General features: G+C 35.1%; 4 protein-coding genes across 5 annotated transcripts; 2 read left to right on the top strand and 2 right to left on the bottom strand.

Moving 5' to 3' along the window:
• The first annotated feature begins 4,176 nt into the window (after positions 1 to 4,176).
• LOC21391066 (beta-galactosidase 8) lies at positions 4,177 to 10,213 on the top strand. The gene is made up of 19 exons (XM_024166803.1): positions 4,177 to 4,694; positions 4,774 to 4,869; positions 5,036 to 5,148; positions 5,257 to 5,323; positions 5,423 to 5,515; positions 5,654 to 5,797; positions 5,883 to 5,971; positions 6,113 to 6,218; positions 6,386 to 6,473; positions 6,718 to 6,836; positions 7,114 to 7,275; positions 7,370 to 7,572; positions 7,687 to 7,793; positions 7,942 to 8,051; positions 8,227 to 8,340; positions 8,544 to 8,645; positions 9,117 to 9,328; positions 9,414 to 9,750; positions 9,843 to 10,213. The coding sequence occupies exons 1-19, from the start codon at positions 4,527 to 4,529 to the stop codon at positions 9,948 to 9,950; spliced, it is 2,538 nt and encodes an 845-aa protein (XP_024022571.1). The 5' UTR covers positions 4,177 to 4,526; the 3' UTR covers positions 9,951 to 10,213.
• Positions 10,214 to 10,693: 480 nt separating this feature from the next.
• Positions 10,694 to 12,314, bottom strand: LOC21391065. Its single transcript, XM_010099907.2, has 2 exons — positions 11,585 to 12,314; positions 10,694 to 11,430 (listed from the first exon to the last, which is right to left on the bottom strand). Exons 1-2 carry the CDS (start codon positions 12,024 to 12,026, stop codon positions 10,694 to 10,696), a joined length of 1,179 nt encoding a protein of 392 aa, XP_010098209.1. The 5' UTR covers positions 12,027 to 12,314.
• A 2,460-nt stretch (positions 12,315 to 14,774) lies between these two features.
• LOC21391064 (probable pyridoxal 5'-phosphate synthase subunit PDX2) lies at positions 14,775 to 18,594 on the bottom strand. Of its 2 annotated transcripts, XM_024166804.1 has the most exons (8): positions 18,369 to 18,594; positions 18,102 to 18,229; positions 17,246 to 17,333; positions 17,014 to 17,087; positions 16,188 to 16,379; positions 15,582 to 15,679; positions 15,363 to 15,508; positions 14,775 to 14,942 (listed from the first exon to the last, which is right to left on the bottom strand). In XM_024166804.1, exons 1-7 carry the CDS (start codon positions 18,421 to 18,423, stop codon positions 15,388 to 15,390), a joined length of 756 nt encoding a protein of 251 aa, XP_024022572.1. In that variant the 5' UTR covers positions 18,424 to 18,594; the 3' UTR covers positions 14,775 to 14,942; positions 15,363 to 15,387. The 2 variants fall into 2 exon arrangements, with proteins under 2 accessions (XP_024022572.1, XP_010098208.1); XM_010099906.2 differs by lacking the exon at positions 14,775 to 14,942 and having other exon boundaries at positions 15,182 to 15,508.
• A 2,261-nt stretch (positions 18,595 to 20,855) lies between these two features.
• On the top strand, positions 20,856 to 29,288 carry LOC21391062 (B3 domain-containing transcription factor VRN1). Its single transcript, XM_024166791.1, has 7 exons — positions 20,856 to 20,927; positions 26,199 to 26,613; positions 26,760 to 26,959; positions 27,079 to 27,361; positions 27,464 to 27,723; positions 27,814 to 28,099; positions 29,215 to 29,288. Exons 1-7 carry the CDS (start codon positions 20,868 to 20,870, stop codon positions 29,286 to 29,288), a joined length of 1,578 nt encoding a protein of 525 aa, XP_024022559.1. The 5' UTR covers positions 20,856 to 20,867.
• Positions 29,289 to 54,916: the final 25,628 nt, after the last annotated feature.

Below are 54,916 nucleotides of genomic sequence, written 5' to 3'. Positions count from 1 at the left end.
AATACATGATTGGACATTTGGGCTTCAATTTAACGTAAGAACAACTTTCCATTGGCCACTTTTTGATTCGTCCTTAATCGAGTAGTCATTATTGTTGATTGCAGCTGGCTTTTGGCCCTCAAGAGTAGATCCTACAAACATGTGATGGACTAAAGGAAAAACGATAGATTAAATGGTAATTAATGCCTGATCAATGTATACAGGAAACATAGTTTAATAATTGATTAGTGAGAGACAAAAGGAAAATTTAAGGAACCAAATGGATTAAGGAAAAATGCTTTTGTGCCCGCATCAAATTAGTGCCTTCCAACTGAAACTATACTAAATTTGCGATTGGAGATGAACAACATTATCCATCGACTTTATATATATATGCTTGTGACAGATAACGTAATTTCAGACGAGTGCTACATCAAAACGAGTATGACTGTACGATAATGATTCTATTTTTGTTTTTTTTATTGAAATAATGATTCTATTTTATTTCATGCTTAAGAACAGCCCATAATACATTTAGGGACAACACATCATTTAGGTGACTAATCTACCTGTAGAAAATTCGCAAAAAAAAAGGTTGTTAGTAATTTTCTATCCTAGAATTTGAAGATATTGGCATTCTAATACGGTATATCTATTAAACAATGCACACTTATAAATGTTAGATCATTAACATCAAACGTGATAAGTTGTAAAGTTTTATTATTATGCCACGATTATTGTCTTACATGGAGACAGAATAGGAATCACCTTTGACAAAGTCACAGTGGACCCTTTCGAGGGATTTCACACTTCTACATTCAATTGTTCTAGTTTCTCTTAAATAAAGAGGTGTCAATTTTAAGAATAATTATAGAGGATAGAAAATGCGTAGAGAGGTAAGAGATGTGTGATTTTCTACTGTAAATTTTTATTTCATTGTAGTAAATTTCTATAGGATTTCAAAATGACAAAACACAATACGTTGAGAGTGAACCATTATAAATCTTGCGTATTCTTATTTGTTTGATTTTATTCAACATTTTTTATTGCTCTAAATAATTTATAATTAGAGCATTCTTAACAAAACCTTCTATAAAAATACAACAACACATCTCAAGATAGGGGTTTTTTTTTCTCTCTTTTTAACCCTAGATGCCAAATTTTTTATATTTACCATAACCTGTGCAATCTACTTCTCGAAAAATAATATTTTTAAAGATCAGTGAGAATCTAAACTCCTTTTTTTTTTTTTTTTTTTTTTGCCCAAGAGAAATAACCAAAAACTTAGTAATACTTTATTTTTACTGATCAACTATAGGTCTTGGACCTTTTTTTTTCACCGACACATGAAATTATCAATTATATTTTGTGGTTGCACACTATGCAGAAATCTATTGCCCTTCCATGAAGTGGGAAGCCACGCACATTCATATCAGGGCAAGATTATCGTGTACTAATAACAATCCATTTTTCCAAACCCCACTTGGACCCCAACAAGACAACACATGAAAGATAATAACAACAAAAATGAATATAATAGAAAAGTTGAAACCTAACTAGAAATTATGCGATGAATAATATACATATATATATATATATCAATTTTTCAAAGCTTCATTGTACACGACACTTATGACATTTGAGTGGAATTGATGACATTATAGTCTATACAATCCGATTCCAATATACTACTTTAATGGTCCCAAATTCCCTACGTACGTTGTCATTACTCATTAGTTTAAGGGAATACTATATATTATTATTGGTGTGAATGCGATTTCGCCGAAAAAGAAAAAACAAAATTTCCTATAAAAAAAAAGAAAAAGAAAAAACAAAATTTGCGCAAGGTGCGGTCGTGCATGCGGATATATATTAATGTTTGAACTGAAAAAGAAAAAAAAATCATTTATATATTAAGTCGTTAAATGGGAAATTAACATGTTATCTTTTGGATCATTATAGATGATAGGATTTTTAGATTGGATGCCTATGTATTTGGTGTTATCCAATCTTTGATCCTAATCTCCATGCATGCGTGTCTTTCAGAAGTTGGATCATGAAATATACAGCTCATATAATTCTCAAGACATTAATACAAATGGATATGTGAACAAAAATGAAATAAATAAATAAATAAATAAATATAACGGATATGAAACATATTAGGGAAGGAGTTATTGGTGGAATAGGTGACCTTAAAACAGGTTAATACAGGACTGGATCAGCAGATATTTGTTGGTTCACCTGCTTTTCCTCAACTCCTAATATTAACGAACATAATTAATTATTATAATATCATGTGACTAATTCCCTCGATAAACTGTTAATTATATTTTTTATTGTTAAGGAAATTAGGTTATGTAATTTTGTTAATACATTGGAGATAAGTTTTGTTTATTCAAAATTAGTTATTCGTTCCTCATTAAAAAAAAAAAAAAAAATTGTTGGTACACTTTGCAACAACGCCAGTGAGGGATTTACAAACAATTAGCACAATGACCTTTTTCTATTTGATGTTAGTAATGCACGGATGATCAATGGCTGAATCAGATTAAATTTTTGTAGCCTTGTGAAATCCAAAAGATAAAATTAAAAAACAAGGTAGTAACAAAAGTATCTATTTCACATTTTTTTAATCAAAGTTTTGCAATATATAAAACAATATAGAAGACAAGACCGTTTGGAGATGTTAAATGAAGGCAGGTAAGCAAATAGAAGACGTATACTTTGAGCAGTAGTGATATGTATAATTTGATGTTTTTTAGCGTAGTTTCAAACAAAATAAAGACACTTAAACAGTACTGATATGAATATGAAATACTAATAATCTATATTTATAATACTTGTATGTTACATCAAATTATTAGCCTTATACTTTGGCATCTTGTGTGTACATATATATATATATATTAATAAAACGTTATAACCATTTTGGCAATCAATAGACATTTCAACTCATAGTTCAACTGACCCTTACTAGCTAGATGAACATACATATTATTATATATACACACACACACATATATATATATATATATATATGTATGTATGTATATGTATTCCAGCGACTTTACGTTGAATCTTTTGAACCAATACGATACGGTCCTTAAATGACGATTATTTTCCAACTTTATCTGTTGGTCCAAAAGGAATATTCTTTTCCAACAACAAAAGTGAATAGATTATATGCCTACGCAAAAAGTCAAAAATCTTTCAACAAATTCAGGGATCGAGTAATTTTCACTAGAATCAGTCATCAGACGCCATAGCCGTAGGGGGAGAAAAAAAATATTCCGAGAGAGATTACAGCTTGATTGTTGCTAAGAATCTGGATACTTTCAGTCAAGTGGTTGGAGAAGAATTCGAAACTGTAGATTTCTTTGTTAAGGTTCTCAGAATTATTTTCTTTCGTTATCCATAACTAAAATACGCCCTGGCCTGATCCTCATCATTGAGTGACGAAACAGAAAATCCAAACATTTGCCAAAACTGTGACGATGCTTTTTCGCACTTTCTCTTTTAATCCCATCATTTTCTTTCGGAAAAAAAAATCTTTTTTTTTTTTTTTTGTCTCACAACGCATTTGGAATATTGTTTCCTCTAATCGAAAATCGGAAAAAATAAAAATAAAAAAATATAACAAACTGCAAATGACAGGGGTGAATCACGAGCTATTTTTGGTCTCTTTCCTTCTCGGGAATCCCTATAACTGAACGAATCCGATTAGCGCGTTCACCCACATGAAAGAATAGTGGAACGCACCTCTTCACAGCTTAGACTTCGACACGTCTAAATGAAGGACTACACCGTCATTTCAACAAGGGTAATTACGTCCAAACAATAGCCTCATGCTCTCATTCTACATGATTAAACTGCACCCTCCCACACACAACACATATATCGTGTCGGTTTTGGCGCGTAACTGGACTCACGCCGTTCTCAAAATGGGCCCCACAATCCTCAAAACAATTATTATCACGTGTCCGTACTCCAACGAGTCCTAACAGAAATCCTGACGTAGCACACACCCATTAGCTTATCTTTTCAATCCTCTTACGTGGCAAACATCTACGGCAGAGCCTACCGATATTAACGCTTTCCATCAGCACCTGAATATTGGCCTCCCCATCACTAATGACGACGCCTTTATAAGCAAATTAACATCATCCAAAAGTCCTTAGTGAGCTCAGAAGCAGAAGAAGAAGGAAGAAGACGACGACACGCAAAAGCAGAAGAAACAGAGTGAAGCAAAAGTAAAAAGTAGGAGGAATTAATGGCGTAACGTGGCGTGTCGTCCTCGGCGCACGATAGCTTAGCTCGCTGATTTTTCATTCTTTGGAAGATTTGTGTTCCGCTTTTCTCAACAAAACGGCCAAGCAACACTTTACTCTTGTCTTACCATTAATATACACACATTTAAACAAAGTATATCAGGGAAATACAGAATCGGATAAAGCAATGAACTTTGAACTTGAAATGTAATGTTGTAAATCAAAGTGTTAAGAAAGGACGAGTCTTTTGCTTTTCTGGTTGGTTTGGAGGAGGCAATGAGGACGACGGAGTTGGTGATAGTTGTGGTTGTGTTGGCGGTCGGAGTTCTGGCTTCGACGTCGTTTTCGGCGAATGTGACGTACGATCACAGGGCGCTGTTGATTGATGGAAAGCGCAGGGTCTTGGTTTCTGGCTCCATTCACTACCCTCGCAGCACTCCCGAGGTCTCTCTCTCTCTCTCTCTCTCTCTCTCTGTGTTTGAAGGATGTTAATGGAAGTGCGTTTGTTTTTCTTTGGTTGCAGATGTGGCCAGACCTCATTCAGAAGTCGAAGGATGGAGGTCTGGATGTGATTGAGACCTATGTTTTCTGGAATTTTCACGAACCTAGTCGAGGCCAGGTCACTTTCCTCATCTTGCTTCTCCTTTTCTAAGTATATATACGTACAAATACACATATACGTATATATAAGAACATATGTTGCAGAATGATTTTCCAGCAACAAAGCAGATGACAGCTTTGTTTTGACTGGTTTCCGTACTGATTCTGCTGAGAAATTTCTTCAGTATGATTTCGAGGGACGCAAAGATTTGGTTAGATTCGTGAAGGCCGTCGCTGAAGCAGGTCTATATGTGCATCTTCGCATTGGTCCTTACGTTTGCGCTGAGTGGAACTATGGGTAAATTTTCATTTTTTTTCTCCTGTTATATCTTCTTCTTCTGCTTCTTTCTCCTTTTGAGTAATAATAAGGGAATAAGTTATGTTTTTTTTTTTTTTTGAACGGCAGTGGGTTCCCTCTCTGGTTGCATTTCATACCCGGAATCCAATTTCGAACCGACAATGAGCCTTTCAAGGTTTATGAAAGCGATATTTGCTTGTATTACTTTATAGTTTCTCTTTTTTTGGGTGTTTCTTCTGCTTTAATCCATCATGCAAAAACCCATCTGTTTCAGGCAGAAATGAAGAGATTCACGGCTAAGATTGTTGATATGATGAAGCAAGAGAAACTTTATGCGTCTCAGGGTGGACCTATCATCTTATCTCAGGTTGACCCTTTTCTTCTTTTTCCCCCGTTTTCCCTCAAGTCTAGTGTACTTTGTTCTATTTTTGTGTAAGTAATGTTGTGGGGTTTTTAAGATATTACAATAATGAGTTTCTGGCTTAATTGTACTTCATTGTGATAGATCGAAAATGAGTATGGGAATGTTGCTGGACCATATGGGTCTCCTGGGAAATCCTATGTTAAATGGTCAGCAGGCATGGCTTTGTCTTTGGATACAGGGGTGCCCTGGGTCATGTGCCAGCAAGGGGATGCTCCTGATCCCATTGTGAGCTTTTTCTTTACTCACTCTATGTAGAACTCTCAGCATGCTTGCTTCAATCTTCTATCCTTTAACATGTAACTGCTTACAGATCAACACTTGCAATGGATTTTACTGTGATCAATTCACCCCGAATTCGAACAATAAACCGAAGATGTGGACTGAGAATTGGACTGGATGGTGAGGTTCCTAGTAAATTCTTTTAATTATTGGTTGATTGGATGAGATCTTGATAAATTGAACTGGTTGATTGTATTATGCTTCATATTTTTACCCGGGTGTTCTTTTGTCTGAAATTTCTGAATGTAAATGGAATGCCAGGTTTCTTTCTTTTGGTGGTTCTTTGCCTTACAGACCCCCAGAAGATGTGGCATTTGCCGTTGCACGCTTTTACCAACGAGGTGGAACTTTCCAAAACTACTACATGGTATGGCAATTGTCAGTAGAGTACATGAGATTTTTAAAGTCAAAGGGAGTTTTTTCTTGTTTGAAAAGAGAGAATATATCCTCGATGTGGTATAGCAACGGGGAAAAAAAGAAAAAAAGACTACGAGTCTGCTGATGCCTCTAATTTGTTTTGATTCTGATAAACAGTATCATGGTGGGACAAATTTTGGCCGTACTACTGGTGGACCTTTTATTGCGACGAGTTATGACTATGATGCTCCGATAGACGAGTATGGTATGTCCTCTAGTGTTGTAAGCCTTCTCGGTAATTCTAGTAGATACAAGTTACAAGTAAGGCTGCCATCATCATATGTGACCCGGGGATGGTGGTGGTTCATTGAAAGCACTTAGGTTAATATGCTACCTTTCTTTTTACAAGAAATGCATTTTTTTCCCTGTGGTTACGTTCATTTTTTAGAATGCACCAGCTGTGTCTTTTCATATGTGAATGAATTTAAAGTGTTTCATGAACATTGCAGGGCTTATAAGACAACCTAAGTGGGGACATCTAAAAGATCTGCATAAGGTCATAAAGCAAGCTGAAGAAGCATTGGGGGCCACTGATCCAACAATTACTTCTCTTGGTTCAAACTTGGAGGTATATCCTTTCTTGTCGTTTGTTCATATTAGACAACATCCATTCTCTCGACAAGTTTTAGATGGTTTTACAACTTCTAAGAGCTGCGAGATTCTTCGACATTGTTGAATTTTTTTGTGCAGCTGCAAAAATGAGCTGAACATTTTTGTCAGTGTAATTGTATAATATTCAAATTTAATTAAAGAGGTCTAATAGCTTCTAGCCTCTAGCTGTAGACTTTTAAGTTGTAAATAGCAGCTTTGCTCTTTTGACAATTTTTTTCCCTCCAAATTTTCAGGCAGCTGTTTATAAAACTGAAACAAGATGTGTTGCCTTTCTTGCTAATGTGGGAACCAAGTCTGATGCCACTGTGACTTTTAACGGCAATTCATACAACTTGCCAGCATGGTCTGTGAGCATCCTACCTGACTGCAAGAATGTAGTTTATAACACTGCAAAGGTTTGATGTCACTTCACGATGGTTTTCTATTGCCAAGAATATTGAAAGTTCTCTTGCAAACAATAGTACCAATATCATCCGTTGTTTCTGCCAGATTAATTCTGCAGCCATGATTCCGAGTTTCGTACGTCAATCTTTGATAGATGATGTTGATGCCTCCAAATCCTTGGGCTCAGTATGGAGCTGGATAAATGAACCAGTGGGTATCTCGAAGGATAATGCATTTACCAAACCCGGATTATTGGAGCAAATAAATACTACAGCTGATAAAAGTGACTATTTATGGTACTCTTTAAGGTATACAAGTTTATGCTTTCCACATCTTCTTCCTGAAGATATATTATTGCCCCTCCATTGAGTAAACTTGTATCCTACAAGGATTTATAGACCTCTGTTGGTTTAAATTTGCAGTATTGATGTCAAAGGTGATGAGCCATTTCTTGATGGATCTCAAACTGATCTCCATGTGGAATCTCTAGGCCATGGCCTTCATGCTTTTATCAATGGCAAACTTGCAGGTATGAGGAGGAAATAACTTTTGTTCTGGTGATTTGATTTTTTGAATTTTGGCAAATCAAGAATATCACAGAAAACTTCGTTGTTTAATTGTAAGGATTTTAACTGTTAAATTGATACCTTGCATCTATTTAAATGAAACCTTTCCAGGAAGTGGAAAAGGTAGGAATGGCAATTCCAAAGTTTCATTGGAGATCCCCGTCACTCTTGTCTCTGGGAAAAACACAATTGATCTTCTTAGTTTGACTGTTGGACTTCAGGTATTGCCTTCTTATAGTACTAAAGGAGGCAAATCATTCTTTATACCATATCCTAACATTGTTGTTTGCTTGAAAGACGCCATTTGTTGAATGAACAAGTTTCCTTATTTAAAGATTGTTATATTTTGTATGGATGTTCTAATACAACGTTCTATTTTGTATATATTAACATCAGAACTATGGATCTTTTTTCGACAAAGTGGGTGCGGGAATCACTGGTCCAGTGAAGCTAAAAAGTGCAAAGGGTGGTGCTACCCTTGATCTCTCGTCTCAACGGTGGACATATCAGGTAAGTCTTCTTTGTTTCTTTGCAATGTTCTACATGGTTTGTAGATAAGACAGAATGTGTAAATCAGTAATTGAAGTTATTTGAAAGGATTCCAAGGCATGTGAAATAGAGAAACAAAGTCTTGCACACCATTCTTATCAATATCCAGAGAATACCTTCAAAAAGACTCAGCAACTATATCATCTTTTGTCTTAATGATGCAGATTGGACTTAAAGGTGAAGAGTTAGATCTGCCTATTGGTGACTCTTCACAATGGAATTCACAGTCTACTTTGCCCAAAAACAAACCTTTAACATGGTACAAGGTAAACCCATTTGGCCATTTTAAGAATAACTTACTTAGATCTAACAGCTAAATCTTGTCCTTGAATGTAAGAGTTAGTTGCTGTCATATGTGATATAGTCATACTAATGTTAAACCCCTTTCATGGAAGTGGATTGTGATGGTTCTAGCAATAACAGCTATTTGATTATGCCTAAGACCTCTTGGTCTAGTGGCACTTGGGGGTTCGGTTGGGGAGGGATTTTGGGTGAGGTTGCGGGTTCAATCCTGTCTTTTGTGTGTGTGTGTGTGTGTGGGTTCTAGCATTAACAGCTATTGGATTATGCCTAAGACCTCTTGGTCTAGTGGCACTTGGGGGTTCGGTTGGGGAGGGATTTGGGGGGAGGTTGCGGGTTCAATCCCGTCTTGTGTGTGTGTGTGAAACACAGCTGTTGGATTATTACGTGTAGACCTTTTATAGGGACTGATGCAAAAGCAATTCTTGTTGCTTCAGACAAGCTTTGATGCCCCTGGTGGAAGTAGCCCCGTTGCACTAGACTTAACAGGAATGGGGAAGGGTGAGGCATGGGTGAATGGACAAAGCATTGGGCGTTATTGGCCAACATATATTGCTCCAAATAGTGGTTGCAATGATAATTGCAACTACAGAGGAGCTTTCGATGCAGACAAATGCCACAAAAATTGTGGGAAGCCGTCTCAGGAACTGTAAGTGCTGAAGAACCTACATATAAAGAAGTTACAAAAGTTTCTTCCTAAATTTTAGTTTCTGATATCCATGTGATTACCACAGGTACCATGTTCCCCGATCATGGTTGCGACCAAGTGGAAACACTCTTGTATTATTCGAGGAAATCGGGGGTGATCCAATGCAATTATCTTTTGCCACGAGAGAGATTGAGAGTTTGTGCTCACACATTTCGGAATCTCACCCACCACCTGTAGATATGTGGAGCTCAGAATCAAAATCAAGAAGGCAATTAACGCCTGTACTGTCACTCGAGTGCCCATCTCCTAATCAGGTCATTTCTTCAATCAAGTTTGCGAGTTTTGGAACACCACACGGGTCCTGTGGGAGCTTTAACCATGGCAAATGCAGCAGCGCTAGAGCTCTATCAGTTGTACAGAAGGTATGATGTGTACTATTCAGATAACAGTTTTCTTACCTCTTAATGTGCTATCCATGGAATTGCTTTATGCTAACAACTGTGACCTTGTGCAGACTTGCATTGGATCAAAAAGTTGTAACATTGGAGTTTCAATAAACACCTTTGGTGACCCGTGCAAAGGGGTAACGAAGAGTTTAGCAGTAGAAGCTTCCTGTACATGAGAAGTCGTTGCTCTATGGGGAATAATTGCTACTTAATTATTTGCACGATTGAATAAGTTCATTCTCATGTTGTCACAGTGGATGCTTACCTGAAAATGAAAGGTATCGAACCACTGTAATCTTGGCAAAAAAGAAATAATAGCTCTTCAATCAATTTACAACAATTATGTTGCGTCTTTTTCTTGAGGAGAAATGAAAGTTTTCCAGGTTTTTTTTTTAATATGTAGGTTTTCTTTATAATGTCATTTGATCTATTTTAAGTATATATGACCAATTAGAAAAAGGCTACTCATTTGTCACATCAATTGGCACGAAAAGTCAGTAAATTATGGGGGGAAGATAGCATCATTAAGCCATTAAGAAAATGATTCAGAAATGGTTATATTGTGTCATTATTTCAGCCTTTACAAGTTTTGATGAAGAGTGAAGAGATCATTAGGAATGTGGCAGGGGTACTCTCAGAGCAACCATCCCTGCTTCACTTTCTTGGCGCGTCCATCTCTATCATCAATTTGACAATGCGCAGCCAACGACTAAAGTGATTTAAAATAAGCAACTAATTCTCAGGAACACCATTTATTCAGTAGCAATAGAACCAATTATATAGGTTTATAAAAATAATGAATACATGGGCAATTTTATAGCCCTTTATTTTTGTGCTATGCAACTCTGAATACCAAATATCAGATTCTGATGGTTGAAAACAAAGAACAAAGTGTTTATTTGCTTTATGGTGTCCATCATCAGTATTGAGCAACTCCACCATTGGTAGCAGACCCAGATGGCCTTTGGAACCTGCAGGCATTGCAGATCGGAGAATAGAGAGATGGGGTTTGGTACTTGTCCTCCCCACCCATCATTGGCATGGGAACTCCAATCTTGACAGGGCTCACATACCCTGGCCTGTAAGTCTTTCCCAAAACTCCTTCAACAAGATCAGACAGATTGTTGAACCTGAACTGTGTCTCCAAATGAGCAAAAGTGTCATCAGATGGTATTTGGTAGTTGTGAACCCTGTTTTCCTGTTCCCCAATAGGCCTCACTTTTATGTCCATCTCCACTAGGCCACCCACTGTCACTCTAACGCAGTTGAAATCATCTGTTCTTTCCACCACCACTTGTCGCTCCTCGCAATAAGCCCTCCATTCAGCCTCTCCATCAGTAGGAACGTTCACTGATTCCCCATCCCACTTCACCATCAGAGCGTCGACACGGTCGTCCCAGCGTGAGACTCTCTTTGCGGAGATAACAAGAGTGTGTGTGTCGAACATGACAGAAAGCGCCTGAACCCATGTGAAGTCCCGGGTCCGTCCTTGTGGTCTTAAACCAATAAAGTGTGCATTTATTTGGAGGTTCTCATCTGAAACAATAGCGAAATCTCCTCCTTTAGCTCCATGGAAGTAGAACATCACACCGTCACCGCCAACAAAGCGTGGATCGTAGCAGAGAGAGCCATATCCATTGCAGTTTGGTTTTCTATCTGCCAAATAGAACAAACAAAAAGCTTAAAATGAGGACGCATATGATGTTACACTACTAACATTATTGAGCAAAATGCAATGTGAAACTAAGATTTCCCTTTGCAAAATATTTATTTAATTTAGAGATGAAAGGAAAGAAAAGGAGAGGCTTACACTTGCAAGTGACTTCACACTTGCTGTTACAGTCAACGTAACAACCTTTCTTCTTCTTGTTGTTCTTAGGCTTTCTATGAGGGCATTCTGCAGGGCATGTAAGTGTCTTGGACTTACATTTTCCGCTTTTCTTGCACTTCGCTCGTTCTTGTCCAGATGCCGAACTCTCCAACATCTTATAGTCGGTTGAAGCATCCTTATTCTTGTCCTTGCCCTTGCCCTTGTCCTTGCCCTTGTCCTTGCCCTTGTCCTTGTCCTTGCCCTTGTCTCCATCCTTGTTGCCTTTGTTATTCCCACCGTTACCTTTGTTGTTTCCATTGTCGTTTCCTTTCTTACCGCCATCGCCCTTTCCATTGTCGTCGGCTTGAACAAAGATAGCCATTTGCATGGCAAGCAACACAAAAAGGAAAGCCACTAAGACATAGGACTTTCTTCTAGCCATCTTTTTTGCTGTACGGCAATTTCCTCTTCTCCTTGTGTATGTATTCAATGCTTTCTAAGAATGATGGGATGGAAAATGCCGGAACAGAAGAAGCGTATATATATAATAAGGAAGCTTTAAGAGGGACGTTCTAGCTACTGGCCTACTAGGCCCTGGCGTTCGGCTCAAGTCTTGTGCATGAATGAATTGCTTCTTGTATACAAAAACAGCTTTGAAACAACTTTTCTGAGGGGCAAATGGTTTTGACCAAATCCTTATACTTGTATATATAATGACAGTTTCACACTGAAAAAGAAGAAAGGAAAAAAAAAAAAAAAAAAACTATATAGAAAAATATTTCTGCTTTTGGAAGGATCAAAGGCTTGTGGTAGCTTTGCCTTGCCGTGGATATAATTGTGATTTGTTAGCACAAGTTGTAGCATCTTTTACAATAATTTTGCGTATATCGTTGAATAAGCTTTCAAATTTATTGCTTCGGAATAAAAATTGATTTGTGATTTCAATATCACGTCAACAACTGCTTACAAATGCCTCAAAGGTCTTGCAGTCGGCAACTCTAACTAAAGGCTTTTGCATAATTAACCTCGAGCATATATTACCAAAAATGGATGACATTGCTAACATTTTAAGGACTCCAATACTTTAAAAATGACACCTTAATGTTTACAAATCAAATTATGCATGTTACTTACTAAACTTTTCTCCAACGAGTCATTAACTAAAAATACGTAAGTTTTACATAGGCCCAGTATTCAAAAATCTTTAAAAATGACACCTTAATGTTTACAAATCAAATTATGCATGTTACTTATTAAACTTTTCTCCGCTTATACGAGTCATTAACTAAAAATACGTAAGTTTTACATAGGCCCAGTATTCAAAAATGAAGACATTTGCTATTTGTAGAGATATAAGGAAGATTTTTATATTAGTTGAAGCCTTTTGCTAAATTTTCCAATGATTTTCAAGGCCTAATTTCCTTACACTGCCATATAGTCCAAGCGAAAATAAAACAAAAAATGAATTTAGCATTTATTTATTATGATATGAAGCAAAAGCTCACTTCAAAATATGGATCATGAAGGGCACGTGAAGAAGAAGGCCATGGTAGACACAAACCTTAGTAGCTAACCTACTCGCTTACGTTTAGATTACTCGAAGTTCATGTGAATCAAGACCCTTTATTTTCTGTTAAGGATTAAAATTACCTTATTATCATGCAAGATCTCGCTTCTAATTTCTAGGCTTGGCCTGCAATTAGTCAGCTCATTGCTTAGTTCCTAATCTTGAGGTTTTATATATTTAATAGTACACTCACACGCGCATATTTTATAATCCCTTAAATACTAAAGGCAAGTTTAACTCTCAAGTCTCTAGTAAATAATATGAAATGCTAATTATATAGTGACTAAATAATAATAAAGTCGCTATATAATTATAAAGTATTCATAAAAAAAAAAATAATAATAATAATAATAAAAGTCAACTACAGAATACGGACGCCCTTTGCAATTCGCAATATGGCATCCTCCTGAAACGTGGAAGTCGCAGGATCTCATTCTCCAATGAGAGTATGGCTTAATGTCACATGCCATTCTCCCCACACGGAATATATGATTTTCTGCTGCTAACAATCCCTGCATCACGATTGGTGTTCTAAGTAGTAAGATTAGTGACGAGCCAGTAACAAATTATCTTAGTTTGAACATATAAGAAAATATATTTATTTAGGGGTATATAATATTTTAGTGGAAGTTTAAATATAAAATTTTAAAATTTTTAAACGTAATATTTTTTTCAAATAAATTTGAGTGGGAACGGTAGCCCCCCACTGAATTGTACTTAAATTCGCCACTGAGTAGGACCACTAGATATGCCATGTTTAATACATATGAAGGGGAGGGATAATATTGTTGTTGATGCTCTATGATTACTTCTTTTCTTTTCTTCTGTTTTTTTTTTTTTTTTTTTCTAGACGAGAAAAATTATGATCATTAGTGGTAACTATCACTAACCAATTTCACGAATTCTCCCTAAAATTATGTCACAAAAATGTGAGTCTCATCGATCACACAAGCAAGCAACAAATCGAACTCCACACCAACAACACAGTTTTTCTTTTCCTGCCCTAATTCCATCTGTTTTGTTAGCGTTTAAAAGGATTTGACTATTTTGCCCTCATCATGTGCATATCACGTGCTCTTCCCTTAAAAAATAGACAAGAGTTTAACAGACGGGTGAAATTAAGGATGTTTCATAGATCAGGAGCACAACATATACATTTCAAAAATTATGCCAACACGTCCTTAATTTTTGAAATTTATCCTGACTAATAACAATACCGTAAGGTGAGAGAGAAGAATAAGTATGTACACAATTAGAGATGTTAAGGGCTCGAGACAAATAAATAAATAAAATAAAAACAAAAACAAAAACAAATTAGATTTATAAAATTTGTTACGTTGACCACATACGAATGAAGGTATTGGGCATCACCACAGCAAAAAACAAAGTATGAGCTTCAAAAGAGGAGATCCACAGACGAGCCTGCAGTTTTCTCTATGTTTTATGCCTAATAACATTTCTCATTTTGCGTCATCAACTTCAATGATGTTATATTCATAGTTTTCAGTCATCTTCAATGATTGTCATTTGGTCCTTTGATTTTTGTATAATGAGATTAATTTTAATAAGTTATAAATACCATACTTAAGGAAAATAACGTATTTTAATTATGTAAGCTCTGTTGAATAATATACGACTTGTCATATCATTAAAGATTAAAAGTCAATGTTAGCAATCCAGATGCTAAGTCCAAATATTATCATTTCTAAATCCGTATCTGGTGAACAACAAATTTATTAGTACGTCTTTTATCTTTGTTGGATCTTGATGTTCCTTCCTTGATGAAAGTACCTGCCATTAAGAAAGTCATTGAAGCTAGCCCTTTATCATCATTAAATATTTGTCAATGCACTAAATCTGTAACAAAAGAGAGAAAAAAAAAAAAAAAAAAAAAAAAAAAAAAAAAAAAAAAAAAAAAAAAAAAAAAAAAAGATAACCCTGAAAATCTGACTCATTTTCAGATTAGCCATTAGTGGAACAATGAACTCTTGCATTATATATACTTCGCTTAAACAGAGATTTCAAAGAACTAATAAAAAGAAGTAACATCCTTTAAACTATATATTAATTCACCATCCAAAATACAAAACCAATCATCATCCTTTCAACCGAACCAACGTACTTGAATTATTAGGACCTTAAACAATTATCATATGGGAGAGGCAAGGGGATAAAAAATACAAGAAAACAAATCTAACAAGGAAAAATTACTTTAATGCTTCAATGGTTACTGCCACTATTGAAATACAGGAAGGTCTATCCTCGGTTGGTTTAGATTTGAATCTGCTCCAACTGCAACCACACTACTCGAGGACCCTTCTCCGACCTCACCGATCATCTTCAAGAAGTAACTGTGCCTGCACAACAAATTGTTAGAACATTCATGTGAACTTGTGCGAATGCATAGTTAACAGAAAAAAGACACGGTACCATCGAGTATCTGCTGTTAGTTCCGGATGGAAAGCAGTCCCCAGCAAGTTCCCTTGTCTTACGGCTATAATCACTCTGTCTTCCGACCCGGTCTTCCCCTGATATCAGAAATTGTTGATGTAAACACCATGAGAAGAAGATAACTAATTGTAAATCTTTTACAATCAACACACCAGCATAATGTGTTTTGGTTACTGATTTCAGCTAATGAAATGCAAATTAGATACATTTTATTCTTTTTTTTTTATTTTTTCCTTCCTTCCCTCTAGATAGAGCAAACAAGTCTGTTAGTCATTCAAAGAACCCAAAGAAGCAATATATGTGCAAGAACTTGTTATGAAACAGCATACAGAATAATCTAAGAAAAATAACTGAGCCCGTAATTAGACTCTTAAGACATCTAAAATACTAGAGAACTAGAGATGAACTTGCCATTTCAAAACCGAGCACGTTCAATATGAGCAAAGCAATTTGACTCACATTACTGACAGCTTTGATGATTATTTAGCATTAGTTCCAGGACATTTTCTGGGATACCAGAGGCAAATCAAATTTGTGTTTTTGAATATAGTCAACTAAATGTAGTGATAAAAGCATGTGGTGTACCTCTTGGTCTTCAACTGCAGAATTTGCATCCAAATCCTTGTTAGAGCGAGCAGGATAGTCAGCCAGCACCTGAACTTCTGGCCCTACTTCAAGGATGGCGGGGGCACGGATGAAAACACCGCGAAATGTTTCAGGACCACCTACCTTAGAAGAAAGCTCCGGTGCCGGGATCTCAGCCTCAAAGCTCTGGATCTGAATTTTTGTATTGGTTAAAACGAATACAAGTGAGTACAACATATCAAGTGTGAATGTTAGCATAGAACAAACTCAATGTTACTAGAGTGGTTCACGAAACAAAACGGTTAGTAAACTTTTCCATTTTCTGATCTTTCACTAAAACCATAAAGATGTAAATCCCAAACTCTGTCTAATGAAGTACATGCATTTTCACATAATTTTTACATTTGTAAAGTTTCTATACAACTAAGTAACAAACTTAAGCTCGCTAAGTAAACGAGGAATAATCACTACATTTTCCGGAATCTATAGGACTCCAACAGATTTAAAAATAAATAAATAAATAAATCTCGTGTTTTTATGTTTGTACACAGAACTCAGAATATGACACAAATGTGACAAATTAAGACAATAGAAGCCATTGTTTAAAAGAAAAGGATTTAGGAAAATATTGACAGAAAAGAAATACCAGACCAATGAATAACATGATACGAGAGTTATATTTGGAACACTCCAAACATCCCCCATAAAACTATTCTAGCACCTTATTTGGTCTATATACTAGCACCTTACTCTGCCAACTAACATTTATAGTAATTGTATAGACACAGATTGGAAATCATGCAGTTCAGTTTGTTGTTAGTGTTACCTGACTGCCAAAGAAATTTCTGTGCACTGTGCAATCTAGGCCTCCAACCAGTTCCTGTCCTCCAGTTTTTTGCCCTGAAAATATACGCAGCTCGTTTCTGATTCAGAACAATCCCCAGATGCATATGTATTTACGCGACAAAGAAAGATCAACTACAGAGTGTGCGGGCCCTCGTGTGTAATTATACAGCGAGGATGGGTAATAGCTGATAGGAAACAAGTAAAAAGCCAACCTGTAGCATTATTGGCCAAGAAGATAAGCCCTGCACAAGTCCCCCAAACAGGTTTCCCCATTTTAACAAAGTCGCGCAAAGCGGGAAACTGTTCACAAATTGTAGTAAGAAAAGTATGAATTTGATTGCGAACATGATGTGGGAATTGAAAATGTGAACACAAATGACAAACTTCATTTGAAAGCGCCAAAACCATGAAAGCTATGTATTACAAAAACGTTGAATTTGGAAAATTGTGGCATACCTTTCCATTGATAATAATGAGCATATATACACAATACTGGATTTAGAAACTTGAGCAAATTTCCCAATCTTAATGAACCAAAGTTTAATTTAGTTCCCTAATCTCCTAAGCCATGAAATGAATCAAAATTCAAACTTTACAAAATAGATAATTACAAAACTAAACAAAAGAAAAGTGTTATATTTCCCTAAAATGTTTAGCCCTCAGTATTTCATTCATTGGGGAATCTTAGGCAACAATTCAACCTAGAAGCAAAAGATTTAGCAAAGTTATACATTCTAATCCACCAATTCTCAAACGAAACCAGCACCACTCACAGGATTGTCCCTATATAAACTGACTAAACGAAAAAAAAAAACATTTAATCAATTACATGATTAGCAAAAAGAAAATCTTTATTTCTTATAATCAGCATAAAATTGTCGCATTAAGAGCAGCTCCTTCCCACATAAAATATGCCAGACAAAATTGCGAAAAAAAAAGAAAAAAGACGAAAGACGAAAGAAGAAAGTTAAGGAATTTTTCATAAACAAGCTACTAAGTTCTAACCAATAGAGAAAAGAGATAAAAAAAAAGGAAGAAAAGCAAAAGAGGAGAGAGAGGAAAAGAGACCAGGTTGTGGTACTCAGCGAGCTTAGCCATGGTGGTGCTCTCTCCTCCAGGAATGATAAGCGAAGCCACGTTGTGAAGCTGCTCTGGCTTCCTTATCTCCACTCCCTTAACCCCTAGCCTCCTCAGCGCTGCCCAATAACACAAAACCCACATATTATAAATATATATATATATATGTGTGTGTGTGTGTGTGTATACATAATATATATATATATATACATATATATATATATGTTTGTACACGCAAAAAAAGAAGGACGAACTCACCGGCGATGTGTTCGTTGAAAGACCCCTGTAAAGCGAGAACGCCGACGAGGGCCATCTTCTTCTCTCCACAGACAGATACGAAGACGAAGAGAGGAAGAGTAAGGATTAAGGAAGATGATCGAAGGAGAGAGAGTAGTTAGTCGTAATATGACGGCCCACTCAGGCCTCTCGTTTTCCTATGGCGCTCAGTCCTGCCTCCTCTGCGCCAACTCTTAACCTATTACGATTCTTATGTACTCATATTGCATTTCTCTTTGTTTTCTTTTCTTTTTCTTTTTCTCTTTCTTTTTGGTACAATTTCTTTTTCCATTTTATATAATATGTATTTTTAAATTTATATTGTATAACAATTTTGATAAGTGCAAATTAATTTGATAGTAATTTTTTTAGATGATTTTAAATAATAAAATTGCCATAAACTTTCCGGTGGTTAAAAAAATTATATATGATTATTGGTTTTTTTTAAGGTCCAAAAGAAAAAGGCGTGCAAGGACTAACCGGTGGCGGCGGCCACACAATTACTTTATGAACGTGCAGCCTTTCGTCTTATTTAATAAGAAAGATCATAATAAAAAATAGAGTGTTTTTCTAATACTAAGTCTTATTGAGAGTTTTTATTTTTACTGTTAAATTTAATTTAAATTAAAATAAATTAAAAAAATATGTAAAATAAATAAATTTTAATATAAATTTAACGATTAAAAAATAAAAAATTATTTTTAAAATATTTTTATAGGGAATACTGTAGAAACACCTTAAAAATAAAAATAAAAACAAAGTGTCCTTTTTGGACACTTTTGATGTTTTTTTAGTCAGAAGACGACCTTTACCATTGGCTTTGTTAGTTTGTTTCATCACAAAACAATCTGTACGTGTACTTCCTTTACATTCTGTGCGTGTTCAACATTTTGGTACGGACGATTACAGAATACGTTCTCGTTCACTTTGTGGATTAGTTAGATGTGACATTTTCTGGTTTGAAGATCAACACTAATTGGTGGATTAGAATGTATAGCAAAGTTACCATTTTCTGGTTTTCTGAATCAGTAAAGTTTTCAATTCGAGTTAAAATGTGACATTTTCTGAGAGCTTTTCCCTGTAACAAAAAAAGTTAGATGTGACATTTTCTGAGAGTTTTTTACTATATAAAACTAAAACTGAAAACTCGAATTGATGAAATGAACGAGGCCTAATTGATGAAACTCACGAGGCAAAATCTAATACTGTTGATTATATGCAAACTGGCCTCGTTCATTTCACCGATTCGAGTTTTCAGTTTTAAGTTCCTACAGTAAAAATCTCTCAAAAAATGTCACATCTAACTTTTTCTACTATAGTAAAAAACTCTCATAAAATGTCACATCTCAACTCGAATTGAAAATTTGAATCACAAAGTGAACGAGACCTTAATTAATTGTGGTTCTCATTAAAATTGAGCAGAACCACTACTCGTGGTGTATATTGCCCTTGAATAGGACAAAGTACAACTTTGTTAATAACAGCAAAGTGCAGAGCTTTATTTCATTTTGATCTTTCTCTTTTTAATATTAAGCATTATGAAATCTAGCTTTCTTTAAAATAGAATTATTTGAACGTAATAAGATAGCCAAAAACTCCTAGATCAATAAGTCAGAGTTGGTCAGCTGGAAAATAAGAATGGAATGAATTGCAAAGAAATAAATTTATACACCAAAAATGGATTAAATCTTTAGCCAAAAAAAAAAAAAAAAAAAAGGAAAAGGATTAACTTGAATTTGAAAGCTTGCCATCAATGACTCAAACATTGCATAATAGCATTCCCTCCATAGCCTGAAGCTCAAGTCTTGACATTTAGCAAAAACAAAAATAAAAATAAAAAAGTTCATGGTTTGAAGATCAACATTAATCTTTCTTGTATTCTTTTTCCCTTTCGGAAGGACAGGGCATTCTGATCTCCCACTTCATCTGGTCTATTTCCATTACTAATATTGTCATAATAAGCAGAAGCCACATTGTTTCTTTTATGATACAGATAGATTGCAACATGTTCTTAAGCTTAGGGGACCACTATCTAGAGTAGTTGGTAATGATATAAATAAATCCTCAAAAAGATCAAAATGGTCAATTATAATGCGTTTCAAAATTGCATGATTTGGACAGTTTGAGATATCTTGGTGATCAACAATAATGTTTCATTGATTAGTTTGTTCTGTCAAACTTTAATAAGAGCAAGCGGTGTGTATAAACCAGCTATGAGTTTAACCATAAACGTTGTACTTCAATTTATGGTTGTTTCTAAGAAAGCTACTGATTTTCCATGAACGGTTGCGATCCTCATACAACTATTACTAATTTTGTTAAGTTAAACTGCTAAGAAATGGATCCAAAAAAAGAAAAACACCTAGAGAGAGAGAGAGAGAGAGAGAGAGAGAGAGAGAGAGAGAGAGAGAGAGACTTTGAGAGAAGAAAAGATTGAAGGAAAACATTAGAGGAAAGAAGAAAGAGCTTCTGAAGTTGAAAATGGCGTCTCCCCATTTCTTCAAGATTGTTCTCGAGGAAACTCTCAGAGGAAAAAAGCTTGTAAGTATTATAAACTCATCTTTGTATTTCTCTGTTGTATTTTGATTTGTTCCACCTCAGCTTGATCAAGTTATATTTTCCCCCTTTTTTTTTCTTCTTCTATCATTGTGGTCCATGAGTTTGGATCTTTTTAATGAAGACCACAGAATAATTAAGACGTGTATTTTAATTTTGTGTTGAAGGATTTTTGTATATGCACTGCAAACAACTAGTCATTTTACTGTTTTGTGGTTGAAATTTTTTTTTTTTTTTTAATACCTCCTCAAATAAGGCTCATATTATTAAAGAACAAAAAAGAGTAACAAAACTATAACCATCTCAAAATCAAGTAAATTTGTAACATGGTAAACCTATGTAATTTCTATACACATGAGAAAAATGAAAATCCATTCTCATGGATAAAGAAAGAGCAATGCTCTACTTATTACGCAACCTGCAAGAAACCTGGAAAGACTAAAATTAAAGGACTAAAATTTATTGACTAAGGCCTCGTTCATTTTACCGATTTGAGTTTTCAGTTTTAGGTTTCTACAGTAAAAAGTTCTCAGAAAATATCACATCTAACTTTTTCTGCTACAGTGAAAAGTTATAAAAAAATGTCACATCTGAACTCGAATTAAAAACTTGAATCCGCGAAGTGAACGATGTGTAAAGGACTAAAATTGACTCTTACCATTACAAGAGAACTTTACGGTGAAAGATCAACATAATCCAATTCCAAAGACAAAGCAAGTAAGGACATTCCAAGAAAAGATGAATAATAGATTCCTCAACCCTCCGACACAACTACAAGTTGAATACCAAAAGTCCTGAGACTAACATTCACGGGAAGTTTTTCATATAACAATTTTCAAACAAGAAAAGAGAAACGAGGAGGAATAAAAGGTGCCTAAATTTTGCAACTCCAACTAGTAGGAGTGCCTCTAGCACGAGAAACTTCATATATATTCTTAGCAGAACAACCCCGGACCTAGAAGGACTCCAAATCAGATTATCCTCTAAATCCAAGGGAATAACAACCTTATCAATCAAACTCTAAGCAACCTTAAAGAAATCTAGTATATTCCATTTACCATCCACTACAAAATCACTGACCAAAACCTTAAAAGAAGATTTGAGATGTTCAGGAATTCTAATAGCTTCAGCTAACACAACACCTCACCAATTATCAAACCAAAAAGAAAGCGTAGATCTGCTACCAATGAGCCACAGAGAATCAAGAATAAGAGAACCGACCAAACTCTTTAAACCTGGCCAAATGGAAGACATACAATAGGACAATTTTGGCTCCAATCGGTTCCGAAAATGTCTACTTCTGAAAAAAGCATAACCATCCCCATCTTCCTGAATCAAATTGCAAACAAGCTTTTTAAGAAGGGACAAATTATACATCCTCGAATTCCTAACCCCCAAACCACCCTCCTCATAAGGAAAACAAATATTTTTCCAAGCCACATAAACAAGTTTTCTTTTATCCACATCACCGATCCATATGAAATTCCTCATACTCCTTTTCAACATAGCTATAAAGAGAAGACGGCCATTTATAAATCGAAAAAGAATGAACAAGCATACTAGAAATTGAACTCCTCACAAGAAGCAAAAGAAAGAAGTTTTCCTTTCCAAGAAGAAAGCTTAGCTACCACCTTATCAACGATAGGTCTCAAATGAGAATTCCTTGGCATACCTCGAAAAATAGGCACTCCAAGATAGGAATCAGCTCGAGCCTCCAAATCTTTACCAAAAAAACAGCAAAGACTTGTCCTTGCTAATTAGTTGACCAGAAGCCACACCATACTCTTCAAAAAGATCCAAAATAGCCTTTTGAAGATCTTCTATTACCATTAGAAAAAAAATAAAAATGTCATCTGCATAAAAAAAATATGAGAAGGAGCAAAACCACTGCGAGGAGATGAAATTGGAGAAATAATGCCACTCTCTTGATTTTTTTCTCTTGATTTTCTTTATATCTGCGTTTTATCTTGTGGGATTTGGCTTCTGCGATGGAAGTTTTTTTATGCCAACATGGTGAAATCGGATTGGGGTTCTTCTCTGGTTAGTGATGTTATTCCGGTGGTGAAGGTGGATTTTGTTTCCGTCAAGGTGGAGAGGCCTTGGGATAAGATTGGTGATGATGGTTGGGAACCTGTAATTGGGAAAAAAAAAAAAAAAACTCTAAGAAAAGGGGTGGTTCCGTGGGTAAGAAAATGGAGGATGGCAAACCTTACCAAACTAGGGGTAAGGTGGTCAAAGTCTACAAATAAAGATGAATGTTCTTTATTGGATGGCAAACCCGACAATTGATTTGGAATTTTTGTGACAAAAATAGACCTCTGCCGCTTTGTATAAGTGAGCCTATGATTAAGATTTCAGAACATTTCTGATCGGTTTTGGGAGTCATGTGGTTTGTCTTTTGTGGCTGTGAATGATAGGGACCGTGCCATTCCTTCTATTTGGATTTTTAGGCGAATTGACAGTCCTATATGTTCTGTTGTTGTTTCAGTTCAGTAGAGTCGCTTGGTTGTCTTTGGACTTTTGTATATGCTTCTACCTCAGTTTCTTTGAGGAGATCTCTTTTGACTGAGCTTCGTGGGTTGGCTAACTCTTTTATTCGAAGTTAGGTGGTCCTCTCCCTAGGAAAGTTTCATGTGATGATTTTAAGCAGGTCTCAGATGATTGTGGGTTGATTCATTTACCTACTAATGGTGCTAAGTATACTTGTAGCAATGGTAGAGGTGTTAGGAAATATGTTGAGTTGAGATTGGATAGAGTTTTTTGTAATTCAAATTGGCTTGGTAAGTGGGCTGTTTCACAATGTTCTTGTATTCCTCGTTTTTTTTTTCTGACCATAATCCCCTCGTATTTGTGTTTGGGGATAATGCGGTTAGTGGTTCGAGGGCTTTTCGTTTTCGGCCTATGTGAACTTCTCATAAGGACTTTCGGGATTTGGTGATAAAAGTCTGGAATTCCAATGTTTTTTATGGCTGTTCTCAGTTCAATTTCTCTCAAAAGCTAAAGCTTTTAAAGGCCGAGCTTAAAAGGTGGAATAAAGAGACTTTTGGTGATGTTAGTAAAATGGCTGAGGCATCTAAGGAAAAGTTGGGGAAAATTCAAGAAAAAATATCTCTAGAAGGTTTTTCAGAGTTGCTCCATCAGGAAGAATTGTCCATTCAAGAGGAGTTGAATGTGGCTCTTAGTCTTGAGGAAAAGTTAGCAAAAGATGGGTCTCGTATTAAGTGGCTGCGAGAGGGAGACAGAAATACGAAGTTCCTTCATACGATGGCTAAAATAAAAGGGGTTAAAGCTTTTATTGCTCACGTGTTGATTGATGGCGAGGTAATTTTCGATTCAGAGAGTGTGAAAACTCAGGCCCCGTTCATTTTATCGTCTCGAGTTTAAAATTCAAGTTTTGTTACAGTAAAAAGCTCTCATAAATAATCACATCTAATTTTTTTGCTACAGTAAAAAGCTCTCACACAAAATCACATCTCAACTCGAATTACAAACTCGAAGCAACGAAGTGAACGGGCCTCACATTGTCGAATATTATAGACAACTTTTTTCAGATTCTAGTGATACAAGGAATCTAGATTTGGTTCAAAAGGTTATTCCGAGGCTGGTCACTACGGCGGATAATGAGATTCTTTGTAAGCTTTCAGATGTGGAGGAGATTAAGGGGATGTTTGGTACCTAGATTCGTTCTCTGATTCGAATCATGATTCGTGGTTCGCTACAGTATTTTCTCTCACAAAAAATACACGTAAATCGAAAATGATTCTAATCACATGGTTCTAATTCATGAACCAAACGTTTCCTAAATGTGCAGTTTTTGGTTTAGATGGTGCTAGCTCCCCTGGTCCTGATGGTTTTGCTGGCTCTTTTTATCATCACTGCTGGGATATTAGTAATGATGATTTGGTGGATGCTGTTCAACCATTTCTTTCTATGGGTTTTATCCTTTTCTAATCTCAACTCGGTTGTTTTTTTTGTTTTATTACCTAAATCGGCTTATGCTAATTCAGTCGATAAGTATAGACCTATTGCTCTCTCCAATTTCATTTTCAAGATTTTTACTAAGATCCTTGCAACAAGGCTTGGTCCTATTGCTCAGAATTATTTCTAAAAATCAATTTGCTTTTATTAAGGGGAGACAAATATCTCAAGCTATTATTTTTGTCTCGGGGAATTTTAATTGTATGGATAAAAAGGTTTTTTTTGTGGTAATGTTGCTCTTAAAGTTGATACTAAGAAGGCTTTTGACACTTTGAGATGGGATTTTCCTTTGGAGGTTCTGAAAGTTTTTGGGCTTTCTCTGGAGTTTGTTGGTTGGATTGAGAACACTTTGCACGCTTGTAGGATTTCTATTTTGTTTAATGGCAGTCCAGCTGGGTTTTTTTAGTTGTGGCCGTGGGGTGAGGCAGGGAGATCCTTTGTCTCCCCTTTTTTTTGCATCGCTGAAGAGGTTCTTTCTTGTGGTTTAAAACCAACCAGTCCAAAATTACTGGATCTGACAAGGACAAATTTGCTTTCATGTCGTTTTTTAATATAATCTGCCCTCCCAAAGATCTTGATGTGTAAAGCCTAAGTTAGACTAAAAGGGAGTCGTTAAAGATTCTTCTATTTCACCTAATATAAAATCTACTCCAAAGACCCTTGGAGAAAAAAGCAAAAAAAAAATTGTAATGCTCTGACTTTAGAACAATCAAGAGCTAAAAAGTTGAGAAACAAGTTGAAATAGTTGTTGAGAACATGAGTAGTAAGATGAAAAGTGAAGGTTTTGATGTTCAAGCTCCTAAGGGGGATGATGAAGCTCTGGATAAAGACATTGATGCGGATTGGAGACTTTCATTCTTGAATGCGACGTAAGTGTTGCTGGAGGAGTTCAGGTTAATAAGGTGTTAGTTTCTGAGATTACTGAAAGATGTGCAGCAAGAACTGAGCGTCACAGATTCTAAAACCTGTAGTTCAGCGTCCCTTTCGAGTTTCTTGTCCTTCACATTTGGTTCCTCTTTATTGGTTGATGTTGTTGGTTTGAAGCTAAAATATGCTCGGAACTTTACTTCTACAACTGGTAATTATAAATGATAATTTGGACGAAAGGCGGCCAAATTGTTACTCAATGCTTGTTGGACTCATTTCAAGCAAACTTGTCGTATCAAGTTATTTTTCGTGTCTATAAATTTTTTTTTCCATATTTTGAATTTGTCATGATGCTCACAGGTTAGACATAAGAATCTAACCACTTAAGACATTTTTCTCTTTGTTCTACAGCGGATTCCCGCGAAGTTCATGAAGAGATATGGGAAAACTCTATCCAAGGACGTATTACTGGAGCTTCCATGCAGTTCCACATGGAAACTGGGGTTGAAAAGCAGCGTTGGATGTTCCAACAGAGTTTGGCTGGTTGATGGTTGGCAAGAATTTGCCAACCAATATTCCTTAAAAATAGGACACGTGCTAGTGTTCAAATATAAGGGAAATTCTAAGTTTCGTGTTGTGATATGTGATTACTCAACATGTGAGATAGACTATCCCTCTAACCCTATCCAATGTGATGAACATGATCAGCTTAATAACACTGATGTGGAAAACCAACGTTCCAAGAGGAAAGAAGTCGAGGAAGGCGATTTTCAATCTCCATCACCGAGTTCAAGGCCTAACAAGAGGATGAGGACGAGTCCTAGTGGTACAACTCAAAGCAACTCGCCTTCTCCTGGACCTAAAGACAATTTTCACTTTTATTGCAAAGCTCTTTCCTTTTGAGCTTAAACAATATGGTTTTATTATTATATACCCTTTATTTTTACTCGAGTCTCTTAAATATTTTTGCAGGGCGGCATGGTGTTCCTGACAAAGGTGATGGAGAAAAATCTACCACTATGAGAAATAGCAAACTCGAGGTCCTTAGAGGGATGGAGAGATTGACCAAAAATGAAAAGTCGAAAGCTCTCAACATTGCTAGTGGTTTCAAATCAAAAAATTCATTTTTCAAGGTTGTCATGCAGCCATCCTACGTCCTAACTAATTGCTTGGTAAGCGAACAAAAATGCTTTTATGCGACAATGTCAGTAGAAACACAAACCATTTTCTGTTGTCACTTCGAAAATTATTCTCATAATAGTCTCCTTTTTTTCCCCTTGTGTATTTTCAGAAGGTTCCGACAAAATTTGCAAGGGAATATCTGAATGATAAAGCTTGCAAGGTGAAGCTGAAAGTTGGCGAGAACAATTGGGATGTAAACTACAGCTTTGGGGACTCTGCTAAAAGTTGGCCAACACCCAGATTCAACAATGGATGGAGGAAATTTTGTGAGGAAAACAATTTGGACATTGGTGACGTTTGTGTCTTTGTTATGGCTAAAGACAGCGCTGAAATCTCATTCAAAGTCGCCATCTTTCGTGCAAATGAGAATGCAAATCCCTCCTTGTCTCCAGGTGAATAAGACCTCAATTCAGTTTTAACTCTTTGAATGTTGCTCCATATTTATGCATGGCACAACATGTTTTCTCATGTTTCTTATGTTTTTCCTTGTCCAGCGCACGCGGATGGAAGAATTCAGAATAATGAAACTGATTCTGACTCTTCTGATATCGGTTGTCGTGATGGAACTTACATCCCTGGCACTTCTGATTCTCCGAGGGCCCGCCTAAAACCGGAAGGGACTCGAAAGCATCGACCACCATTAACTGCAGCTCAAAAAGCTGCACTTCTTGAACGATCCTGCAACTTCAAACCGAAACATCCTTTCTTCAAAGTAGTTATGCAGCCATCATATACTAACTCCAATTCATATTTGGTCAGTCTTTAGTAGAAAACATATACTACTTTTTGTTAAAGGAGCATAGAAAATACTACGTACTCATTCTGTTTTCTTTTTTCTTTGCAGCCTGTACCGTATGAATTTGCAAAGATACACATTAAGAAGAATCAAGTTCGTTTAGTTCCTCGCATACCAGACGGTAGAACATGGTTTACAGAGAACAAAATCAGGCAGCAAAAGAAAGGACAACCAAAAACAGCTGGCCTCTATGGTGGTTGGGCAGCATTTGCAGTGGACAACAATTTGGAAGTTGGAGATGTTTGCATCTTTGAGCTTGTTAAAGGAACCGAAATTTTGCTTCAAGTTTCCATTGTTCGACTTGATGATGATGCATACCGCAAATTGTGCCAAGGTTAGTGATGAATGTGATTTCTTATGCAAGAGCTCAGTTTTGTATGTTCTTCAATTTGCTTGGTTTGACATAAAGGCTCTTGTTAGGATTTTAGTTGGCAATTTTTTACTATGGTTTTTTAGAAAAATTCAAAAAACAGGTTTGAGAAGATGATGACGTGTTGAGCAATTTTATCTGATCAAAGCATTTGAATTTCAAGATGAAATGATGAGTTTCAGAGAAGATAAGTTGCTGAAAAGATAAAAATAAGGAGTCAAAGTTTTAAAGAAGATTTGATGAGATAATCATAGTTTAAATTGAATTAAATTAAAATTCAATTAAAAATAAGATTTGGTCTCAGCAAGATAAAAGTTTCAGGTTGTGCGTTTTTTATAAAAGATAATATGCAGAAGACGTGTGTGAAGACAGAGTATAGATCATCAGAGCAAAATTGGTGAGTTTGGATTTTAAATTGAAGATCAGATAGTGTTGCAACAAGTCGTCGAACAGATTGTGCGACAATTTAAATTTTGAGTGAGCGTGGAGATAATTATGAAGATAATTTAAATTTGACTTAGATTGTGCCAATGTGAAAATAAGGAATATAAATTTTATAAATAGAACTTAAGATCATTCATTCTGTGGGCTTCATGGGTTTTCATGCATAATATTTTGAGAAGTTCCCATTATCATTCTTCGGGAGAAGAAGTAGTAGTCTTCGGGAGATGACGTTTGTAGTGTTGAAGGGAGTTGAACCGTTTACCGTTATTCGGGAGAAGAATTTAAAGCTTTCAGGAGAGAGCGACCAGCTAGGCAAAAGGATTTTACAGTGCAGTTTTGAAGACGAATGGTGTTCGCTGAATCAGGCCATCTAGTTGATTCTATACGACGGCGGCGGTAAATTTTAAAGAGGGAGCCTTTATTTGTATAAGTCCGATTGGTGTTTGTAATAATTGAGAATTAATGGATGATTCAATGTCTGAGCGTGACCCCGTGGATGTAGGTGTTTACCGAACTGTGGTATCAATTCCCTATGCCTATTTATTTATAGCTTTCATAGTCTATTAATTTAGCTCGATAAAATAATTGTGAAAAACGGATCTAACAACTTTTTTTTTTCTTTTCTTTTCTTTTAGGGTCCGAAGCTGCAACTAGTTCAGCCAAGCTGAAGAAAAGTGTTAAGACTCAAAGGGGAAACAGATTGTTCTAGCGATGAATAGAGTAGCTTGTTTATAATGCTTAAACAAAGGAAGAATTTCAAATGCATGTCATTTGAAAGGCTGTCTTAATATAACTTACCATAATAATAGATGTATTAGAGTAGCTAACAAACGCATTTTAAAAAGTTTTAGTTCCTTAAAAGTTTTGTTGTGTCTATTTGTTCGTTTGGAAAACTCATTAATGGTTTGTGTTCTGGGGAGATTGTAAAAGTAATTATTCTGCATGAACTTGCTTAATATTATTGTCTTCGTGTTATTGTGGTTTGGTGAAAATGGTAGAATGTGTACAGGAGCCTGATTACTTGCCTCCAGCCGTGGACATTTCTAGCCCATTTCTAGGCCTAAATGGGCTGTATGGCCCAATTTTCTAAGAGGCTTTTGGAATGGATAACAAACAAAAACCAAACGAGAAAATAATGGTTTGGCATGGTTTTATGCTAACCTATTATTTATGTCACTCTGAATAAATGTTATTCTGACTTTTGTTTTCTTTTTTATTAATTGAATAGCAATGATTAATTTTTTTAATAATGACATAAATAATATTTTTTTATCCCATTGAGTGGTATTTCTAGTTTTTTTCCCGCAACAAACGCTAGTGACTAGAAGTGACAGAGAAGCACTGATTTTGGAAATACAATGATCATCAATTCGGCAAAAATTTATGACATCCATTGAGCGACAAAAAAATAATAATAAAAAGGACAATTTTTTAGACATGCATTTTCAACGCTGCTTTTTGGAGATGCATTTGATTGAACACCAATCTAATCAACGAGATGAAGGAAAAAAAATGAGGAATTGCAAGTTGGAAGTCAAGGTGTATTAGTCAAACTTTTTTGCTGGAATTGTATTAGTGACATTTTTTTTTCTTTTTTTAATCAATCAGTTATGAGAATTCATTAAAGAACCTCTAAAAAATTAAAATATAAGACAAATTTAAAACTATAAAAACGGGTATGACTAACACGACTATACGCTTTCAAGTAAAAATAAATAAATAAATAAAAGCCAACGTGTGTTATGATTGATTGAGTGCTTTCATTTTCCTACACACCGTGCAACCTTGACTTATGATTGGGCCGGAGAATCCAGCGGCAAGAAACAAATTAGTGGATACTGCTTAAAAAAATAATAAATAAATAAAATAAATAAGAAGTTGGTCACTACCCATTACCGCTTTGATCGAACTCGGGACGAATTGGAGGGCCAAAACGTAAAATTGGTGGTACGTGATCGCAGGCTGTCCCAGAAGAACCTGAATCTCACAATTTTGTCCCCTTCTTTTCCTTTTATGCCCCAGCAATAAATCCATTGCTCCTTAGAACTCTAACCTTCCCAAGTTTTATTATTGCACTTGTGTCTGCTCAAACTAGGAAACTATAATCATACGAAAAACAAAAAACTAAGCAAATATAATTAACATCTTGGCCGGCTATGGGCCCATGTACAATAATGAGATAAATGATTAATTTAGTAGTATTGTGGATTTTAAAAAAATTACTTTTAATTGTACTGAAAAAAAAATAGTTATTATAAAAAGTAGTTAGGTATTTAGCAAATTATAATTATATTAGTTGCGTTGATTCTAAAATCAGTATAATAACGTTTGGTAAATTATGAGGTTGAATTACCGTGGATAGTTAAAATGACTAAAATAGACATTATATAAAACTTAAATATATATAATTATTTTTTGTATTTAGAAATACTTATTTAACTTTTAAAAAAAAACATAATGCCATGATTCTGAGTTTTCTAACAATAAATTTATGATGATTAATTCTTTTTTTTTTCATTTTTTCATTCACAATATAGTTACAACAAAAATTAGTGAGTAATCAACATATACAATAAAAATGTACATTCCATGTTCAATCATCTAATGGTGTGGCTAAGTTCAATGTGTCATAGCAAAGTATGAAGGAAAAAAAAAAGTAAAAAAGAAGAGATGAGAGTTTTGGGTGGAGGGGAATAAAGCAAGATTATAGTCTGTGAGGGTAAATAAGGACACAGTTGGTCATTTTCTAAAGTTTTTAGGGGTATTTTTGGTATTATAAAATTATCATTAATGTTATCGTGATTGACCAGGAATCTAAAAGCAGAAGCATCAAAATTGCCGCTTCCGCTTCTAGCTGTTGATTTAGCTGAAATTTTCTTAGAATTGGTTTTTGCACTTTTTACCAAACGCTAAAAGTAGCTATGGATGGATGTGGAATCACTTTTGAGCTCTGAAAATCACTACCAAACTGAGCCAGAGTCGGTCTCGTTATAATGCAATACAATAGTTGATGTCTCCTTTCTCTTCAGTATGAACTCTAACACATTATGGTATACTACTACCATTATTAAGATGGGACTTTCTCTAATGTTTTTTCTTTTTTGAGAACATTGGTGTTTTTTATTTTTTGACCATTAGATCTGTATCAGAATTTATCTGTTCTGAATATTTTTTTTCAATTTGTTGTTATTTTGATCAGATTTAACTGGTGAAAAACAAGAAACACTAGTGTTTTTAAAATGGAGGAACACCGGAGAGATTCCCTATCAAGATATATATATATATATATATATATATATATAACGTTATTATTTTCCATTTAATGCCAACGGCCATGGTTCTAATGTGGACAATATGAGAGGACATCCTATAATGTTTTGAAAATCCACACCTATACAATATGGTGAGAGATCCGCTTGGAAGAATTAATATCGAATGTGACATATCAAAGCAAATAGCACATAGAAACCATATCTCAACATGTTAAAATGCCTAAAATTCACCATTATCGTATGCCAGTTAATAGCATTCTTTGCACCGCATTGTTACCAAGCACATTCATGATTATTATTTCTTTTTTTTTTTTTGTTCAAGAGCACATTGTTTTTATTTATTTATTTATTTACCTGTGAAGCTAATCATCTTTGGTGATATTCATATATATTTTTTTATAAATAATTAGATGAATATTGAAATTTTGAGACAAACGCCAAACAATAGTTCTAGAAAACTATTTTAATCTTCCTCGTTCACTTAGCGGATTCGAGTTCTCAATTTGAGTTGAGATGTGACATTTTTTGAGAGTTTTTCACTGTAGTAGAAAAAGTTATATGTGACATTTTCTGAGAGTTTTTTACTATATAAACCTAAAACTAAAAACTCGAATCGGTGTAATCTTTTATAATTAATTGATGTAATAATCTTTACAAATAAAAAAATGACAACTCAATTAAATAAAAAAAATTTACGATTAAAAGTCAAATGCTTCATTTCACCGATTTAAATTTAGAATTCGAGTTATGCTACAGTAAAAAGCTCTCATAAACAGTCACATTTATTTATTTATTTTTTAAAATTTTTTTTACAGTAAAAAATTCTTACATAAAATCACATCTTAATTCGAATTAAAAACTTGAATCAACGAACTAAACAACCCAAACTTATTTGAACGTTAAAATTTAAAACGTGTATACAGGGCATTTAAGTAAGTGCCTACAGTACCATTCTTTTTCTTTTCTCCCACTTGAAAGGGACATCTTCCCTCCTACAATTAGAAAATCGCAAATATAAGAATGCAATCTATTTGCTTCGTTCTCTCCTGTACATATGTCTACCTAATAATAATTATAAAAATAGTGATTCTATTCACACCCCTATTTTTTCTCTATATCCTCATTTTAATCAAAACTTTTTATTATAAAATACTCTTACATAAATTGACAAAAAAAAAAAACAATCATGATACACTTAATTACATAACTAAATTTTATAATAAAAATGAAATTAATAATTTTGTTTTCTCTCCACAATATATAAACTAGTGCTATTTTGCAATCTGTAACGAAACCAAATTTTTGAATCCTTTTCCAGCACAAAAAAAAAAAAAAAAAAAAAAAAAAAAAAAAAAACTCAATGAATATTCTAAAAAATTTCAAAGAAGTATACTATTTTTTTTTTCTATTTGTTCTACGACAATGGTTCATTTACCTTTTTTTTTTCATTTCGTGTTTTTTTTTCTTCCAATCATTTTATTTTCTTAAGACTGATCGTATTAATTTTTTTATTTTTTTATCAAGTTTTGTTGATTGCATATTTTTCATTTCATCCTTTTCTTTCCCTCGTGGTCATATGCTTTCTAACAAGTTTTGCTTTTTTTCGTCAATTTCTCTTTTCGGATCATATATGTTCATATGATATGATTATGTTGCTATTCTCTTAACTTTTTATTAAAATATTTTTGAGTTCTTTTGCTTTCATTATTTTAATTGTTTATTTTGCTTGTTTCTTTTATTTTATTTTTGATTATGCCATTTTTGTTTTTTAATAACAAATTAAAAATAAAATAGTGGGTGTAAAGAGAAAAATGAAGTGGTCCAAAAATTAATAACCTTATTAAAATAGTTTAAGGTCAATTATGGAATAATTGGTGTGTAAAAAGTAAATCTAATATTTAAAAATTATGTGAGATGTGTAATTAGAAAAGAGTGTAGAGAGTATCAAAATAGGTGTGAATAGAATCACCTTTGTATAAATCGAGGTTGGATATTGTCACGTCCTGGAGTAGGGGTCGGTGATGTGGAGCTCGATTAGGGGTTATGCGCATAATAATAAAGGAAATTCCTAATGAGCCCCACACTTAACTAAAATAAATCACAAAGGAGAGACTAAAACTCAAGCCTCTCACACTGTACTAAACACAGGATCTATCCACAGGATCTCATTACCGTACATACATGACATGTAAATAAAACATTACAGACATCATCCACAGTCTAGAAATTCAAATATCAGAGTTTACAGAATTTTACACTTCTTACATTTCTACACCAGGAGGATGAACACAATCCTCACTTGATCGAACGGTAGCAATTAATCCAGCAACTTCGTACCGCTCATAGAGTCGCTTGGGAGGGGTTTAATACATTTAAAACATAGAAAATGTGAGCGAAATGCCCAGTAGGATATAATTTATAAAACTAAATAAATGAATAAATAAATAAATGAATAAGTAAATATATTATGACATTCAGTCCCGACACAACAGTCAGAACCTCACATCATTTTTCTCAAAGGAAATATATATCTGAAAATATATCCGGATTACAGATATCAGCAAGTAATTTACTGTCACGTCCCCCAAACGGGGTGGGTGACGTGGAGCTCGATTAGGGATTAATAAAGCAGATTCCCAGACCGGGCCCCACACTTAACTGCATTAAAATATAAATAAACTACTACAGAATCTAGGAGTCTCTGACACACATGGCTCCACCCCACAGGACATACAGTATCGTACATACATTTTCATGTAAATAATCATTACAACAGACATCAACCACAGTCTAGTTAATCCAAATATTACGTAAGTTTACAGAATTTCTCAAATTCCTTACATTTGTATCAGAGGATGACCACAATCCTCACTTGATTCCAACAGTAGCACAACTCAGCTGCTCCGTAGCAATATCCAGCTACTGTGCACCGCTCCTAGAGTCTCCTGGGAGGGGTTTAATACATTTAAAACATAAAACGTGAGCGAAAGGCCCAGTAGGATATAATTTGAAATAAACGTTATAAATAAATGAATAATAAATGTGCGAGGGAAATATATAAATGAATAAGTAAATAAAATAAGACATTCAGTCCCGACGGAACAGCCAGAACCTCACATCCTTTTTCTCAAAGGAAATATAACTGTAAATAACCGTTTTACAGGCTTCAGTAAGTAATTAGTACAAATTACTTACCTAACCAAGTGCCTCGCCTACCCGGACCGAGTTTCGGGTTCTGCCGCCGAGCATGCACTCCGCATCCCATCTAGGCTTACAGCAATAGACTCTATTACCAGTTCACAAGATCTCTTTGCTTAAGAAATCATTTATTAAACATTTTGAAATCGTTAATACGACCCCACGAACTACTCAATCCGCGGGCCCCATGACTGGACAAGCCATGAGGTTCCATGACTAAACAAGCCATGGTTTTCAAAGCGTTTTCTTTCACAAATCAATCAATTCTCATTCCTAAAGCAATCCAAATCTCAATTTCTGACCAAGATTTCCTATTAGTGTGCCCTAATCCATTTTCATGTTTCAAAATATCATTCCAAGGGTTTTCAATCTCAAATCAAGGATTAAAGATGCTAATCCATCTATCTCAAGTCCCCAAATGAAGCTAATTTGGGCTCTCCCTGAAAACAGGGGTTAAAACAACAATTCCAGGCCAAATAGGGTCAAACCCCGTGTCAACCGGTCGACCAGTGATAGAGCAGTGCAACACTACCGGTCGACCGGTAGTGTGCACACCGGTCGACCGGACCGGTCGACCGGTCAACCTGCACTCCGGTCGACCGTATAGGTCGACCGATTTCCATGTGATCCGGTCGACCGCACAGGTCGACCGGTGGAATCAGCTGCGCGAGAGAAGCTCGCGAAAATCAGTCCCAAATCGAGATATTTCAAAGAGAAACCACTAGATCTGGGTTCTAGGTCCTAAAACAAGTCCAAAGAACCCAAGATCTCCAATTTCTAGTCTAATTTTACTCAAAAACTATCAAAATCCGGTTTAAACCAAAAATAAGTTTTGAAATTCAAAAACTTGAGATTCAAGAGAGGTTCTTTCAGTAATCTTACCTCGAATCCTTCTCTTGATGTTGAAAACTTCTTTAAATCTTTGCTTGGTTCAAGATCCGTTTGATTTGGGACAAAAATGAGAGAGAGAGAGAGAGAGAGAGAGAGATGCACGGGAGAAAGAGAGAGAGGGAGTGAGAGAGATGCACGGGAAGGAAAGGGAAGGAAAAGGAAAAGAAAAGAAAAGAAAAAAGAAAAGAAAAGAAAAGGAAAAAGAAAAGAAAACGACATGTGTACAATATTTTAAAAGAACAGTCCAGAAATGCGCTCATACACACTTCTGGGTTAAAATAAATTGCTGAGAGTAATTTAAATACCTTGGAACTATATAAACTCACACGTGTCAGAAACATTTATTAATTAAACTCAATTAATAATTCAGATTAGGCACACTAATAACCTCAATTACCTTAATTAATCTCAATTAATTCTTCAGGGTGTTACATTTACACTATGATAAATTACTTACACAACCGCATGCACAAGCCATACCCCCGGGGTTTCGGGTCATACCCCTAACGATGCACTCTCCACATCCTATCTTGGCAATCAGCCAGTTTACCGATTCGCAAGATCTCTTATCTTAAGAAATCATTCATTAAACTTTATTAAATCGTTCGTTATAATCTCATGAACTACAACAAGCCATGAGTCCCATGAACTACAACAAGCCAAGGTCTCCTATACTACAACAAGCCATGGGTACCATGAACTACAACAAGCCATGGGTTTTAAATACTTTTCTTTCGCAAACAAGCCCCTTTTTCTTTAAAACATTTGCAAGGTTAAAATCCTTTTGAAAACAGGCTCATAAAGAAAAGAGTAAGAAATCATACCTTGTAAATATTAAACATGTGGCTAACGGTGCACTATTCCGGCTTCCACTTCTTCAAGCCACTTAGTCTGAGTCCTCAGCCAACACTGATACAAGACAACACCTTAGGATTTAATTCTCATTCCTAAAGCAATTCAGTCTCAATTACATCATTTGATTTCCTATTAGTGTGCCATAATTCAATTGTTGGTTTCACAAACCATTTCATGTTTTAAATCATCATTCTAAGGGTTTTCAATCTCAAAAAATAGATCAAAGATGCTAATCCATCTACTCTATGTCCCCAAATGAAGCTAATTTGGGTCATCTTCGAAAACATAGGTCAAAACAGCATTTTTAGGCCAAACGAGGTCAAACCCTGTGTACACCGATCGACTGGTGACAGAGCAGTGCAACACTACTGGTCAACCGGTGGTGTGCAATCCGGTCGACCGGTCAGGCCAATGCAATCCGGTCGACCGGTGAAGAACACCAGTGCGAGAAAACTCACAAAATCAGTTCAAAAACCTGCAAATCCAGTCCTAAATCACAATATCTCAAGGGACAACACCTTAATCCGGGTTCTAGGTACTAAATCAAGTCCAAAGAACCTGAGATCCCCAATTTCTACCATGTTTTTAGTCAAAATCCATCAAAATATATTCCGAACCAAAATAAGATTTTTAAATATGAAAATCCAACAATCAATAGATGTTTTTCAGAAATCTTACCTCAAATCCTTCTCTTGATGTTGAAAACTTCTTGAAATTCCTCTTTGGTTCGAGATCAGGTTGATTTTGAAGTAAAAATGAGAGAGAGTGTGAGAGTGAGTTCGAGAGTTAAAGTGAGAGAGAGAAAGAGAGTACAGGGAAGGAAAAAGAAAGGAAGGGAAAACAAAGGAAAAGGAGAAGGAAAAAAAAGGAAGGGAAAACAAAGGAAAAGGAAAAGGAAAATGGACATGTGTCAAAATGTTTAAAATAATAGTCCAGAAATGTGCCCATACACACTTCTGGGTAAAATATAAATACTGAGAATATTTAAATACCTTAAAATTATTTAAATTCACACGTCAGAAATATTTATTAATTAATAACTAATTAATTAATTCAGATTAGGCACACTAATAAATCTCAATTACCTTAATTAATCTCATTTAATTTTTTAGGGTGTCACAACTCCACCCCCCTTAAGGAATTTCGTCCTCGAAATTAGGACTTACCTTAAGGTGCAAATAGATGCGGATAACGCTCCTGCATCGTTGTTTTAAGCTTCAATGTCGCTTCCTCAACTCCATGGTGCTGCCATAATACTTTCACCAGCGGGATCTCACGATGACGCAAGCTTTTCATCTTATGATCACGAATCTGAACTGGTGCCTCCTCTTATGTCACGTCATACTGTATCGGAACGTCATACCATTGCACCACCGCTTCTGGTTCAGGTTGTCATTTATGAAGCATGGAGACATGGAATACGTTATGCACGTGAGATAACTCAGGCGATAGGGCAAGACGATACGCCACGACACTGATTCGTTACACGATCGGGAATGGTCCAATGTACCTTGGCGCAAGCTTACCTTTCACACCAAATCGAACGACTCCTTTGCATGGTAAAACCTTCAACAAAACGAAGTCGCCTTCCTGAAATTCCAAAGGCCTACGCCTTCTGTCAATATAACTCTTCTGACGACTTTGGACTGTTAACAATCGCTCCCGAATCACAACTATCTCCTCATTATTCTCTTGAACAACTTCTGGTCCAGTGGTAAGTCGATCCTCTGGTTCCAGCCAACACACAGGTGACCTACAAGGACAACCATAGAGAGCTTCAAACGGTTCCATACCGATACTGGTCTGATAGCTGTTATTGTAAGCAAACTCAGCAAGGTGAAGATATTTCTTTCAGTTTTCACCAAAATCCAGAATACAAGCACGAAGCATATCTTCCAGAATCTGAATAAGTCTTTCAGATTGCCCATCAGTCTGAGGATGAAATACTGTGCTGAAGTTCAATTATGTTCCCATGGCTTCCTAGAAACTCTTCCAATACCTTGCATTAAAGCGAGTGTCGCGATCGGACGTAATAGACAATGGCACACCGTGAAGTCTCACAACATGCTCCAGGTACAACTATGCCAGAATCTTCTGAGAATACGTCGCACGAAACGGTATGAAATGCGTAGATTTCGTCAACCTATCCACCACCACCCAGATGGCATCGTGCTTGTGCTCAATTCTCGGTAGCCCCATCAGAAAATCCATTGTGATGTGTTCCTATTTCCATCCCGGAACAGGTAAAGACTATAACTCTCCTGCTGGCATCTGATGTTCAGCCTTAATCTGGAGACAAGTTACACATTCTGAGACGTACTCACGAACGTCTTTCTTCATACCTCTCCACCAATACTGCCTCTTCAGATCCTGATACATATTGGTGCTTCCAGGATGAATAGCGTACTGCGACTTATGGGCCTCATGCAGAATCGCCTTCTTGATCTCATCCATCTTAGGAACAGCTAGGCGGTCACGAAAATACAGCGTCCCATCCTCTCAGATTCTCCAATCCTCAAGCTGCTCTCCATTCTGGATTTGAGTCCAGATTCCTTGGAGATGAGGATCCTGCCACTGATTCTGCTTGACTTGTTGCACAATGGCCGGTGTGACGATCAAATTATACACCATTGCCTAGTTATAATCCTCGTGGTACTGAAGTCCATACTCATAACTTCAGTTATTTTCCAGTCTTCCAAAGCTAATGACGCCATAATTCCTGTAGCCTTTCTACTAAGGGCATCAGCCACCACATTAGCTTTTCCTAGATGATACTGCAGTTTGAATTTGTAATCTTCCATGTACTCCACACATCTCTTCCGTCTGAGGTTTAGATCTTTCTGAGTAAACAAGTACATCAGACTCTTATGGTCAGAAAAGACCTGAAACCTTACTCTATAGAGATAACACCTCTATATCTTCAGAGTAAATATCACCGCTGCTAATTCTAAGTCATGAGTGGGGTAATTCCGTTTATGTGGCTTCAATTGGTGAGATGCATAGGCTATCACACGTCCACCTTGCTTCAAAACACAGCCAAGTCCACTTCCCGAGGCGTCAGAATATACCTCATATGCCTCTTCACTATCGGGTATAATCAAAACTAGTGCGCTGGTCAGTCTTGCCTTCAATTCCTTAAAGGCATGTTCACACCTAACGTCTCATTCGAATCTGACTTCTTTCCTGGTCAACTGAGTCATCGGTGCCGCAATGCTCGAGAAATCCTTTACAAAACGCTGATAGTATCCCCTAATCCAAGAAAGCTTCGGATCACTGCCACATTCTTCTGCCTTTCCCACTGTAGCACAGTCTCGATCTTGGAAGGATCTACAGAAATTCCTCGTCCTGATATCACATGGCCAATGAACTTCACTTCCATCGGCCAGAAGTCGTACTTCTCTTTCTTCACATACAATTGGTGCTCACGAAGAGTTTGAAGAATAATTCTCAAATGTTGTTCATGTTCTTCCCAAGTCTTCAAATAAATCAGAATGTCGTCGATGAAGACGATCACGAATTGATCTAAGTACGGCCCGAAGACCCGATTCATCAGATCCATAAACGCAGTCGAGACATTCGTCAGCCCGAAAGGCATTACCAAGAACTCGAAGTGTCCATACCGAGTTCTAAAGGCTATTTTCAGAATGTCTTCTTCCTTGATCTTAAGCTGGTGGTATCCTGACCTCAAGTCAATCTTAGAGTAATACTGTGATCCACCAAACTGATCGTGTGACGACTTGCGCCATGGCGGCGCGGTCGCCATTCCTTAAACTACTACTAATAGGCTGAGTTATAGTATAATCTATTACTTGTTATTAGACTATCATCTCTTTAATTTGCGTTTTTCTACGAGTAAATTTTTTTTTCTTTAACCCTCGGGTTCTTAACATGTTCCTAGCATGTTCTTTTGTTATACAACAACTTGTCCTTGCTAATACTTTAAGAAATCGGATATGGAACTAGTCCTCCAAACTTATCTTAACTTATTACAGTCTATTGTTCTTTACTAAGACAATGACCGTAACATCTTTTTCTTAAAACTAAAACATATAAACTTGGTTCTATATTACATTACTCTACAACGGAATTTAATTTCTAAGCGAGCGTAGTAGAGACCACTCCCGTGTACCCATGACATTTCCGCCACCCTTACCTCTGCCGGTCCATCAAGCAAAACCACTATATGGCTGACTCCTTACCTTTGTTACATGCACAAGAGTAAACTGATGAGCTAACGCTCAGCAAGTATAAACATGCACACATCATAAACTAGAAAATAATTACATTAAAAGTTATGATGCAAATATGCTCGTGTGAAACATGCTTTATGTCTTTTTGTTCTTACTACTGTGGGCATGGGCCCCTGCTTACTGTCTTGTTACTGTGGGCCTAGGCCCCTGCTTACTGTCTAGCCTAGTTGGAATCTCTACTCTTTGAGATTTCCTCCCTTAGGAGGCTGACGACCTGTCAGTCTCTTTACATTATTGAACTTTGAGTTTTTCATTTCAAAGTGTTAAAAACTTTACTGAATGATATGCAACATTTCTCTACGTGCACATGCTAACATAAAATGCATAATACTCCATGCATACTTTAATTGTGCATAAGGGTAAACATATGTCTCCCTTCTGCAATCTAGGGCACTAAGCCCTCTAAACACGTATAATCACATAGACTTAGGAACATAAGCAAATTTATAATTCTAAGTCTAACTACGGCTTACTCGAGTCCAGACAAACATATATGTCTATACTTACTTATAATTCGCTAGGATTCCCGCTTGCTGAAAGTTCTTTCTCGTTGTCTCGGTTCTCATGCCAAAACCTGTTTCATGGAAATAGGTATAAATTTCCTATTCTAAATCACAATTCTTCATACTTAGATTCTTAAATCTAATTTCAAACTCGTTTCTGAACCTTTTTCCCCTCTAGGCCGAATCCTAGCTCAAGAGGTAAATTACACATATTTGTGTATCTCAGTTTCTAAATCTTAATCTGTTCATTTATGAGCTTTAAAATTGTTATTCGTTCTCTATAATCAAATTACTAACTCATTGCTTACTAACTAATTTTTAGAAAATTTTGGCAGAGTTTCGCCTTATTTTTCTTGTTTCCCGAGTTTTCAATAACTCGTTCTACTTCTGATTTCGGTACCTGGAGTCAAGATTCACATTCCTGAACACAGATTCCAACATAAAATTGAACAAAACACATGTTCTTTCTTAATTTAGGCTCACAGATTTTCAATAAAAATCCACCAAAACTTCGTTCAATCGTTTTAATACTTACACCGTTAGACTCCTATTACGATATTCTACAAAACCTTGCTTTCGATTTTCACTTTAACGGAAGTTTTTCGAGATGTGTTACTATTCATCCAAATCAAGAAATCATAGAATTCTCATGAAAAATCCGAAATCTTACCTCCAGAAGTTGAGGTTTTTCGCTAGAACGCCTCAGGTTACGTTTCTACCGGACTGAACGGAAGAAATCTCAATGAAAATGCTTGATTTTCCTTTCTCCGTCTCTCTCTAACAACTATCTTTCTTTTTCTTCGTAACTCTCTCACGTCTTTTTTTTCCTCTGCTATGCTTCATGTTGGCATTAGTAAATTTTTGTTGTTTTTCAACGTGAGAAATGGCATTAGCAACTTTATGTAGTTTTTCATTAATGTCGTGAGTCACCTTTCAGCTAAGCGTATACAATGCTAAGTGGTATACCTACATGTGAGGTATATATCCACCTCCACCTCACGGTAACAATCCTTTTTACTTTTTTTTAAACGTACTAAAGATAATCTTATATATATATATATATATACACACACACACACTAATACTTGGTTCAACCTGCTTTTATGCTTTGCCATATCAAAGATACGTGCTAGCAAATGAGTGGGTTCTATACTCCTCAAATTTTTTTTCTTGTCGAGAGCTAACTTTCTATTTCTCAAAACGAGTCTCTTTTTGGTACTGATAATTTCACAACCAGTACGGGTTCTATACTGTTTTTCTGGACTGTCGAGTACCCTGGGTCAAACTTCTCATGTTCAACCCAATTCTCTTGGGTATCTCATTAGTCAATTTCTTTTTCTGAAATTTTCATTTTAATCGATCCAAAATTGCCCAAAACCTTACCCTCGCACCATTGGTTTTTTTAGCAGTTTCACGCTTTAACTGACTCGGGAAAATTCTGTTTTAGGAACTTTTACTATTTTCCTTACTTCTAATATTTCTACTCTTTTTCTAATTGGTCATTTGGTCACAAACTAAATATTTTAATTTTTCATAACTAAAATGTACCCGCTAAAATTTTTAACTTTTAACTACTATTTCACTATTCATAATTGATATTTACGAATTTTCTTTGTAAGAATATTCGTATTATAACTTTACATATTTCAAAAAAATTTACCCCGTACATAAAATTTCTACATAATAGTTTCTTGATTACATCAAAATTCTACTACTTACTATTCCGGAAACGATTTCGGTCAACTACCGGACTGTCCGGATTAGACCTAAATTTTTCTCGGTCATTATAGATCGAATAACTCATCGATCCTCGGCAGTGGGTATTTATTCTTCACAATTATCCTATTCAATTGACGATAGTCAATGCACAACCGGAGAGATCCGTCGTGCTTCTTCACAAACAACACCGGTGCACCCCAAGGGGAAGTATTGTTCCTTATATACCCCTTTTCCGCTAGCTCCTCGAGCTGCTTTCTTAATTCTCTCATTTCAGCAGGTGCCATCCGATATGGAGGAATAGAGATAAGTGCCATTCCCAGAACCGAATCAATACCGAATTCAATCTCCCGATCTGGCGGTAAACCAGGTAATTCGTCAGGAAACACATCTGCGAACTCATCCACCACAGGAATCTCCACATTGTCTCCAATTACCTCGGGTTCACCTTCTAGGGCAAGAAGGAAAGAAAAGCATGCTAGATTCCTACGTCCCCCAACACTGTACCTCAGCAGTCGTTCTTCCAGGTTTGGATTCATATCAGCATGATAAGCAATCATCGCTCTGGAGTTTGTCACTAAAGTCACTCTTCTACGGTAGCAATCAACAATTGCACCGTATTTTGACAACCAATCCATTCCGAGTACCACGTCAAACAGACTCATCAGAAGGATAATCAAGTCGGCTCTCAGTCGCTCACCACCAATCGTGATTTCACACGATCTACACACACTCAGCACCTGCACACATCCCAGTGGGGAGTTCAACGTCATCGGGACTTTCAAGTTCTCAGATTTCAATTTCAACATTCGAACAAAAGAACTTGATATAAAAGAGTGTGTAGAACCAGTGTCAAACAACACATGTGCAAATGAGTGAGAGATCAGAATCATACCCTCAACCACCGTGTTGCTGGCCTGTCATCCAGAACTACCTCTGCTCAGGGTATACGCTTGTCCATGCGTTTTTCCCTTTCCTTTATCACCAATATTGGATCGTTGTGTCCCCGGCCTATATTGTTGCAGATGAGGTATCTGCACGGGTCCCGACACTTGAGGTCGAAACTGTGAATATTGAGGCAGACGGTAGGTTGGCACATGAGGGTATGGTATCGGCAGTTGTGGCTGATAAGGTGGTACAAACTGCGGTGGTCTTGCTTGACCGGAAGAAGCCTCACTCTGAGATTGTTGAGTCGGCAGCTGATTCTGATTTGGACAGTTCCTCCTAATGTGGCCAACTTGCCCACAATAATGACACTTAGGGCTATAGGGACCACTTCTGTCACTTCCAGATGAACGACTGCCACCACTGATCATTTCTCCGCTAATCTATCCCTGATTGCAGTTTCTTCTACCATTCTATTTTGGCCCGCCTGAAGCAGAAGGTCCACCAGAAGCAGAAACTCGACCAGCTGCTTCCTTACTCTGTTGATAGGCTAAGTTATCTTGTTCCACGCTTGTAGCAGCAGCCACCATCAGAAATTTCAAATTCTTAGAGCCACTAAGGGTCTCCTTACAGAATTCTTGAGACCTTTCTCAAATTTCAAGCATTTCAAATGCTTAGACTCCACCAGAGGTGGCGCAAAGCGGGACAAGTCATTAAATTTTACCTCATACTCCCTCACGGACATATCACCTTGGAGCAATGACATAAATTCCATCGCTTTTTCATCCCGATAACTCTGAGGGAAGTATTGCTCATTAAAGAGAACTTCAAATTGTTCCCAAGTCATTCCCGCAACATCAAGCCTTCTTCTCACTTGCTTTCACCAAGTACTCGCTTGGCCTTCCATCTTGTACACCGCAAATTCAACCCAGTACTCATCCGGCACTCCCATAGTATTCAAGTGCTTGACTATGGAATTAAGCCAGAATTTCGCCTCCTGGGGTCCCCTCACTATTGAACGTAGGGATTGGTGCACGTCTAAATTCCCGATAATAATCCTGCTTCCTATCCTCGGCCGGTCGCTCATTATGAGCTCGAGTGGCCATTCCTTGGAAAGCAGCATATATGTCATCCATGAACTCCTGGTTCTATGGTGCCGGGTTGTTAACCGACCTACGACACGACGGCATCTCCTTTAATTGAAAACAAACTAGACTGTTCAGTGGATTCCTGATGTCACACATGTATGTACAATTCTGTGGTTCCTCAACCTAGGGCTTTGATACCACTCTGTCATGTCCCGGAGCAGGGGTCGGTGACGTGAAGCTCGATTAGGGGTTATGCGCATAATAATAAAGGAAATTCCCAACGAGCCCCACACTTAATTAAAATAAATCACAAGGGAGAGACTAAAACTCAAGCCTCTCACACTGTACTAAACACATGATCTATCCACAGGATCTCATTACCGTACATACATGACATATAAATAAAACATTACAGACATCATCCACAGTCTAGAAATTCAAATATCAGAGTTTATAGAATTTTACACTTCTTACATTTATATACCAGGAGGATGAACACAATCCTCACTTGATCGAACGGTAGCAATTAGTCCAGCTACTCCGCACCGCTCCTAGGGTCGCCTGGGAGGGGTTTAATACATTTGAAACATAGAAAACGTAAGTGAAAGGCCAGTAGGATATAATTTATAAAACTAAATAAATAAATAAATGAATAAGTAAATAGATTATGACATTTAGTCCCGACACAACAGCCGGAACCTCACATCATTTTTCTCAAAGGAAATATATATCTGAAAATATATCCGGATTACAGGCATCAGCAAGTAATTTACACTATGATAAATTACTTACACAACCACATGCACAAGCCATACCCCCGGGGTTTCAGGCCTGCCCCCAACGATGCACTCTCCACATCCTATCTTGGCAATCAGCCAGTTTACCGATTCGTAAAATCTCTTATCTTAAGAAATCATTCATTAAACTTTATGAAATCATTCGTTATAATCTCATGAACTACACAAGCCATGAGTCTCATGAACTACAACAAGCCAAGGTCTCATGTACTACAACAAGCCATAGGTACCATGAACTACAACAAGCCATGGGTTTTAAATACTTTTCTTTCGCAAACAAGCCCCTTTTTCTTTAAAACATTTGCAAGGCTAAAATCCTTTTGAAAACAGGCTCATAAAGAAAAGAGTAAGAAATCCTACCTTGTAAATATTAAACATGTGGCTAGCGGTGCACTATTCTGGCTTCCACTTCTTCAAGCCACTCAGTCTGAGTCATCAGCCAGCACTGATACAAGACAACACCTTAGGATTTAATTCTCATTCCTAAAGCAATTCAGTCTCAATTACATCATTTGATTTCCTATTAGTGTGCCATAATTCAATTACCGGTTTCACAAACGAGTTCATGTTTCAAATCATCATTCCAAGGGTTTTCAATCTCAAAACATGGATCAAAGATGCTAATCCATCTACTCTAGGTCCCCAAATGAAGCTAATTTGGGTCATCCTCGAAAATAGAGGTCAAAACAGCATTTTCAGGCCAAACAGGGTCAAACCTCATGTACACCGGTCAACCGGTGGCAGAGAAGTACAACACCACCGGTCGACCGGTGGTGTCCGGTCAGGCCAATGCAATCCGGTCGACCGCACATGTCAACTAGTGAAGAACACCAGTGCGAGAAAACTCACAAAATCAATTTGAAACCCTACAAATCCAGTCCCAAATCACAATATCTCAAAGGACAACACCTGAATCTGGGTTCTAGGTACTAAATTAAGTCCAAAGAACCCGAGATCCCCAATTTCTACCATGTTTTTAGTCAAAATCCATCAAAATCTATTACGAACCAAAATAAGGTTTTTAAATCCAAAAATCCAACAATCAAGAGATGTTTTTTAGAAATCTTACCTCAAATCTTTCTCTTGATGTTGAAAACTTCTTGAAATTCCTCTTTGGTTTGAGATCCGGTTGATTTTGTAGCAAAAACGGGAGCGAGAGTGAGAGTGAGAGAGAGAGAGAGAGAGAGAGAGTGCACGGGAAGGAAAAAGAAAGGAATGGAAAAGAAAGGAAAATGAAAAGGAAAAGGAAAAGGAAAATGGACATGTGTCAAAATGTTTAAAATAACAGTACATTAATGTGTCCATACACACTTCTGAGTAAAATGTAAATACTGAAAATATTTAAATACCTTGAATTATTTAAATTCACACGTCAAAAATATTTATTAATTAATAACCAATTAATTAATTCAGATCATGCACACTAATAAATCTTAATTACATTAATTAATCTCATTTAATTTTTTAGGGTGTCACGGATTTTTATAGAAAAATATTTTTCAGCACAACTAATAAAAAGTGAGATTCATCTATGAGTTAATGTTAAATATTATGAAATCCATTTTCTACTACTTTATTGTTAAGAACTACCAAACATATTCATCTTGTTTAGTTCTTCGATTCGAGTTTTTAATTCTAATTTGTTACAGTCTAAAACTCTTATAAAAAAATCACATTTAATTTTTTTTGTTACAATAAAATTTTTTAAAAAAAATCACATTTAAGCTCGAATTAAAAATTTAAATTAGAAAACTAAACTATTGTTATTTTTTAAAAGAGATATGGACTATACTAGAAAACAAATCTTAAGCTTTTTTTCACCCAAAAAAAAAAAAAAAAAAAAAACCAGGTTCCCAATTCGACGGAAGCTTCTTACTTCTTAGATTCTTGACCGTATATCAGAAAGGTGGCAGCGAAGTTTGTTGGTTAGTAGTCCGTTGGCTTTCATATCATCCGCTAGGCAAATATATAAATAAGAGGCTTTCATATCATCCGCTAGGCAAATATATAAATAAGAGGCTTTCATATCATCCGCTAGGCAAATATATAAATAAGAGGCTTTCATATCATCCGCTAGGCAAATATATAAATAAGAGGATGTTTAGTTAGAGGATTTAAACTATGTGATTCGAATTATTTTTTATTTACGTGAATTTTTTATAAGAGAAAATATTGTAACGAATTATGAATCATGATTCAAATCAGGGAATGAATTCCTTCACCAAATATCTCCTAAAATAAATAAAAACCCACTAAACACTAGTACAATTTGTTTGCTGGAAACTAAACAGTAGTACTTGGGGCCCGAAATTTCTCAGCGAGATGGACAAGAGAGAAGCTCTCAGTACTTTACGACAATTCATTCAGAAATTTCAGCAATTGGGATGCTTTTGCAATATCTTTGACGGTATGGACCACGTAACTCACAAATAAATAAATAAATAAATCTCTCTTTTTTTTTCACACTACCAAAACAAAGGACAGCTCATGTGCATTTTGCACGAAAATATCAAGATAAGTTTTCATTCAATTTGTCGATTTGAGTTTAGAATTCGAGTTTTGCTACAGTAAAAAGTTTTTAAAAACAGTCACATTTAACTTTTTTACCACAGTAAAAAACTCTCACATAAAATCGCATCTCAACTCGAATTAAAAACTCGAATCAGCGAATTAAACGGTAACACCTCTACCGCACGATATATTAACAAGTGCTACGTACTTTTTATTTCACTTATATCGTGACAAAAAAGTACAAGACTTAACAGAAGCTAAAGATCTAATCCATAGGATATTATTTTGGTATCGTATTTTATAAACTCTTTTTAGTATTATAATCATGGAAATTGGAAAATACAACATTAAAAATTAAAAAGAAAAGGAAAAAAAAAAAAGCCATAACCCCACTGATAAATCATTTACATATATGTGGGGATAAAATGCAATTACCAAACATTAGCACAAGAGAAAATCAACACTATGGGATGTTTATTTTAAGGGTTCGTCTTTTGTTTTGAATTATGATTTTTAATTCTTTATAGTATTTTTCTCTCATAAAAAATTTAAATTTTAAAAATTAAAATAATAAATCATAATTTTAAATTCATAAACCAAACGTCCCATGAATTCATAACTCAACTTTAACAAGAAACCACATATTACATCCTCATCCCGTTTGTTCCTACCATGTAGGGGGGGCCATGCTTCTGATTATGAAGCACCGGAGATATGAAGTAAATGATAACAAACCTTATTTGATATTTTTCTTTCTTTCTTTTGGTTGCCAAGATCCCAAGAGATTGGATTGCATTGAGTCTATATTTTCTTGTTAGTCTCGTTTCTTGCCAAATATTGCAAGAAAAATAAGTTGTCGTAACATTAGACAAGTATTTTTGCTTTATTTTAAAGGCCACACTGTTATAGTGATTGGATAAGCTAAAACCTTGACCTCATATTGTATACCTAGTTTTTTTATAAAAAAAAATTGTTAGATATGTTTAATCATTTATTTATATTATCACAAAAGCGAACCTTATTTTTTATTTTTTATTTGTTTTTTAGAGAACCAAATTTTCATTGTTGATAAGCACGAGTACCGTCTAACTAAAGATAAATACATTACATAACTTCCGTATATATATCAAACAACCTAAAATAAATCCAAAAAATATCTAAAATAAAATTTATTATTGGCAATATAATATACTTATTTTATTCTAAGAGAAGGTAATATTTTTATTTGTGTATTTTTTCAATAAAAAATTCTTTTTTGTTGTAATTTTTTTTGAGTAATTTTAGGTAAAATCTATTGGATGATTTGAAAAAAAAAAAAAAAAAATTATTTAGACAATGCGGGATGAATTCAAGCCCTATTACACTAGGGATGAGCATCATGCGAAATGGGGATCGAGCGCACTTTCCTCATCCCACCTCTGCTTTCACTTTTTACCCCTCATACCCGCATATTTAGTATTGGGGTTGGAGAATCTCCATCAGGAGGCTTTCTCTATATTTTACCCATTTAGATAATAAGAAAAAAATATGATATTATTAACACTTAAATAAATTACATCAAATTAAATAAATAATTGATCAATATAACATTGATATCTCATGAAAACAAACTAAGGTTTCAAAAGAAAATCCAAACTCTAATAAGTGCTAATTAAATCTCAATACCATATGAAAATTCAATCAAAGACCTAAATAATAAATGAAAGTCTTCAAAGTAAAACTTTAAAAAGAATAAGGACATTATTCTTCTAATTTGTTTATCTCCTCCACTCCAGCTTCATTGCTTACTTATTCTTCTTAGGCATCATAATTCACAAAATTTGAAACACGCAACAAGAAATGACAGGAAATAATATTTCAATTCAGTTTAATTCATTAATAAATAAGAAATAAGCATGAAAGAATACACTATTTTTCAAGATGGTAAAATAGTATAAAGATACTTTTAAATTTTTTTAAAACCCATATTTTTTAGGGACTTTCTCTAATAGTTCATGTAAAAATAAATTATTGATAGTCTCTTATTTTTCAGCCGCTAAATTTGTATTAGAATCTGTATATTCAAAATATTTTTTAATTTGATGTCATTTTAATCATATCTAATAGTTAAAAACTGAAACTATCAGTAGAATAGACTACCAAAAAACTCTTTCTTTTCTAAGTACTATTATAATACATAATATATATTTGTATTAAAAATATTTTTTAAAACATGCTTTCAATTCGGGAGACAATAACCATCCTCATTAGTGTTAAAACTTTGGACAGGCCCAGAGACCACTGAAAATTTTGAATTTTTACCCGATGACCAAGCCCGCCCGAGCCTGAATTTTCAGGCTGCCCGACCCGACCCGAGAAACATCATGGACGGGCTTTGGGCAGCCCGAGCCCGCCCGAGTTGCCTGATTTTTTTTAAATATATTTTTTATATATTTATATATATTATATATAATTTTATTTATTAATTGTATATGGTATGTATATAAATGATTTTTAAGTTATTTATTGTAAAAATTATACAAAAATTATAAGGGATATTGCAATTTAAAATTTGAAATGAACACGAACTATATAAAAAAATTATTTATTTATTAATTTTTAAATTTGTAATTCATGATTGCCTCGTTAAAAATCTTAGCAAGAAAAACCCAATTGTGATAAAAACTTGGTAAGAAAAAAAGAGTGCAATCATTGTACGACGAAATACAAATTTAATGAACTTACAAAGTCTATACAAGATTACAATAACACTGTACAAAGTAAATAAATATTTATAAATTACAATAATATAATTTAATTTGAAACTGAATGATCGTCTTGAAAATTAAAAGTTAATCTATTAAATTCATCAATCCATTCTTGGCTTGCCGATGAAATTGTATCGTACAAGCATTGGTCGGAACGATCCCAATCCTTAATGCACACCAAAGCTTCAACAATGTCTTGTTGCAATGCGTTTCTACGTTCTTTAAGTATTCGTCCGGTCGTACTGAAGACTTGTTCGGATGAAACAGTGGAGACTAGAATCGAAAAAATATCCATTGTCAGTCGAGTTAGGATTGGCCAAGTTAATGCTCGTGCTCTCCACCACTGAACCAAATCAAATATTTCACTATTGTTGACAACTAAGCCATCACTCAGGTACGCCATTAACTCATTGAAGCCAACGCTGTTGCCGCCACCTCTTAATGAAGATCCACTATTAGATTCTTCTTGACCTTGAGTCGTCATCGTTGTCTTCTTCTTCTTCTTTAACCCGAAAATATTCAAGAATGAATGCAGATTGTCGTCTTATTGTTGCGGTTGTTCTATACGAGGTGTGTTTCTAAACCTACTTTCATAAGAGCTATAGAGAGATAATATTTTTTCTTTTATAATAGGAAATTGGTCAGAAGATATCTAAAAAGTCACCTAAGTTGTCTAATCCACTTTCTAACCCATCTAATTTTAATCTAAGATAAAAAAATAACACCGAAACCATACAACATTAGTAATTTGGACCAATATTTTTTAAACTTCTTTTCCATATAAGAGATAGGAACTCCTAAAACCTCGTGTGTCCTAAATTCACTAAATAAAATAGTCATTCTTAAAAGTTCTCCTAACGCTAATGGTGACATTGGGTAATATGTTCCACTGAGTTTTAAAGTAACTTCATGAAATCTACCTAAAAAGTTATACAAAAGTTTGGCAATTTACCAATCAATTTGGTCTATAAATCCTGGTCCTAATTTTACACTAACATAGTTTGTTATAACATATTTATAGGGGATGCATTGTTCAAGCATTATATAAGTAGAGTTCCATCTTACGGACATATTTAAAGACTAATGCTCTAGAATTTTGATTACATGCTTGTAAAAACCTAAACCAATATTGTATTATTTAATTACTATCTTGAACCCATGCAATGTTATCTCTAATTCTTTTAATATGACCTGACATTGATTTTAAACCGAATTTTACTATTAACCCTTACCCCGATCCATGCAAGATGTACTTGTTAAATTATAATATTTTTCGTAAGTGTTAAATTATAATTCCATCTTTCAAAAATATTTCTACGCAGATACAACCAAGTGTATATAGTTAGGTCCCGTTCATTTCACTAATTTAAGTTTAGAATTCAAATTTTTTTACAATAAAAAGCTCTAAAAAACAGTCATATCTAACTTTTTTACTACAGTAAAAAGCTCTCACATAAAGTTATATCTCAACTCAAATCAGCAAATTAAACGGGCCTTTACAATTTCTTAAAAAGAAAAAAAACCATTAAATGACGCAAACATTCACGTATAGAATAGTCTTCCATGGAGATATAGGGGCTGTTTGGCAGTTGAGTTTTTGAATCAAAAACTCAAAAAAAGTAACTCAAGTTACAACTTTATTCAAGTTCATGTTCTTTTAAGTTTGAACTCAAGTTTGAACTTGAGTTTGAGACTAAAACTCGAGTTCAAGTTTCCCCTTCAACTTGAGTTCAGAAACTCAAACTCAAATTAATGAACAATATTTTTTCTATTCTTAAAAATGCTATAACTTTTTCGTTTTAATTCTGATTGAGATGATTTTTTTCTATACGTCGACAACGAAAAGATGAATAAAACCCCACCCATATACCCTATTAAAATTTTTCATCAGCATTGAGTTTTTATTAAAATACTATCTAAATACAAATTCAAGTTTTTACTCACTCAAACACAAACTCAAAAAGATTCTTATCTCAAACTATAACTTAAATGTGCACAACTAAACACAAACTCAAGTTATAACTTCAACTAAGTTATAATTCAAACTCAATTTAAAATCTACACTCAAATCACTTAACTCAAAAATGGTAAAAAAACAAGCTTATATATTTGACTATTTTTGGAAGAGAAAAGATATTATTGTTCTTTTTTACTTTTGAACGAAATTACTTTTCGTCACCGTGTGACACAACTCCAGAAAAGGAATTTCGATTTTTTCTTTTTGATGACATGTTCGTTTGCTAGTTATTCTTTTTCATGACATGTTTTTTTGCTAGTTATTCTTTTTGATGACATGTGATACCACACCTACGACCTATCGTTCTTTTTCTGTCCGGCCAAATTCCTTTTATTATAATTTCTTTCAAGAGCAAGTTACCATTCTTCTTTCTTTTTTTTTTTTTTTTTTTACTTTTTTCCTTTTTTACTTTTTTCCTTTCCTTTCCTTTTTTATTTTTGTTTTTTCGTTTGTAATTGTTTGACTCTATTTTTCAAAGTGCGAGTTAAACTATCGATAAATTTTTAATTTTCAATCGTTAAATTTAAAAATTAATAGTTATAATTAGGCTCTCTCAATAAAAAGTTATATAGTAAAATGACTTTTTTCTGATTAAATTATATACAATATTTTTTTTATGAAAATTTCATTTTAATAATCTCTATTATATTAAAATTTGAGTTTAGTATCTCTATTTTTAAAAATTTAATACCAGTAGCTCGACATTTTAAAAAATATATTTTTAGTACCTTAGAATTATTTTTTGAGATATAAAAAGATAAATTTTTCCTTATTGTAAAAATTCATCTGTTAACTAAAATTTTGAAAAATAAAAAGAATTTTAAAAAAGGATTTTGAAGAGATAAATTTTTAAAAAAGAATTATACTCTACTGGTGTAATAATTTTTAAAATCCTTTTTTTTCAAAATTTTTAGTTCACAGATGAATTTTTACAATAAGAATAATTTTGTCTTTTCGTGTCTCAAAAAATTACTCTAAGATACCAAAAAATGATTTTTTAAAAGATCGAAACACCGACATAAAATTTTTAAAAATAAAAAGTGTCAAACTCAAATTTTAATATAACGGAGTGTATTAAAATGAAAATTTTCCTTTTTTATTTAAGAAAGGCAAGTTGTCTCTTCATTTCTATGAGATTTTCGAATATGACTAATAAAAGTAAACTATCAATAGTTTTTTGCTTTTTGCCTATTAGATAAGTAATAAAAATTATTTGTTCATAATTTTTTTAAGTAATGTTTGGTATATGAATTCTGTTTAAGTTTACTACAGTATTTTAGTCTTACAAAAGATTTGAATTTCATAAGTCATAATAAAAAATTCTATTAAATTTATATACTAAATGAACTCTTAATTTATACAATTTTAATTAAATTTAACAATTAAAAAATTAATCATATTAATAATACGCTGGATTAATCTACTGTAATTTTAACTAAATCTGACGATTAAAAATCTAATCTTACCAATACGTTAGCAAGAAACTCCATTCTTCTGAGTCTGTCCTCCCAACAAAATTATGCCTTCAATCCTCGCGGTCACAGGTCATTGCAACCTTCTTCGTCGGACGCGTTTCCTTTCCTTGTTGTGAATATTTTCCTCTTTCC

Source organism: Morus notabilis, unplaced genomic scaffold (genome assembly GCF_000414095.1).
Source record: "Morus notabilis unplaced genomic scaffold, ASM41409v2 Scaffold196, whole genome shotgun sequence".
Taxonomy (NCBI): Eukaryota; Viridiplantae; Streptophyta; class Magnoliopsida; order Rosales; family Moraceae; genus Morus; species Morus notabilis.
This window is presented reverse-complemented; position numbering and strand designations above follow the sequence as displayed.

What these genes read in the sequence shown, in the direction of transcription:
- LOC21391066 (XM_024166803.1), top strand. Translation starts at nt 4,527, where the DNA reads ATGAGGACGACGGAGTTGGTGATAGTTGTGGTTGTGTTGGCGGTCGGA. An exon ending in ACTGAGAATTGGACTGGATG is followed by an intron (nt 5,972 to 6,112) that starts GTGAGGTTCCTA and finishes ATGGAATGCCAG; the next exon opens with GTTTCTTTCTTTTGGTGGTT. An exon ending in GGGAAGCCGTCTCAGGAACT is followed by an intron (nt 9,329 to 9,413) that starts GTAAGTGCTGAA and finishes TGATTACCACAG; the next exon opens with GTACCATGTTCCCCGATCAT.
- LOC21391064 (XM_024166804.1), bottom strand. Translation starts at nt 18,423, where the DNA reads ATGGCCCTCGTCGGCGTTCTCGCTTTACAGGGGTCTTTCAACGAACAC. An exon ending in TCGCTGAGTACCACAACCTG is followed by an intron (nt 17,334 to 18,101) that starts GTCTCTTTTCCT and finishes ATTTGTGAACAG; the next exon opens with TTTCCCGCTTTGCGCGACTT. An exon ending in CTTGGCCAATAATGCTACAG is followed by an intron (nt 17,088 to 17,245) that starts GTTGGCTTTTTA and finishes GTATATTTTCAG; the next exon opens with GGCAAAAAACTGGAGGACAG.
- LOC21391065 (XM_010099907.2), bottom strand. Translation starts at nt 12,026, where the DNA reads ATGGCTAGAAGAAAGTCCTATGTCTTAGTGGCTTTCCTTTTTGTGTTG. An exon ending in GTGTGAAGTCACTTGCAAGT is followed by an intron (nt 11,431 to 11,584) that starts GTAAGCCTCTCC and finishes TCTATTTGGCAG; the next exon opens with ATAGAAAACCAAACTGCAAT.
- LOC21391062 (XM_024166791.1), top strand. Translation starts at nt 20,868, where the DNA reads ATGGCGTCTCCCCATTTCTTCAAGATTGTTCTCGAGGAAACTCTCAGA. An exon ending in CTAACTCCAATTCATATTTG is followed by an intron (nt 27,724 to 27,813) that starts GTCAGTCTTTAG and finishes TTTTCTTTGCAG; the next exon opens with CCTGTACCGTATGAATTTGC. An exon ending in ATACCGCAAATTGTGCCAAG is followed by an intron (nt 28,100 to 29,214) that starts GTTAGTGATGAA and finishes CTTTTCTTTTAG; the next exon opens with GGTCCGAAGCTGCAACTAGT.